The 72,089-nt window shown below is 36.7% G+C and overlaps 1 protein-coding gene across 1 annotated transcript; it reads right to left on the bottom strand.

The window, feature by feature from the left end:
• Nucleotides 1–32,697: 32,697 nt before the first annotated feature.
• LOC128640373 (loricrin-like) lies at nucleotides 32,698–61,284 on the bottom strand. Its single transcript, XM_053692868.1, has 11 exons — nucleotides 61,277–61,284; nucleotides 60,484–60,641; nucleotides 58,612–58,662; nucleotides 57,818–57,940; nucleotides 57,001–57,123; nucleotides 56,224–56,330; nucleotides 51,819–51,954; nucleotides 36,519–36,650; nucleotides 34,323–34,367; nucleotides 33,528–33,650; nucleotides 32,698–32,855 (listed from the first exon to the last, which is right to left on the bottom strand). Exons 1-11 carry the CDS (start codon nucleotides 61,282–61,284, stop codon nucleotides 32,698–32,700), a joined length of 1,164 nt encoding a protein of 387 aa, XP_053548843.1.
• Nucleotides 61,285–72,089: the final 10,805 nt, after the last annotated feature.

Genomic DNA, 72,089 nt, shown 5'->3' with positions numbered 1-72,089 from the left:
TTGAACAAACATGTCCATATATTACATACTGATGGAGATCTAGCCAAAAATGTGGGAGACAAGGTTGCCATCAGTTGGAAGAAGGCTCCAACAATCAGAGATAAAGTAATGAAGAGTCATTTTGCAAGGAAACCTAGTACTAGAAAGGATGGCCTAACGGGCACTTATCCCTGTGGTGCATGTAAATTTTGTATTTATATGAAGAACATCAAAGAAATGCCCATCTTCCCAGAAGGTGTGAAAAAAATTAATGGCTTATTCAACTGTAGAACATACAATGTAATATATTGTTTGGAATGCAGCTGCAACAAAAAATACGTGGGAATGTCCACTAGAGAACTCAGAAAAAGACTAGGTGAACATCTGGGAAATATAAAAAATGCCAAGAAAGATCTTGAGAAAGATAAAAAACTCACATCTGTTGCAAGACACTTCTTAGATTATCATGACAGCAAACCAGAATTAAAATGTTGGGTCTTACAAAGACTCACTTTGGGTATCAGGGGAGGTGATATGGAAAATACCCTCTTAAGAGCTGAATCCAAGGGGATTTTTTGGTTACAGAGCATGAAACCCAATGGTCTGAGCGAAATGATACAATACAGTGCATATCTACATTAATCCTTACAATCATATTCTTGTACTAAAAGGGGATTAAGCCAAAACAAGATCATCCTGTACCGTATCAAATAAACATATGAAAATAAAAATAAAGATATAAATGAAAGACTGAATAATCTAACCACACTGATATATCTATGGGACCCCAGTTCAAATAATATACATAATATTGATTGGAGTCTAATAATAAGATCAGAAATTATAGAACCAGCTTGACATGGAATAATATACATCATCTAATGGAATATCCCAATGGGGTTGGCCTAACTCCTAACTTAAAAATCAGGATATCATATGTAACCATATATATTCTAAAAGTGTAAACTGTTAATAGTAAGTAAGAACTATATAAGACATTGAATATTCCAACAATTTGAGAATTTCATGTCTAACGATATAACATACTCCATTAGCATAGAAATCATGTTATATTAGTACTATATCTTTGAACACACAAAGACACAAACATTAAATGAAATCACAAATTCATGTCCTTCTAACGTTAAGGATATTAACATAAACCTTGCAGTGGAAATATATTGAATTTTTTTTAATGTAGAATGAAACGTAACATAACTACATAATAACCATTGTGGAAATAATAGTGATGTCACAATAGCGATGAATTGCCCCTCTACCATGTATCAGAATTGCACATATGTATAAGAAAACTGTTATTAATGTTGATCTTTAAATGTATATGAATAAAGCACTGATACGAGTACACAAAACATCCCATCATAAGATCCAGTAGAAAGGATAAGGCAATTGCCGCGATATAAATGGGATTGTGAAAACATCATGATCTCTGCTTTGGCCATTAAGTAACATATATTGTCAACCATTATGGACAGATGTGCTGATACTTGCCCGGTATTAAATAATACACATATGGAGTATTTGTAATTTCTGTTGATTGCTCAAATGCACGTCAAGACAAGCTGTTATAAAAACATAAACACAACACAAGAAATCTATTGGATTACGATAACAGACACCCCCCCGCATCTTATAGGCCACAGCTGACGATGACGCTATTATGTCATCGTAACACTGTAAGATGCTAGAGAGCAGCTGATAGGTTGATACTCATTGGCAGGAATGTAATCGGCCATGTGATTGGCTGATGATCCTTTAAAAGTAGCGTGTGGCGGTCGGGCCGGACGCCTCTGAAAAAGCAGTTGCGAAACGCGCGTCAGGCGTTCGCACTGCTCCTCTCACTCAGTCCCTTGGGTTTAGTATTAATTGTTGGCCTCTTTTAGGCACCTTATCTTTAACCTTAAAAAACTTTAATTTAAATCACTGGTCATCTACCATAGCGAGTACTAGCCTGTAAATAATAATGATTTAGGTTCAAGTTAGCCTTACTTGTATCGGAGCATATTGCTCAAACTTTAGGCTATCGCTAGGAGACAATTATCTTAGTACCAATTGATTCTGGGTTATATTTCATGGTCTAGTATAACTACAGCGCTTTTTCACCGGAGCGATATTTATAGCTTGAATTTAAATGCTTTTGGCTATTTAGCCTCATAATACAATTGCACACAATTCAGGCTATCGCTGTTTTCAAGCCTGTATAGTGCCACCTGACTCTGTATAACCTTAGAATCATACGATATCAGTTCAAACATCTATTTGAACTTAATTAGAAATAGAAGTGCTAACAGTGTCACAAAAAACACGGGGAATGAAAACAATCACACTTCCACAAGCGATATATTTTTTCTCTGAATAATTTTTTATGGGAAAGTAAATTTGATATACACGTATCCCTTATGAGTCGTTCTCTATACAAATAGAATTCAGTGAACTGTGTCACAACTTCAAGGTCACAGATACCGATCAATAAAATTGTACTGAAATAATAACGCTTTTTATAAAAAACGTAAATAATCATGCTGTGATAATAACACACTCCCACATATATCCAAGTAGTGGTTGAATAAACTGACACCGTCATTACACTCCTTACATATGGGAATGGAGCAACATTTGAATGATCAATTAGCACTTGTTATCATCCAATAATATAACCAATGGTTATGGTACTAAATATCTTGTGTGAATAATATTTAGTTAAGGTTATTAGCATTGAATCTGTTGAACTAACCCAACAGAACAGTGTGATACAGACGGATCACTGTATCAAACCTGAGAGGAGCCTTTGCGTACCGAGTATTACTCGGACACAATTTTAATAGAATTTTAAAACACTCAATGGTGGGAATCTCCACAATTTTTTATTCAAATTAAATATAAAAGTTAAGTTTTAATCAATACACGACACACCACACTGCAATATAGTATTGGTTTTGACCCTTATAAGTGTGCCCAATATGCTTCACTTTCTCTGTCCTTCTTTTGTTAATAATTCTTATTATTTGGCATAAGGCACTACCTACTGTAAACACTCAGGTTCTGTTTCAATAGGTTCCAAGGGACAAAACCCCAAAACCTCCCCCCCTCTTTCCCTAGAGGTCATAGGGACTCCATATACAATCATTTATATGTTCCCTTATCCTGGTTCTGACTTGTCGAGACGTTTGACCAGTGTATTGAATGTCACATGTGTCACAGCTGAGGAGATAAACTGCATATGTGGACCTACAATTGAAGAGCGCCCTGTGTGCAAATGTCTCACCTGAGTATGCACTCCTAAATATATTGCCCAATTTTACATGTCCACATGCTATGCAGCTACTAAAACTGCACTTGTAAACCCCTTTATACCTTAACCAAGAGGATGTATTTGTTTCATCTTGTTTCAATTGTGTGGGGGCTACATAATTGCCTATGGTTTTGCCTCTTCTGAAGGCAAACCTCACCCTTTGTGTGGCAATATGTGCAAGTTCATCATCAGCCTTCAGCAATGTCATATGCTTACGTATAATATTGCACACCTGATAATATTGCCTACTGAACTGAGTAACAAACGTTAACTGTTCAGATGTAGTGTCACATACAGATTGTTTCTCACTGAGTAGGGTGGCCCTTTTTATGGCCCTTACTTCCTCCCGGGCCCTATATATATCCTGTCTGGGGTACCCTCTCTCTTGAAACTTAGTAACGAGTTCAGTTTCGTGCTTGAAGTGTTCACTATCCCGGGTACAATTCCTCTTAACCCTGGTGAACTGGCCCTTCAAGACTGACTTAAATACCTGTTTTGGGTGGCTGCTATGAGCATGTAAGAGAGTATTTCTAGTTATAGGTTTTCTGTAAAGCTCAACTTTTACATGTTCTGATTTCACACCATGAAGGGTGACATCCAAGAAATTAATGCTAGTAGATCCAAACTCATGGGTGAACTGTAAACCAGCATTGTTAATATTCAAATACTCTGCAAATTTCTCTGCTTCCTCCACACTCCCATCCCAAATAAAGAGCAGATCGTCTATATATCGACGATAATAAACAATTTTGCCCCTTTGTCTGTTTTTATCCCCATAGATGTGGCACAGCTCCCACCAACCCATATACAGGTTGGCGTAAGAGGGAGCAAATTTTGCTCCCATGGCTGTGCCACACCCCTGGAGATAAAAAACGCGTTCAAACACAAAAAAGTTGTGTGTAAGGAGGAATTCGGTGACCCTGACAACAAACCTAATGAAATCATCACTGTATTCAGTAGATCTCCTTAGGAAGAAGGCTATGGCTTCCAAACCTGAACTATGTGGAATTGATGAATATAGTGACTTAACATCCACTGATAGCCAGCCATAGCCCTCTTTCCAAGATATCATTTCTATCTCTGTAAGGAGTTGTTTGGTATCCCTCAGGTGACTAAGGAGTTCCCCCACTAGGGGTTGTAGAAGGGAATCTAACCATCTGGATAATGGTTCCAACATTGAGCCTATCCCGCTGATGATGGGCCTGCCTTCAACATTCTCCAAGGTCTTGTGTACCTTGGGGAGAAGGTTGAAGGTAGGAATTTTGGGGTTACTATTATATAAGAAATCACAAGTGCCATCATCAAAAAATCCCCCTTCCATCCCATCATCAATCAGGTGTGAGAGTTCCTTTAAGAACCAATATGGTATATTGTTTGGGATCATTTAGTTGCCGTAGGGCTTCTTTAATGAAAAACTCCCTATCCATTAGAACAACAGATCCTCCCTTGTCTGCTGCCCTCACCACCAGATTTTTATTTCCACTTAAATCCTTAAGTGCTTTTCTTTCCTTTGCGCTAAGGTTACCTTTCGTTCCAAATCCAGAGGTGTATGCCAATTTGTTTAAGTCTTCCTCCACCCTCCGCTGGAATTTTTCCAGGATGGGTCCCCTCGACTGAATGGGGTAAAATTTGGATACACCATTATCCAGATGGTTAGATTCCCTTCTACAACCCCTAGTGGGGGAACTCCTTAGTCACCTGAGGGATACCAAACAACTCCTTACAGAGATAGAAATGATATCTTGGAAAGAGGGCTATGGCTGGCTATCAGTAGATGTTAAGTCACTATATTCATCAATTCCACATAGTTCAGGTTTGGAAGCCATAGCCTTCTTCCTAAGGAGATCTACTGAATACAGTGATGATTTCATTAGGTTTGTTGTCAGGGTCACCGAATTCCTCCTTACACACAACTTTTTTTGTGTTTGAACGCGTTTTTTATCTCCAGGGGTGTGGCACAGCCATGGGAGCAAAATTTGCTCCCTCTTACGCCAACCTGTATATGGGTTGGTGGGAGCTGTGCCACATCTATGGGGATAAAAACAGACAAAGGGGCAAAATTGTTTATTATCGTCGATATATAGACGATCTGCTCTTTATTTGGGATGGGAGTGTGGAGGAAGCAGAGAAATTTGCAGAGTATTTGAATATTAACAATGCTGGTTTACAGTTCACCCATGAGTTTGGATCTACTAGCATTAATTTCTTGGATGTCACCCTTCATGGTGTGAAATCAGAACATGTAAAAGTTGAGCTTTACAGAAAACCTATAACTAGAAATACTCTCTTACATGCTCATAGCAGCCACCCAAAACAGGTATTTAAGTCAGTCTTGAAGGGCCAGTTCACCAGGGTTAAGAGGAATTGTACCCGGGATAGTGAATACTTCAAGCATGAAGCTGAACTCGTTACTAAGTTTCAAGAGAGAGGGTACCCCAGACAGGATATATATAGGGCCCGGGAGGAAGTAAGGGCCATAAAAAGGGCCACCCTACTCAGTGAGAAACAATCTGTATGTGACACTAAATCTGAACAGTTAACGTTTGTTACTCAGTTCAGTAGGCAATATTATCAGGTGTGCAATATTATACGTAAGCATATGACATTGCTGAAGGCTGATGATGAACTTGCACATATTGCCACACAAAGGGTAAGGTTTGCCTTCAGAAGAGGCAAAACCATAGGCAATTATGTAGCCCCCACACAATTGAAACAAGATGAAACAAATACATCCTCTTGGTTAAGGTATAAAGGAGTTTACAAGTGCAGTTTTAGTAGCTGCATAGCATGTGGACATGTAAAATTGGGCAATATATTTAGGAGTGCATACTCAGGTGATCCAATCAGCCAATCAGATTGAGCTCGCATTCTATTGGCTGATCGGAACAGCCAATAGAATGCAAGCTCAATCTGATTGGCCGATCGAATCAGCCAATCGGATTGAACTTGATTCTGATTGGCTGATTCCGTCAGCCAATCAGAATATTCCTACCTTAATTCCGATTGGCTGATAGAATCCTATCAGCCAATCGGAATTCGAGGGACGCCATCTTGGATGACGTCCCTTAAAGGAACCGTCATTCGGCTAGTAGGCGTCGGGAGAAGAGGATGTTCCGTGTCGGAGGTCTGCAAGATGGATCCGGAAGAAAGAAGATTGAAGATGCCGTTGATAGAAGACTTCATCCGGATCATGGACCTCTTCAGCTCCCGCTTGGATGAAGACTTCAGCCGGATCATGGACCTCTTCAGCTCCCGCTTGGATGAAGACTTCAGCCGGATCATGGACCTCTTCAGCCCCCCGCTTGGGCTTGGATCAGGACATCAGAGGAGCTCTTCAGGACGGATCGGTGAACCTGGTAGGGTGAAGACAAGGTAGGAAGATCTTCAGGGGCTTAGTGTTAGGTTTATTTAAGGGGGGTTTGGGTTAGATTAGGGGTATGTGGGTGGTGGGTTGTAATGTTGGGGGGGGTATTGTATGTTTTTTTTACAGGCAAAAGAGCTGAATTTCTTGGGGCATGCCCCGCAAAAGGGCCCTGTTCAGGGCTGGTAAGGTAAAAGAGCTTTGAAATGTAGTAATTTAGAATAGGGTAGGGCATTTTGTTATTTTGGGGGTCTTTGTTATTTTATTAGGGGGCTTAGAGTAGGTGTAATTAGTTTAAAATTGTTGTAATATTTTTCTTATGTTTGTAAATATTTTTTTATTTTTTGTAACTTAGTTCTTTTTTATTTTTTGTACTTTAGTTAGTTTATTTCATTGTAGTTATTTGTAGGAATTGTATTTAATTTATTTATTGATAGTGTAGTGTTAGGTTTAATTGTAGGTAATTGTAGGTATTTTATTTAATTAATTTAATGATAGTAAAGTGTTAGGTTTAATTGTAACTTAGGTTAGGATTTATTTTACAGGTTAATTTTGTTATTATTTTAACTAGGTAACTATTAAATAGTTCTTAACTATTTAATAGCTATTGTGCCTGGTTAAAATAATTACAAAGTTGCCTGTAAAATAAATATTAATCCTAAAATAGCTACAATGTAATTATAATTTATATTGTAGCTATATTAGGATTTATTTTACAGGTAAGTATTTAGCTTTAAATAGGAATAATTTATTTAATAAGAGTTAATTAATTTCGTTAGATAAAAATTATATTTAACTTAGGGGGGTGTTAGTGTTAGGGTTAGACTTAGCTTTAGGGGTTAATACATTTATTATAGTAACGGTGAGCTCCGGTCGGCAGATTAGGGGTTAATGTTTGAAGTTAGGTGTCGGCGATGTTAGGGAGGGCAGATTAGGGGTTAATACTATTTATGATAGGGTTAGTGAGGCGGATTAGGGGTTAATAACTTTATTATAGTAGCGCTCAGGTCCGCTCGGCAGATTAGGGGTTAATAAGTGTAGTTAGGTGGAGGCGACGTTGTGGGGGGCAGATTAGGGGTTAATAATATAATATAGGGGTCGGCGGTGTTAGGGGCAGCAGATTAGGGGTACATAGGGATAATGTAAGTAGCGGCGGTTTACGGAGCGGCAGATTAGGGGTTAATAATAATATGCAGGGGTCAGCGATAGCGGGGGCGGCAGATTAGGGGTTAATAAGTGTAAGGCTAGGGGTGTTTAGACTCGGGGTACATGTTAGGGTGTTAGGTGCAGACGTAGGAAGTGTTTCCCCATAGCAAACAATGGGGCTGCGTTAAGAGCTGAACGCGGCTTTTTTGCAGGTGTTAGGTTTTTTTTCTGCTCAAACAGCCCCATTGTTTCCTATGGGGGAATCGTGCACGAGCACGTTTTTGAGGCTGGCCGCTTGCGTAAGCAACTCTGGTATCGAGAGTTGAAGCTGCGTTAAAAATGCTCTACGCTCCTTTTTTGGAGCCTAATGCAGCCTTTTTGTGGACTCTCAATACCAGAGTTATTTTTATGGTGCGGCCAGAAAAAAACCAGTGTTAGCTACGCAGGTCGTTACCGACAAAACTCCAAATCTAGTCCTTTGTTTTCTTAAAATGGACATCAAATACAAATTTTGCCTTTCATGAATTAGACAGAGCCTAGAATCATGTTACTTCTACTGTCAAATTTGCTTCATTCTTTTGGTGTATTTTATTAAATAAGCAGCAGTGCACTGATGAGCCAATGAGAAGAGGCATATATGCGGTAAGCCTACCTAGATATGCTTTTATACAAAGGATACCAACAGAATAAAGCAAATTAGATAAAATAAATTAAAGGGACTTGAAACCAAAACATTTTCTTTCATGATTCAGATAGAGAATACAATTTTAAACAATATTACAATTTACTTTTATCTAATTTGCTTTATTCTTTAGATACCCCTTGTTGAAGAAATAGCAATGCACATGGATGAGCCAATTACACGAGGCATGTATATGCAGCAACCAATCAGCAGCTACTGAGCCTATTTAGATATGCTTTTCAGCAAATGAAATCAAAAGAATAAAGCAAATTAGATAATAGAATTAAAATGGAAAATTGTTTAAATTGCATGCTCTTTCTAAATCATGAAATAAATAATTTGGGCTTCATGACCCTTTTGACTGGAAAGTTGTTTAAAATCATATGTTCTATCGGAATCATGATAGTTTCATTTTGACTTTACTGTACCTTTAACACTGACATTAATTTTGACGGAAAAAACAACAACCTGTATTACACTCTGAAATGCCCTAACAAAACAGCAAAAATATTGCTACAAGATCCATTATTAAAGGACATATAACAAACAGGACTAAATTACAAGTGGTGTGCAATCAATAGCACAGGGTGTGTTATCTCACACTAGGAATAACACACAAGGTAGTATTACAAGTAAATAGTTACAGAATTTTAACTGGAGTAACTTATCGCAGCCGCAAATTCGTAACATGCCCTATTATTTTAATGGATCGTGCAAGGAACGCTATTAGCTTGTTCTTTGCTCTCGTATTACACCATAACAGTTACCATCTCTCCTCTGTTTGTCATACTACCCAAAAATAAATCTTAAACTGCCTTGACTCACTGCTACAAATACAATCCTTGTGACAAGCTACCTCAAACCTTATGTCTCTGCACCCTTAACCTGTAGACAGTAAGCTCTTCAGAACAGAGCCCTTATCCTGTATGTTTTTGTATCTTATTACAAATCCTTGTCATTGTATACACCTATTTCTGTAACCAGCGCTAAGGAATTTTGCAGCACTATACAAATAAAAGATAATAATAATAATTATTCAGAATACTTCTGTATTTTCTTTTAAGACCTGAAGTAAAGACGTATTTTTAATATTATAGCACATAACTACATGAAGAACGTCACTACTTGTGCACCATCGGCTTAGATCGCGAGCGATTTTTGACATGGATTTTACTGTGCATCCCACTTAACGTTCAGTTATTAGTTATTTCCTTGTCCATTAAATTTCATTTTGTTCCCCATTTCTTTTGGATGTTTCGAATTCCGTTAAATGTCAGAATCTGCATAAATTCAGATAAATCTGTAATCGTCTGAGGCTTAATGCACATGTCTAGATGATACTGTGGTAGGCTCCAAAGTGTGCATGTCTTCTGTTAGTGTTGAAGAGAAGGGTAGTTTGTAATACCGTAACTGATCTTAAAGGGATAGTAAAGACAAAACTAAACGTTCATGATTCAGATAGGGCGTGCAATTTTAAACAACTTTCCAATTTACTTTTATCATCAAATTTGCTTTGTTCCCTTGGTGGTATTTTTGAAAAGCTAAACCTAGCTAGGCTCAAACTGATTTCTAAACAGTTTAAAACCGCCTCCTAGCTCAGAGCATTTTGAAAGTTTTTCACAGTTAGACTGTGCTAGTTCACATGTGTCATATAGATAACATTGTGCTCACTCCCGTGAAGTTATTTAGGAGTCTTCACTGATTGACTACATTTCATGTCTGTCAAAAGCACTTAGATAAGGAGGCTGTCTGCAAAGGCTTAGATACAAGGTAATCACAGAGGTAAAAAGTATATTAATATAACTGTGTTGGTTATGCAAAAACGGGGAATGAGTAATAAAGGGATTATCTATCTTTTTAAATAATAAAAATTTTGGTGTAGACTGTCCCTTTAACTAACAACCCTCCAGATTAAGATTGTCACCCTTTGTTCTGATGTTCTTTCTGTGAAATAAATCGTCTATCCTCATCTTTGATAAATCTACTTTAATTTTCTATCATTATGCATTTCCTGGAACAGAGAGTTGGGAGGGGAATTGTTGGCTTTGATCCATTGGTGTTTGGTGGGCAGAGGCAGCAATGAGTGTGTGCAGTGGATAGGGCAGGGTGTGGAATGGGAGTTTGCAAGTTTGTTTAGAGTTTGGGTGTACCACACTCTGGAGAAGCCTACCATGGTTGTGTCATTGGCGTGGTTTGGTGTAGCCAGGGTATGTGGTAGGTGGATTGGGTAATCTTTAAAAAACACTGTGATGGGGAGCAGAAAGTGAGCAATGTGGGACAATCCTGCAATATCCAAGTTGACTGTGAGGTATATCACCTCCCTCCTATCTCCACTGAATCTGTACATAGTAAAGTATTTTCTTGGAAGCTTTATTTGTTTATTTATTTTTTAATCCACTTACCATTTCAGCAGATTGAGGGTTAACAACTGCACACAAATTTTTCTGAATATTGCACTGTATATTGGTATTACCAAGATACTTCATATGACAAACACATGTTTTTTTTTTCATTTCTTAAAATGACACTAAAGTCAGATAGAGCAGTTGTAAGAGACTTTATTATTTACTTCAATGATCAAATTGTGCAGGAGGTAACAGCTCATAAAGAGCATGTGCAATTGTTCAACATGTATATGAGTCTGTGATTGGCTGATGGCAGCCACATGTCACAGTGTTCAGGCAAAGTAAAGGAAATTTTAAGTGTGATTGCATTGTCTTTTTATTCTGCACTTTTTGATTATGCAATTCTACTGTATTTAATGGTCATTTTAACTACATTTCTTTTTTGCTTTATCACAGGGAATACAAAGCTTCTAATCCCAAATACCTTTAAATAAAAAATGTATTTTCAACCCAGTGGCTGGGAATTTTCTAACTTAAAAATCAAATGGTATCTATTCCCATTGGTACAATTTATATTTGAATTATATAACTCTCTTTTATTCTTTTTCTTTTTCTAAATATTTTTCTGATCTGTGTATCTATATATCAAAGCATTATTAACCCAAATTAATAAATGTGCAGATTTTGTTGAAAAAATAATGGTAGTACGGCCATTGTGTTGGTTACTGTTATTATTATTATGATCAGTTATTACTAAATGTGTTTTATGACTTATTCATAATTAAACAAAGTACAGAAACAGTGTATTCTTTAAACAGTTTATTGCCTTTTTATAATTTTCAATAAGCTTGTAAATAATATAGAAATTTTATTATTTGGTATAATTTAGGCTCATCTGTTGATTTTATTTGCGTTAATATTTTAAAGCGATGGAATTCCCATTTGGATTATTCATTTCTTGGCACAACCACCACCATGGCTGACTTGACCACCATGGCTGGCTTGACCACTTTGGCTGACTTGACCACCTTGACTACCACCTCCATAGCTCACTTGACCTCCAAAGCCTCCACCACTGCCATAACCACCTTGTCCTCCACCACTCTGCTGGCAAGGATCAACTGCACCTGAAAAAGAATGAATTTGAAGAGATATTTATTAAATTATTATTCCTCTTGGGAAAATTTGAATACAATTATGTAATACATTATTTTCTACATCAAAGGGCAAAGAGCTTCTGTCCATATGTCACAGATTATCAAAGCTAGGCAGACAAAATTATAGATTACATGTAAATATTACATGTAGATGATAGATAGATTTCCATGCTATCAGACTACCACTAGCAGAAGATAAACAGGAACCTCCACACCCCGTACCCCTCTTGTATCTGGTAATAAAACAGTTTATATGAACACTCTCTATTGCCAGACCCACACATAAATCTGTTTAAGGATAATCTATACATCCTTAAAATCATTTCTAATAAACTTAACTGGGCAGCGCAGGATATTGAACAAAGAACATAAGACAATGTTTAGTGTAGTATAAACGTTTGACCAGATGCCACTTTGCAATTATAGACTACACTGCTAATGAAAATTGTGACCCTGATAGTAAAACGTATTTATTTAAAAGACACACTTTAAACATTACAAAGTTAATCATATACTGTAAATCTTTTAAATCATATACTTTCAAAAGCTTTTTAATCTAATACTGCAACTTTGTTGTTGTATTTCCTACATATCCTCACTGTCACCTTTTAATTATTTAAATCATTTTTTACTTTTTCCTACCTGTACATTGGCTGACTTGACCACCTTGACTACCACCTCCATAGCTCACTTGACCTCCAGAGCCTCCACCACTGCCATAACCACCTTTTCCTCCACCACTCTGCTGGCAAGGATCAACTACACCTGGAAAAGAATGAATTTGAATAGAGATGAATTAAATTATTATTCATCTTTAAAAAAATCTAATACAATTATGTAAAACATTATTCCCCACATCAAAGGGCAAAGAGGTCCTATCCATGTTTCACAGATTATCAAAGATAGGCAGACAATATTATAGATTACATGTAAATATTACATGTAGATGATAGATAGAAAGATAGATAGATTTCCATACTATCAGAATACCACTAGCAGAAGATAAACAGGAACCTCCACACCCGTACCCCTCTGTATCTGGTAATAACACAGTTTATATGAACACTCACTATTGCCAGACCCACACATAAATCTGTTTAAGGATAATCTATACATCCTTAAAATCATTTCTGATAAACTTAACTGGGCAGCCCAGGATATTGAACAAAGAACATAAGACAATGTTTAGTGTAGTATAAACATTTGACCAGGATGCCACTTTGCAATTATAGACTACACTGCTAATGAAAATTGTGACCCTGATAGTAAAAAGTATTTATTTAAAAGACCCACTTTAAACATTACAAAGTTAATCATATAATGTAAATCTTTTAAATCATATACTTTCAAAAACTTTTTAATCTAATACTGCAACTTCATTGTTGTATTTCCTACATATCCTCACTGTCACCCTTTAATTATTTAAATAATTTTTTACTTTTTCCTACGTGCACATTTTTGAGTTGAGATGTTGACATTTTGGCCTGGAAAACATAATCATGGAAGCAGAGGAGCAGCTGGACAAAAGCTTAAACTTAAAGGGACACTGAACCCAATTTTTTTTTTCGTGATTCAGATAGAGCAGCAATTTTAAGCAACTTTCTAATTTACTCCTATTATCAACTTTTCTTCATTTTCTTGGTATCTTTATTTGAACTGCAAGTATTTAAGTTTAGATGCCGGCCCATTTTTGGTGAACAACCTGGGTTGTTCTTGCTGATTGGTGGATAAATTGATCCACCAAAAAAAAGTGCTGTCCAGAGTACTCAACCACAAAAAAAGCTTAGATGCCTTCTTTTTCAAATAAAGATAGCAAGAGAACAAAGATAAAATGATAATAGGAGAAAATTAGAAAGTTGCTTAACATTGCATGCTCTATCTGAATCACAAAAGAAAAAAAATCGGTTCAGTGTCCCTTTAAAGTAAAATAGTAGCTAGTGATAGTGCTACATGCCAGCAGCAGCACTCTTTTCTTTTCCTTTTTTGTATAAATGGGCCATGCTGGCTAAAAACAAAAATGAAGCTAACATACTTATTTTCTGACATTGGGATCAATCAACTAGCATGGACATTGATAAATCTTTATTAAATTGTGTACTTTTGAACTTTTTAAACCTTTCCCACCTAAAAAATAAAAAATAAACCTTTTGAAGTCTTTGTTGTCTCCAGAAAAGTCGTTCTCACTTTAAGAGTAACACTTTTAACCACACAAATGAATAAACATTATTTTGCATGCATTTTATTAGTTTGTTTCCCAAGGCTGTTTGTTTATCTTTTTTCAGATGAATGTGATGTCTTCTAATTAAATCTAAAAAAAATATTGTGATATCAAAAGATTCAAGTCAATGGGCTTTATTTCTCACCAGTCTCACAGTTAGTAGGCAGCAATATGCTGCCCACATTTAATATTGTACAAGAATGATGCAAGAGGGGCCTGTCAATCATCCAGATCAGGATGATCGGGATTGGTGGCGCAAAGGTTAAGTAGCAGCGGGAATCAGGCACATGAGCCTGAAACGTTGGGGCTATACCAGCTTGATAAAGAGAGCCCTGTATTTTTAAAACACAATATATAAATGTAAGTTCTGCAAACACAGTGCAGTAGCAAGATGTAACCATGAGGAAATATTTTAGACACCTATCATTTTTAGATTTCTGAAAATGTATTTGGAACAATTCACAAAACAAAAAATAGGACAAAGACAAATTACTTAACCAAGATACAAAGGGACACGTAAGACCAAAAGAGCTTATATCAACTAGTTATTTGTTGTTTTATATAAAATAATTAATGTGCCATTTCATAGAGCATATACAATTACAAAAAAATATTTCAGGAAACAGTTTTTTAAGCCTATTATTTTTTTTCGCTATTTTTAAGTTGTTTATTTTTTAAATTAGGCATTTTGCATTCATCCAGACTCTTAAATCAAATATCAAATATAAAAAAAATATATTTATGTATATACATCACAACTCCAGTGTTTAAAGCTGTTGAAAAAATGATATATGACTAATCCCATCTGAAAAGAAAAATAAATTAATTAATACCCAGCAACTTACGGTTAGCTTTGTATCCTCCACCACCTCCTCCTCCTCCACCTCCACCTCCACCACCACAACCACCTTTAACTCCAGACATAATTATGGTATTCACCGTTCTGCAAGGGGATGTGCCTGTGGAGTTTTGTGCCTTTGCTTTTATAGAGAAATCAAACCTATTTGAGATGCATATCATTATTTTGTTTTATTGACAGACCAATGAAATCCTTGTACAAACATCTATAATTGAATGTTTCAAAGTCAATCAATGTATTTTCTCTAATGCCATAACAGGGTGTATCTCAGTTCTGTATATTTAGTTTTATTCCAAAAATGCTAAAATTATTGGTGCTGTGTTTCTTTATTAATCTTATTTGTGAGTCATAACTATTATATTATTAGAACGTTGGCTAATTCATATGTGTCAACATTCTTGAGTTCATTAATTCATCAAGCTCTGTTCTCCTGAGGTTTGAATGATTTTTTATTCAGGTATAAATAACATCTAGTCTGGCAAAAGACAATTCAATCCATATTACAACTTTTCCTGAGACAAACTGGTCATTATAGAAATTTAATTTTAATAAACAAATATGTTCTGAAAAAACAAAACTTTAAAATAATGAAAATTTCCATTTTAAATTATTTTTCAAAATATTTTATTTCAGAATTTAAAAGATTATATTTATGCAAATATAACAATGTGTCAGTCAAATATTATATTGTCTACAATTCATTGAAAGTTTAAGGAGATTGTCTATGTCCCCATCTCAACTGATGTGTAACCAACCTTAAAAGCATCCCCTTCTATATTACTGTGTTACCAACCATATAAGCATCCCCTTCTATATTACTGTTTTACCAACCATATAAGCATCCTCTTTTATTATTACTGTGTTACCAACCATATAAGCATCCCCTTCTATATTACTGTGTTACCAACCATATAAGCATCCTCTTTTATTATTACTGTGTTACCAACCATATAAGCATCCCCTTCTATATTACTGTGTTACCAAACATATAAGCATCCTCTTCTATATTACTGTGTTACCAACCATATAAGCACCCCCCCCTATATTACTGTGTTACCAACCATAAAATCATCCCCTTCTATATTACTGTGTTACCAACTTTAAAGCATCCCCTTCTATATAACTTTGTTACCAACCATATAAGCATCCCCTTCTATATTACTGTGTTACCAACCATATAAGCATCCCCTTCTTAATTACCGTATTACCAACCTTAAAAGCATCCCCTTCTATATTACTGTGTTACCAACCATATAAGCACCCTTTCTATATTACTGTGTTACCAACCATATAAGCATCCCCTTCTATATTACTATGTTACCAACCATATAAGCATCCCCTTCTTAATTACTGTGTTACCAACCTTAAAAGCATCCCCTTCTATATTACTGTGTTACCAACCATATAAACATCCCCTTCTATATTACTGTGTTACCAACCATATAAACATCCCCATCTATATTACTGTGTTACCAACCATATAAACATCCCCGTCTATATTACTGTGTTACCAATCATATAAGCATCCCCTTCTATATTACTGTGTTACCAACCATATAAGCACCCCCTTCTATATTACTGTGTTACCAACCATATAAGCATCCTCTTCTATATTACTGTGTTACCAACCATATAAGCACCCCCTTCTATATTACTGTGTTACCAACCTTAAAAGCATCCCCTTCTATATTACTGTGCTACCAACTGTAAAGCATCCCCTTCTATATTGATGTGTTACCAACCATATAAGCATCCCCTTCTATATTACTGTGTTACCAACCCTATAAGCATCCCCTTCTTTATTACCGTGTTACCAACCTTAAAAGCATCTCCTTCTATATTACTGCGTTACCAACCATATAAGCACCCTTTCTATATTACTGTGTTACCAACCTTACTAGCATCTACTTCTATATTACTGTGTTACCAACCATATAAGCATCCCCTTCTATATTACTGTGTTACCAACCATATAAGCATCGCCTTCTATATTACTTTGTTACCAACCATATAAGCATCCCCTTCTATATTACTGTGTTACCAACCTTGAAAGCATGCCCTTCTATATTAATGTGTTACCAACCATATAAGCATCATCTTCTATATTATTGTGTTACCAACCATATAAGCATTCCCTTCTATATTACTGTGTTACCAACCTTAAAAGCATCCCCTTCTATATTATTGTGTTACCAACCATATAAGCATCCCCTTCTATATTACTGTGTTACCAACCTTAAAAGCATCCCCATCTAAATTACTGTGTTACCAACCATCTAAGCACCCTTTCTATATTACTGTGTTACCAACTTTACTAGCACCCCCTTCTATATTGCTGTGTTACCAATCATATAAGCTTCCCCTTCTATATTACTGTGTTACCAACCTTAAAAGCATCCCCTTCTATATTACTGTGTTACCAACCTTATAAGCATCCCCTTCTATATTACTGTATTACCAACCTTATAAGCATCCCCTTCTATATTACTGTGTTTCCAACCTTATAAGAATCCCCTTCTATAATACTTTGTTACCAACCTTATAAGCATCCCCTTCTATATTACTGTGTTACCAACCTTATAAGCATCCCCTTCTATATTACTGTGTTACCATTCCAACCTTATAAGCATCCCCTTCTATATTACTGTGTTACCAATCTGATAAGCATCCCCTTCTATATTACTGTGTTACCAACTATATAAGCATCTTCTTATTTATTACTGTGTTACCAACCATATAAGCATCACCTTCTATAATACCGGGTTACCAACCATAAAAGCATCCCCTTCTATATTATTGTGTTACAAACCTTATAAGCATCCCCCTCTATATTACTGTGTTACCAACCATATAAGCATCCCCTTCTTTATTACTGTGTTACCAACCTTATAAGCATCCTTTTCTATATTACTGCGTTATCAACCTTATACGCATCCCCCTCTATATTACTGTGTTACCAACCATATAAGCATCCCCTTCTATATTACCGTGTTAAAAACCTTAAAAGCATCCCCTTCTATATTACTGTGTTACCAACCTTAAAAGCATCCCCTTCTATATTACCATGTTACCAACCTTCTCAATATTCTCATCTCTATTAACGTGTTACCAACCTTATCAATATCCTCATCTCTATTAACGTGTTACCAATCATATAAGCATCCCCTTCTATATTACTGTGTTACTAACCATAAAAGCATCCCCTTCTATATTACCATGTTAAAAGCCTTAAAAGCATTCCCTTCTATATTACAGTGTTACCAACCTTATAAATATCCTAATCTCTATTAACGTGTTGCCAACCTTATCAATATCTGCATCTCTATTAACGTGTTACCAACCTTATAAGCATCCCCTTCTATATCACCGTGTTACCAACCTTAAAAGTATTCCCTTCTATATTACTGTGTTACCAACCTTATCAATATCCTTATCTCTATTAACGTGTTACCCAGAGGCGTAACTAGAAACCACAGGGCCCATGTGCAAGCATCTAAGACGGCCCCCCCCACCCCACCAAAAAAAAGTGAATTTGATACATATCTTTTTTTTTTTACATTTAACACAGAAAAAAATGTGAATCAGATTACATGTCTGCAAAAATAAGTACCCTGTGCCCACAGTCTGTGAGATGGTCTGACCCCCTATTACTGTATATAGTGACACTGGTTTACTCACCAGTACTGTATATAGTGAGTCAGTGACACAGTCTGTAATCTTCCGGTGAGATGGCTGACCTGACCCTACCCGCCCCAGTAGTTTATAAAGTGACCACAGTAGTCTGTGACATGGTCCAGCCCCCCCGTACTGTATATAGTGGTACTGTATAGTGACACTGTTTACCCCATTCTGTAGAAACAAGGTCTGTAATTTGCTAGTTCCATAAACATACACACACATACATGCATAAATATACACACAGTAACATACATACATACACACATACACACACATAAACACCAATGGGTAAAACAGAAACGCTAACCCCTGTAGTCAGAGACACTAGTGAAGCATCATGTCACACTCACATGATATCAGTGCAGCCAGTGGCAGGTCAACGTTTTTTGGGGGCCCAGTCGCAATTGCGACCTCTGCACCCCCTGTAGTTTCGCCCCTGGTGTTACCAACCTTATCAATATCCTTAACTCTATTAATGTGTTACCAACCTTATCAATATCCATATGTCTATTAATGTGTTACCAACCTTATAAACATTCCCATCTATATTACCGTTTTACCAACCTTATCAACATCCCCATCTATATATATTATTTTTTAGTTAGACCAGTACCTTATAAAAATACTTTTTGAGTAAAAAATTGTACATTGTTCCACATTTCCTTGGAGGCCAAAAGATAAATGCTGTAATCTAATAATATTGCAAATCAAAGAGCTGGTTTATGCAATCTGAAGCACTTATAATCATAGATTGCAGATTTTGCTTTTTAGCCTCACTCTTTTCTTGCTGTTTTCATGCAAACACATAACTACATACCTATACCTATAAGTCCTACTCTCAAGTTGTCACAAGTCTCAGAGGTTAAATGATGGTGACATTTGAGAATAATTAGTATTTTAGCAGTTTGTTAGCAGCCTCAACACAGAACTGCACTACTTCTTGTTATTTTAATGATGATGGTGATGATTTGGCATATTTTGGTTTATTTGTTGGCGAGATTCTGTGTACAGTATTTGATGTTCTTGCTTGAGGGTGCAAAATCCAGATCTTAATTCAATCTTCATTAGAAATATATACACTGCATTGTACTCAGTAAAATATTGGCAGGCATCAATCTGATCAGAAACATTTATTGGGATACCAATGTATTCTAATTCCTCAAAGTTTGTCTAATAAAAGGTGTGCAAAGGTCATAAAATTGTATGTTTTCGCCAATCATGTCTGTTCATTGTACCCATTTACTGATCACTTGGAGGTTAAGGTTCCAAACCAGGCAACCTGTCTTCCTGCATTTGAGGCAAGTTGAACTTGACAGTATCCACTACAAGCTTTATGATTGTGCAAGTGATCACTTGTGTAGCCCCACCTCCTGTTCTCATGCAACCAATCATGCAAGAGCTGGGTTTGTCAATTACCCTGGGAGAATGACCGCTGCTTAACTTGTGGTTTACAGGTTCTCATAAGCAATCCTGCATTTTAAGGGTTCTATTGTCTTATAATAAGGAGTGCCCATGCTTATCATTATTAGTTAGGGAAATTAACTCATGCCTTACTGAAGCACATATCCACAAAGTTCCAAATTGTTAAACATTTTTTGTAGTTAAAAAAAAATCAGTTATCATTGCTAGAATTTGCCACCTATTTTTGTGATACATGTATGCTTTATTTGAAGTTTGTTCTCATGAACAACTTAATCATAAGCAAATCTAAATTTGGTAATAACGCCTAATACATACATGTCAGAGGGCAAGAAGAATGGAATATAAAATGTTTTTCATTATTCATTTTATAAAAGATGTGTTCTAAAAAGATAACTATTTTGTTTTAAAATAATATTGCTACTTAAGACTAAGGGGCATATTTATCAATGTGTGAGCGGACATTATACGAAGTAGCATATCATGTCCGCTGCACATTGATAAATGCCGACAGCATACGCTGTCTGCATTTATCATTGCACCAGCAGTTCTTGTGAACTGCTGGTGCAATACCGACCCCAATCAGCCGCTAGCAGGGGATTTCATTCAACCCGATCGTATTCGATCGGGTTAATTTCTGTCCGTGGCCTCAGAGCAGGGGGACAAGTTATAGAGCTGCGGGCTCTTTTCTTCTAGAATCTTATTGCTACTTTAAAGTAAAAAATATTTGTACTAAGGAAACACTTTCAAGAAAAGGTTCAAAAGTTTATTGAAACCAATACTAACACACAGCTATTGTTACAGCGCTAATACACTAAAAACTTTCAAATCACCTAAACTGCTTCTGTCAATAAATGAAATAAGATTAAATTAAATTAAAAATGAAATGAACTAAAATAAAAATAAACATATATAAACATAAATTGAACTAACTTAAATCAGTGAAAACAAACAAACAAGAAAATAAAATAAACAAACTTCACGGTAGGAAATTTGATAACAATTTGCACATAGAGTTCAAACCTAAAGTCCCAATGTATTTCAATTTTTCACAGGAGTAGATGGAATTCCAAACGATTGGGTCTGTAAGAAAACTCAAGTTGATGCCGCTTCTTTTTGGTGATCTTTCTTAAAATCACCAAGATTGAGAGAAGAGCTAGGGCAAAGGAGTACAAGAAGCGCAAGAAGCCTTGAGTTATTTATTGTCACAACAAGTAAAAATAATCAACATAAAAACTTACATTCAAGTAAGTAAATTCATGCACCAAGTTCACAAAACAGCCGCAGTACAGGACCGGATCCTCAGGCAGATATGTCCAAACAGGTTTCAAAAAGGACCGCCGAACAAAGTCGGCGTCTGACGTCACTATAAGGATCCGGCACCGGAGCGTCCCCCTGCAGGCCTAAGCCTCCTAGACCGCTGTCGCTGATACTGTGACCGGAGCACAGGAGCACTAGTTGCGGTATCCCTACGCGTTTAGTCCGGATCCCGGCCGGACTTTTTCAAGGGTTGTTGGTTAGTCCGGCCGGGATCCGGACGAAACGCGTAGGGATACCGCAACTAGTGCTCCTGTGCTCCGGTCACAGTATCAGCGACAGCGGTCTAGGAGGCTTAGGCCTGCAGGGGGACGCTCCGGTGCCGGATCCTTATAGTGACGTCAGACGCCGACTTTGTTCGGCGGTCCTTTTTGAAACCTGTTTGGACATATCTGCCTGAGGATCCGGTCCTGTACTGCGGCTGTTTTGTGAACTTGGTGCATGAATTTACTTACTTGAATGTAAGTTTTTATGTTGATTATTTTTACTTGTTGTGACAATAAATAACTCAAGGCTTCTTGCGCTTCTTGTACTCCTTTGCCCTAGCTCTTCTCTCAAAAGTTTATTGAACAGAAGGTAGCAGTGAGCTCCCACAGTCAGTATTGCTGGTGAGTCATATGGTGAGTCATTATACTGTATCTACAATTGGTGCTGCACCGGTTCCTGTACAGATTGATCTCCAAACTGAGTTAAAACAGACTTGGTTATACTGATTTATTGAGATTATAAATGATTAATATTAAAGTAAAGGACATGGGCAGACTTTGGACTCTTCCTTACAAATTAGAACTTTCCTAGACTTATACTAAAGATCCACAACTAATAATACTATTTTTTATTTTCTTCTTATGTTACACCTCAAATGTATGACCTGAGTTGTGCAACTGAACTGTCCTCTAATCCTATTACTGGACTCTGCTGAATTATAGTTTCTGATCTCATGTGTATACTGTGAGTGGTTTTACTGGACTCTCTGGTGTATTCTGACTTTGCCATATTTACTGAACTCATATGTATGATATAGATTGTGTTACTTGACTCTACTTAATAATGAACCTGCCATAGTTCCTGCCCTCAAGTGTTTGATTTGGTGCTACTGAGCTTTCTGACTTTGTACTGTTTCTGACCTTTTCAGATTTGGGCCCACTCTGAGATGTCTACTGCTTAGTATTTCAATTGACATTATTGACTCTGAGTCTGTCACTATTCCAGTGGCTGTTCCAGATCTGTTCACTATTCATGTGATCTCAGCCACCAATCTTACGGTTCTGTTTCTATAGCAAATTATGTGATTGGGTTACTATATTTATACTTAAAGAGACAGTCTATCTCCAGAATGTTTATTGTTTAAAAAGATAGATAATTCTTTTATTACCCATTTCACAGTTTTGCATAACCAACATGATTATATTATTATACTTCTTACCTCTATGATTATCATGTATTTAAGCCTCTGCAGACTGCCACCTTATTTCAGTTTTTTTGACAGACTTGCATTTTAGCCAATCAGTGCCCTCTCAAAAGAAACTCCACAGGTGTGAGCACAATGTTATCAATATGGCACACATTAACTAATTCCCTCGAACTGTGAAAAAACTGTCAAAATGCTGTGAGATAAGAGGCCGCCTTCAAGGGCTTATAAATTAGCATATGAGTCTACCTAGGTTTAGCTTTCAACAAATAATACCAAGAGAACAAAAGCAAATTTGATGATCAAATTACATTTTAAAGTTGTTTAAAATTGTATGCCCTATCTTAATCATGAAAGTTTAATTTTGACTAGACTGTCCCTTTAACCTCAACAAACCCGACATTCATAATTGTCACAAAAAAAAACTCTTAATATTCCAATACAAGTGAAAACTTTTTTCATAGTTTTTATTTACACGTTAATAAAATAATCCTTCCCTACCTTAAAAAAGTTGTAAATAAAGGCTCAACAGCACTTTTATATTATGGGTCTTGTACCAAAAAGAAATATGATTTTCAAAATAGTCATAGAAGAAAAGAACAAAGAGTGCATCTGGATTCAAGTGTATTTATTGACAAAGGTACATATGACACACAAACAGAAATACACTTACAGTGTTCCAAGTAAAACATGCAATGGGTTAGAGAGATGTACAGGGTGATGCTGACCGGACCATAGACCACAAGTGATGTCTGGACCCCCACAGCCGACAACCAGTACAGGTACTCTCAGAATTACACCAATAAAATACAGCAATAACCTCAACGCGTTTCCCTTGTTTACAAACGGGCTTTCTCAAGAGGACAGGGGGAAACGCGTTGAGGTTATTGCTGTATTTTATTGGTGTAATTCTGAGAGTACCTGTACTGGTTGTCGGCTGTGGGGGTCCAGACATCACTTGGAGGGCTTGTGGTCTATGGTCCGGTCAGCATCGCCCTGTACATCTCTCTAACCCATTGCATGTTTTACTTGGAACACTGTAAGTGTATTTCTGTTCGTGTGTCATATGTACCTTTGTCAATAAATACACTTGAATCCAGATGCGCTCTTTGTTCTTTTCTTCTATGTCATTTTCGCTGTTGGTGGAGTGCCTGAGATCTCCACATCTGCAGAGCTGCATCGGATAGTGCCGCACACAGTGCGACCGTGATGTCATCATTGGGCGTCCCAGAGGAACATTGCAAGCGAGGACGCCAACACCGGAGCTTCTCACTAAGTTTACAGCCTGAAATGGTCTGACTATCTAACGGAAAATCGTAGTAACTAACACCGGAGACTGCCTGACATATCCCTTGGAGATAGGCTGCTCCAAACGGAGGTACATTTTTTTCCCAATTGTGTTGAAACAATAGACTGCAACCACTGGCAAACGTCGAGACTGTGTTATCTCTTGTGGCCTTCATATATGAGGATTGTAACTTTGAGGGTAGATTTTTTAGCGCAGAGTGTTTTCTTTTGTTGTGTTTCAAAATAGTATTTATCATTGCAATTCAGAGTTTGGACACACAAAATGCATATAAAATTACTCAATATAAATGTGTTCATTGTAAGTCATGAATTGATGTTATGAGTTAAGTGAAAAAGCTGCATTCAAACACCTTAGGCAGTTATCATCAATAGTGAGTCAATTAGTCCCCATGTTTTACATTTTTTATTGGTTACATATATTTTGTTTTACACACACACACACACACACACACACACACACACACACACACACACACACACACACACAAAAAGGCTTTTCTTTGTTTACCAAATTCAAGTGTAATAAAACATGAAAGTTATACTGAATATGTAATCTGAGTGGTCTAATTAACTTAAAGGGACAGTCTAGTCAAAATTAAACTTTTATGATTCAGATAGGGCATGCAATTTTAAACAACATTTTAATTGACTTTTATTATTAAACCAGGTGATAAGCCTGCCCAGAAGGCAGTCTATGTTTAGAAACTACAACCCCCCAAGCTAAATTTGAAAATTTCAGCCAATAGGAATGCAAGGAACCCCAAATTGATTGCGGTACCTTGCATTCAATCTTCAGTTTACGACGGACATCCGATAAAGTGGAGCCTCCATGCCACCGAGGAAGTTTCCGCCAATGACCGCCGCCATTGAGGACTGCCGCTGAGGATCCAGGCATTGGGAACACAGCTCCACACCTCTGCTTCACTCCGGATGAAGATAGAAGATGATGGATCTGTCTGGAAGAAGACCTTCTCCGCCGGACTTCAGATTCAGTAAGTACCTTTTTGGGGCTTAGGTTTAGGCATTTTTATTTTAATTTTTGGGGTGTATTATTTTTTAGATTAAGTTTTTTTGGGATTAGAGCTACTGAAATCCTATTGGCTGTTCAAATCAGCCAATAAGATTTAATTAGCTCTAATCCTATTGGCTGATTTTAAAATATCAGCCAATAGGAATGCAAGTTACCAAAATAAATATGGGGTACCTTGCATTAAATCTTCAGTGTGCGGCAGACGATGAAGAGGAGCCTCCACACCGCCGAGGACCGCCGCCGAGGATCGCCACATCTGGGAAGACTGCTCCGCACCTCCACTCTGCACCGCCTTCACTCTGGATGAAAGTAGAAGATGATGGACCCGCCTGGATGAAGACCTTCTTCGCTGAACTTCAGGAACCGTGAGTACCTATTTGGGACTTAGTGTTCAGGTTTTAAAATATATATATATATATTTTTAAGATTAGGGATTTGGGCGCTGTAAAAGAGCTGAATGCCCTTTTAAGGGCAGTAAAAGAGATGAATGCCCTTTTAAGGGCAATGTCCATACATATGCCCCTTTAAGGGCAATGGGTAGTTTAGTTTTTTTAGTGTTAGTTTTTTTTTATTTTTTGGGGGTTTGGTGGGTGGGGGTTTATTTTTAATGTAAAATAGCTGATTTCTTTAGGGCAATGCCCTCCAAAAAGCCCTTCTAAGGGCTATTGGTAGTTTATTCTTAGATTAGGGGGTGTTTTTATTTTGGGGGACTTTTTTATTTTCATAGGGATTAGGTTTCATTTTTTTATTTTGGATAATGTGGTTTATTGTTTTGTGTAATGTTAGACTTTTTTATTTTGTGTAATGTTAGACTTTTTTATTTTTTGTAATTTTAGATTAGTTTAAACTTAGTTTTCTTTATTTTTAAAGTAATGTTAGGTTTTTTATTTTAATTGTAATTTAGGATTATTGAAATTTATGTAATGGGGTTAATTTAGGGGGTGTTAGGTTAGGGGGCTTAGTGATTAGTTATTTGCGTTGTGGGGTTTGGTGGTTAAGGGGTTAATAGATTTATTATGTTAATTGCAATGTGGATTAATGGTGGTTTAGGGGTTAATAGATTTATTAGGTTAATTAGGGATGTGGGTTAATGGCGGTTAAGGGGTGAATAGCTGTATTAGGTAGTCTGCGATGTTGGGGTTGGCAGATTTAGGGGTTAATAATTGTATTGTGTAGTTAGTTGTTGTTTTTTCCTTAATAGTTTTTTTTTTAATGCTTATTGCAGGCGGTTAGTTATTTTTTTTAATGCTTATTACGGACTGCCCCTTTAAACAGATGTGCTTCAAATGTATTGGAAAGAATTAGAAAATAAAGTAAAATCCCATCTATGTCGAAAACAAAGTTTTTGCTTGGCAAACTCAAAGGGTTTGGAATAGGGGGCTATGTCAGATGTATGTACAATGATTTAGTCATACATGTTGCCAAACAACATATTAAAAACTAGTAAGCAACATTTCTTAGAAATTAATTACTGTTTTAAATGTAATTAAATGAGTATCTGCCCTGACATGCCATGAAGGATTACAGTAATTAAACTTTTTATGCACAGTAAAGACTCATATTGTATTGTAGTATCTTAATAAATATATAGGGTCAGATGACAAGTGGCACGCTATAGGATTTGTTTCGCTACCGTGCGTATTACAACTTGAAAGTAAAACGTTAGTGTGTGAGTGAAACCCGATGCACGCTAACTTCAAGACTTTGAATATCCCAACCGCGCTAACCCATAGAGCTCAATGAAACACGCTGTTAAAAAAACAAACAGAAAACGAACACTTATCGCTTGTGCGCTAACCCAATATGCATAAGACCAACTGTGCTAAACCTGAAGGTAGTTATATATATATATTACATTCCAATGTTCTTCACATAGAATAAAATGCTCTTTTTATTTTTAAATAGCTATTTCTTAATTAGGACAGGTCACCAGCAATTCATCAGTACACAATCATTGATATTTTGGGATTTTTAAGCAGATTATATTTTAAATTAATTATTTTAAGGCTCTATGACATAAGGAACATGGTGGCAAAATGATGTAGGATTAATGGGAATTGAAACTAATTGAAACTTGCAATAAATGTAATTGTGCTAATTAAATTGGTTGCTGGATAAGCTCAACGTCAACATTAACCTTTCATGATTCAGAGCATGCATTTTTAAACAACTTCTGTTTATTATCTAATTTGCTTGTTTTCATGGTATCCTTTGTTGAAAGCATACCTAGGTAGACAAATGAGCAGCAATGCACTATTGTTAGCTAGTTGGCAATTGGTGGCTGTACATATAGGTCACTGGCTCACTAAATGTATTCAGCTAGCTCCCAGTAGTTCATTGCTGCTACTTTAACAAAGGATACCAAGAGAATGAAGAAAATTTGATAATAGAAGTTAATTGGAACGTTATTTAAAAATGTAAGGTCTATATGAATAATGAAAGAACCTTTTTGGGTTTAATGCCCCTTTAAAGGGACTTGTTTCCCAAATTTTGAATTACTTACAAATTGTACATCTTATCTGTAAGAAGCTGACTAGAAAATGTCACATGGAAATCTCTATTGTAAAGGGACTTTAAGCAACCAATCAGGATGCTTGTCCCATGAATTGCAAGGGAATGTGCATCTTGCACATACAGGCACAATGGGGGGTAGTTATCAACGTGTTCAATATGCCCGCCTAAGCTCGCCTACCATCGCCGCCGCGGACCTTCAAAATTTTGCCTAAGTTATCAAAAAAGCTGTCAAAAAGCCGTGCACCAAGTACGGGGCAATGAGCAGCGGACTGTGATAGTTATCACTCATCCGATCTCGCTGCTCTTCGGCTTTTTGACAGCTTTATTGACAAGCTGTCACTAAGCACCCACACTAACTACACTGTTCTACCACCTATACCGGCGCCCCCGGAGCCCCCCACCACTCAATAAAGTTATTAACTCCTAAACCGCTGCTCCTAGACCCCGCCGCAACTCTTATAAATGTATTAACCGCTAAACCGCCACTCCCGGACACCGCCGCCACCTACATTATACCTAGTAACCCCTACCCTGCCCCCCCTATACCGCCGCCACCTATAATAAAGTTATTAACCCATATCCTGCGGATCCCGGACCTCGCCGCAACTAAATAAATAGTTTAACCCCTAAACCGCCGCTCCCGGCCCCCGCCACAACCTATATTAAACTTATTAACCCCTAATCTGCCCCCCCACACTGTCGCCACCTATAATAAATTTATTAACCCCTATCCTGCCCCCCCTACACCGTCGCCACCTATAATAAATGTATTAACCCCTATCCTGCCCCCCTACACCGCTGCCACTGTAATAAAATTATTAACCCCTAAACCTAAGTCTAACACTAACCCTAACACCCCCCTAGCTTAACTATTGATTAAATAAATCTAAATAATATTTCTCTTATTAACTAAATTAATCCTATTTAAAACTAAATACTTACCTTTAAAATAAACCCTAATATAGCTACAATATAAATAATAATTATATCGTAGCTATTTTAGGATTTATTTTTATTTTACGGGCAACTTTCAATTTATTTTAACTAGGTACAATAGCTATTAAATAGTTATTAACTATTTAATATCTACCTAGCTAAAATAAAGAGAAATTTACCTGTAAAATAAAAACTAACCTAAGTTACAATTACACCTAACACTACACTATACTTTAATAAATTATTCCTATTTAAAACTAAATACTTACCTGTAAAATAAACCCTAAGATAGCTACAAAGTAATTAATAATTACATTGTAGCTATTTTAGGGTTTATATTTATTTTACAGGTAACTATGTATTTATTTTAACTTGGTACAATAGCTATTAAGTAGTTAATAACTATTTAATAACTACCTAGCTAAAAGAAATACAAAATTACCAGTAAAATAAATCCTAACCTAAGTTACAATTAAACCTAACACTACACTATCATTAAATAAATTAAATACATTAAATACAAATACCTACAAATAAATATAAATAAATACACTAACTAAAGTACAAAAAATAAAAAAAAGAACTGTTACAAAAAAATAAAAAATAGTTTACAAACATTATAAAAATATTACAACAATTTTAAGCTACTTACACCTACTCTAAGCCCCCTAATAAAATAACAAAGCCCCCCAAAATAAAAAAATTCCCTACCCTATTCTACATTAAAAAGTTACCAGCTCTTTTACCTTACCAGCCCTTAAAAGGGCCTTTTGCGGGGCATGCCCCAAAGAATTCTGCTCTTTTGCCTGTAAAATAAAAATACAACCCCCCCAACATTAAAACTCACCACCCACATACCCCTAATCTAACCCAAACCCCCCTTAAAAAAACCTAACACTACCCCCCTGAAGATCTTCCTACCTTGAGTCGTCTTCACTCAGCCGAGCCGAATTCTTCATCCAATCTGGGCGATGTCTTCATCCATGCGTGGTGCTGAAGAGGTCCATCATCCGGCTGAAGTCTTCATCCAAGCGGGGTTTGAAGAGGTCCATCATTCGGCTGAAGTCTTCATCCAAGCAGGGGCTGAAGAGGTCTTCCATCCGGCTGAAGTCTTCTATCAAGCGGCATCTTCAATCTTCTTTCTTCCGGCCCATCTTCATCCCGCCGACGAGGAACATCCTTCCTCCATGACGAACTCCTGACGAATGAAGGTTCCTTTAAGGGACGTCATCGAAGATGGCGTCCCTCGAATTCCGATTGGCTGATAGAATTCTATCAACCAATCGGAATTAAGGTAGGAAAAATCTGATTGGCTGATTGAATCCGCCAATCAGATTGAAGTTCAATCCGATTGGCTGATCCAATCAGCCAATCAGATTGAGCTCACATTCTATTGGCTGTTCTATTGGCTGTTAGGGTGTTAGGTGTAGAAACTACCATAGGAATCAATGGGATGTCGGGCAGCAGCGAACATGAACTTTCTCTATGGTCAGACTCCCATTGATTCCAGGTACGCTGGGCCGGAAAAGTGCCGAGCGTACCTGCTAGTTTTTTGATAACTAGCAAAAGTAGTCAGATTGTGCCGCACTTGTGTGCGGAACATCTGTAGTGACGTAAGCATCGATCTGTGTCGGACTGAGTCCGGCGGATCGAAGCTTACGTCACTAATTTCTACTTTTGCCGGTATCTAGAGCTTGATAACTAAGGCGAATCAGCCTCGCCACAAATACACTGCGGAATTCCAGCGTATTTGAGGTTGACGGCTTGATAACTAGGGGCCAGTAACTTTACCTCGCCCTCAGGTTAAGGAAGTTTACTATAACATCTCTCACGTTTATTGTGAAATCCCATGAGATTACAGTAAAACAAAGTGTGAACGCAGCACTGAAGATCCTGATTGGTTGTTGTTTTTTTCATCATGCAGATAACAGTACCTCTGGATCACAAAGCACTGGTAAGCTGAGGAATATTTGAGATAAAATATCTTCCTTTTTTACATAGGGATGTTTAGGTGATATTTTTTCACTATTTACAGAAAAGCTGCATTACTTTCAAGTAATTTAGCAAATGGGTAACATAACCTGTCTCTTTAACAAAGGCAGTGTTTATGATCTATGGTTAACAGTCCCTTCAAATACTTCTGTGTTATGACTCAATGGCAAATAGGCTTTACTAATCTTTTATGATCTAAAGAAAAGCATTATTAATAAAAGTATAGCACATAACAACATGAAGAACGTCACCACTTGTACACCATCGGCTTAGCTCTCAAGCGATTTTTTACATGAATTTTACTGTGCATTCCACTTAACATTCAGGTATTAGTTATTTCTTTGTCCATTACATTTTGTTCCCCATTTCTTTTGGATGTTTCGAATTCCTTTAAATGTCAGAATCTGCATAAATTCGGATAAATCTGTAATCTTCTGAGGCTTAATGCACATATCTAGATGATACTGTGGTAGGCTCCAAAGTGTGCATGTCTTCTGTTAGTGTTGAAGAGAAGGGTAGTTTGTAATACCGTAACTGATATTAACTAACAACCCTCCAGATTTAGATTGTCACCCTTTGTTCTGATGTTCTTTCTGTGAAATAAATCGTCTATCCTCATCTTTGATAAACCTTTTAATATACTTTAATTTTTTCTATCATTATGCATTTTCTGGAACAGGGAGTTGGGAGGGGGGTTGTTGGCTTTGATCCATCGCTGTTTGGTGGGCAGAGACTGCAATGAGTGTGTACAGTTGAGTGTGTACAGTGGATAGGACAGGGTGTGGAATGGGAGTTGGCAAGTTTGTGTGGAGTTTGGGTGTACCACACCGAGGAGAAGCCTACCATGGTTGTGTCATTGGCGTGGTTTAGTGTAGCCAGGTTATGTTGTAGGTGGATTGGGTAATCTTTAGAATACAGGATGTCCACTTTGATGGGGGAGCAGAAAGTGAGCAATGTGTGACAATCCTGGGATATCCATGATGACTGTGTGGTATATCACCTTCCTTCTATCTCCACTGAAATCTGTACATAGTAAAGTCTTTCCTTGGAAGCTTTATTTTTTTTTTTTAATCCACTTACCATTTCAGCAGATAGAGGGTTAACTGCACACATATTTTTTTATTCTGAATATTGCACTGTGTTTATTGGTATTACCAGGATACTTCATATGATGAGCACTATTTTTTTTTTTTCAGTACTTAAAAGGACACTAAAGTCAGATAGAGCAGTTGTAAGAGAATGTATTATTTACTTCAATTATCAAATTGTGCAGGAGGTAACAGCTCATAAAGAGCATGTGCAAACGTAATGTATATGAGTCTGTGATTAGCTGATGGCAGCCACATGACTCAGGGTGTTTCCAAATTAAAGGAAATTTTAAGTATAATTGCATTGTCTTTTTATTGTGCACTTTTTGATTATGCATTTTTACTCTATTTAATGGTCCTTTTAACTACAGTACTTTTTTACTCTATCACAGGGAATACAAAGCTTCTAATCCCAAATACCTTTAAATAAAAATGTTTTTTTCAACCCAGCTGGGAATTCTCAAACTTAGAAATCAAAACGTTATCTATTCCCATTGGTACAATTTATATTTTAATTGTATAACTCTTTTATTCTTTTTTCTTTTTTTTCTAAATATTTTTATTATTATCTGTGTATCTATATATAATTTTGTGCAGTATGAGTCGTAAAATATTTTATATTTAAAATGTACAAAGCATTTTTATCCCAACAACTATAAATTAATAAATGTGCAGATTTTGTTGACAAATTAATAGTAGTACAGCCATTGCGTTGTTCAGTGTTTTTATTATTATCAGTTACTACTAACTGTGTTTTATGAATTATTCATAAATAAACAAAGTACAGAAACCATGTATTCTTTAAACAGTTTATTGCCTTATTTATACTTTTTCAATATGCTTATAAATAATATAGAAAGTTGATTATTTTGTATAATTTAGGCTCATCTGTTGATTTTATTTGCGTTAATATTTTAGAGCGATGGATTTCCCATTTGGATTCTTCATTTCTTGGCACAACCACCACCATGGCTGGCTTGACCACTTTGGCTGACTTGACCACCTTGACTACCACCTCCATAGCTCACTTGACCTCCAAAGCCTCCACCACTGCCATAACCACCTTGTCCTCCACCACTCTGCTGGCAAGGATCAACAACACCTGAAAAAGAATGAATTTGAATAGAGATAAATTAAATTATTATTCATCTTGGAAAAAAATCTAATACAATTATGTAAAACATTATTTCCCATGTCAAAGGGCAAAGAGGTTCTGTCCATGTGTCCCAGATTATCAAAGATAGGCAGATAATATTATAGATTACATGTAAATATTACATGTAGATGATAGATAGATAGATTTCCATCAGAATACCACTAGCAGAAGATAAACAGGAACCTCCACACCCGTACCCCTCTTGTATCTGGTAATAACACAGTTTATATGAACACTCTCTATTGCTAGACCCACACATAAATCTGTTTAAGGATAAACTATACATCCTTAAAATCATTTTTAATAAACTTTGCTGGGCAGCCCAGGATATTGAACATAGAACATAAGACAATGTTTAGTGTAGTATAAACATTTGACCAGATGCCACTTTGCAAATATAGACTACACTGCTAATGAAAATTGTGACCCTGATAGTAAAACATATCTATTTAAAAGACACACTTTAAACATTACAAAGTTAATCATATACTGTAAATCTTTTAAATCATATGCTTTCAAAAGCTTTTTAATCTAATACTGCAACTTCATTGTTGTATTTCCTACATATCCTCACTGTCACCCTTTAATTATTTAAATCATTTTTTACTTTTTTCCTACCTGTACATTGGCTGACTTGACCACCTTGACTACCACCTCCATAGCTCACTTGACCTCCAAAGCCTCCACCACTGCCATAACCACCTTGTCCTCCACCACTCTGCTGGCAAGGATCAACTACACCTGAAAAAGAATGAATTTGAATAGAGATGAATTAAATTATTATTCATCTTTGAAAAAATCTAATACAATTATGTAAAACATTATTCCCCACATCAAAGGGCAAAGAGGTCCTGTCCATGTTTCACAGATTATCAAAGATAGGCAGATAATATTATAGATTACATGTAAATATTACATGTAGATGATAGATAGATTTCCATACTATCAGATTACCACTAGCAGAAGATAAACAGAAACCTCCACACCCCGTACCCCTCTTGAATCTGGTAATAAAACAGTTTATATGAACACTCACTATTGCCAGACCCACACATAAATCTGTTTAAGAATAATCTATACATCCTTAAAATCATTTCTAATAAACTTAACTGGGCAGTCCAGGATATGGAAAAAAGAACATAAAACAATGTTTAGTGTAGTATAATCGTTTGACCAGATGCCACTTTGCAATTATAGACTATACTGCTAATGAAAATTGTGACCCTGATAGTAAAACGTATTTATTTAAAAGACACACTTTAAACATTACAAAGTTAATCATATACTGTAAATCTTTTAAATCATATACTTTCAAAAGCTTTTTAATCTAATACTGCAACTTCATTGTTGTATTTCCTACATATCCTCACTGTCACCCTTTAATTATTTAAATCATTTTTTACTTTTTCCTACCTGCACATTTTTGAGTTGAGATGTTGACATTTTGGCATGGATCAACTGTAACACAAGCGGAAAATAGAAAAGGAAAACAACATGAATACTTATACTTTAATTGATAAGGAGAGGAAAAACCTAAATCTTCACAGGTTATTAAAGAAGAATTTGCTTTGACCAGCAACTTTATGTAGAATAAGTTACTAACTGTTGCTCAGATAAAAGGTTTCTTTCTAAAAATACAATTTATGCCCCAAGGTGTGGACTGCATTTGCCTAGAGTAAAATTAGATCAGTGTTTCAGAATGCAAAGTTAAATTTGCTCATTAATTAAGGGTGCTTCATAACAGAATAAGCAAGAAATGTTGTTAATTAACCAGTGAAATAGGTTAGACACATTAAAACAAAACTACATTTTATATTCGTTGTTGTTTTTCCTTCAATAAAAACAAAAAATAGTTTATATTTTGTAAAAATACTCTAGGCAAAAACAATATATAGCATCACACATTAAACATAGAACATGTAGGCACTTTATTATTAGATATGTGGTCAGACAAAAAAATTTTGGGGGCAAATCATTTGTGATGAAAAAAAAATGTATTTTATCAAGATATTCTTTAACAGGGTCCTCGGAAAATCTATTTGTTTACTATTTCCTAGGAAAACATAATCAGGGAAGCAGAGGAGCAGCTGGACAAAAGCTTAAATTTAAAGGGACACTGAACCCAATTTTTTTCTTTCGTGATTCAGAGAGCATGCAATTTTAAGCAACTTTCTAATTTTTTCCTATTATCAAATTTTCTTCATTCTCTTGGTATCTTTATTTGAAATGCAAGAATGTAAGTTTAGATGCCGGCCCATTTTTGGTGAACAATAAAAAAAAGTGCTGTCCAGAGTACTCAACCACAAAAAAAAGCTTAGATGCCTTCTTTTTCAAATAAAGATAGCAAGAGAATAAAGAAAAAATGATAATAGGAGTAAATTAGAAAGTTCCTTAAAATTGCATGATCTATCTGAATCACAAAAGAAAAAAAATTGGTTCAGTGTCCCTTTAAAGTAAAATAGTAGCTAGTGATAGTGTTACATGCCAGCAGCAGCACTCCTTTTTCTTTTCCTTTTTGTGTAAATGGGCCATGCTGGCTAAAAACAAATATAAAGCTAACATACTTATTTTCTGACATTGGAATCAATCAACCAGCATGGACATTGATAAATCTTTATTAAATTGTGTACTTTTGAACTTTTTAAACCTTTCCCACCTAAAAAATAAAAAATAAACTTTTTGAGGTTTTTTGTTGTCTCCAGAAAAGTCGTTCTCACTTTAAGAGTAACACTTTTAACCACACAAATGAATAAATAACATTATTTTGCATGCATTTTATTAGTTTGTTTCCCAAGGCTGTTTGTTTATCTTTTTTCAGATGAATGTGATGTCTTCTAATTATATCTAAAAAAATAATGTGATATCAAAAGTTTCAAGTCAATGGGCTTTATTTCTCACCAGCCTCACAGTTAGTAGGCAGCAATATGCTGCCTACATTTAATATTGGACAAGAATGATGCAAGAGGGGCCTGTCAATCATCCAGATCAGGATGATCGGGATTGGTGGCGCAAAGGTTAAGTAGCAGCGGAAATCAGGCACATGAGCCTGAAACGTTGGGGCTATACCAGCTTGATAAAGAGAGCCCTGTATTTTTAAAACACAATATATAAATGTAAGTTCTGCAAACACAGTGCAGTAGCAAGATGTAACCATGAGGAAATATTTTAGATACCTATCATTTTTAGATTTCTGAAAATGTATTTGGAACAATTCACAAAACACAAAATAGGACAAAGACAAATTACTTAACCAAGATACAAAGGGACACGTAAGACCAAAAGAGCTTATATCAACTAGTTATTTGTTGTTTTATATAAAGCACCATATAAAATAATTAATGCGCCATTTCATAGAGCAATTACAAAACATTATTTCAGGAAACAGTTTTTTTAAGCCTATTATTTTTTTTTGTGCTAATTTTAAGTTGTTTTTTTAAATTAGGCATTTTGCATTCATCCAGACTCTTAAATCAAATATCAAATATAAAAAAAATATATTTATGTATATACATCACAACTCCAGTGTTTAAAGCTGTTGAAACCGTTATATATGACTTGACTAATCCCATCTGAAAAGAAAAATAAATTAATTAATACACAACAACTTACGGTTAGCTTTGTATCCTCCACCACCACCTCCTCCTCCTCCACCTCCACCACCACAACCACCTTTAACTCCAGACATAATTATGGTAACCACCGTTCTGCAAGGGGATGTGCCTGTGGAGTTTTGTGCCTTTGCTTTTATAGAGAAATCAAATCTATTAGAGATGCATATCATTATTTTGTTTTATTGACAGACCAATGAAATCCTTGTACAAACATCTATAATTGAATGTTTCAAAGTCAATCAATTTATTTTCTCTAATGTCATACTAGGGTGTTTCTCATTTCTGTATATTTAGTTTTATTCCAAAAATGCTAAAATTATTGGTGCAGTGTTTCTTTATTAATCTTATTTGTGAGTCATAACTATTTTATTATTAGAACGTTGGCTAATTCATATGTGTCAACATTCTTGAGTTAATTAATTAAGTTAATTAATTCATTAAGCTCTGTTCTCCTGAGGTTTGCATGTTTTTTTTATTCAGGTATAAATAACATCTAGTCTGGCAAAAGACAATTCAATCCATATTACAACTTTTCCTGAGACAAACAGGTCATAATAGAAATTTAATTTTAATAAACAAATATGTTCTGAAAAAACAACAACTTTAAAACAATGAAAATTTCCATTTTGGTTTATTTATTGGCGAGATTCTGTGTACAGAATTTGATGTTCCTGCTTGGGGGTGCAAAATCCAGATCTTAATTCAATCTTCATTAGAAATATATACACTGCATTGTACTCAGTAAAATATTGGCAGGCATCAATCTGATCAGAAACATTTATTGGGATACCAATGTATTCTAATTCCTCAAAGTTTGTCTAATAAAAGGTGTGCAAAGGTCATAAATTTGGATGTTTTCACCAATCATGTCTGTTCATTGTACCCATTTACTAATCACTTGGAGGTTAAGGTTCCAAACCAGGCAACCTGTCTTCCTGCATTTAAGGCAAGTTGACAGCATCCACTACAAGCTTTATGATTGTGCAAGCGATCACTTGTGTAGCCCCACCTCCTGTTCTCATGCAACCAATCATGCAAGAGCTGGGTTTGTCAATTACCCTGGGAGAATGACCGCTGCTTAACTTGGGATTTACAGGTTCTCATAAGCAATCCTGCATTTTAAGGGTTCTATTGTCTTATAATAAGGACTGTCCTAATTGTTAAACATTTTTTGTAGTTAAAAAAAAAATCAGTTATCATTGCTAGAATTTGCCACCTATTTTTGTGATACATGTATGCTTTATTTGAAGTTTGTTCTCATGAACAACTTAATCATAAGCAAATCTAAATTTGGTAATAACACCTAATACATACATGTCAGAGGGCAAGAAAATGGAATATAAAATGTTTTTCATTATTCATTTTATAAAAGACTATTTTGTTTTAAAATAATATTGCTACTTAAGACTAAGGGGCATATTTATCAATGTGCGAGCGGATATGATACGAAGTAGCATATCATGTCCGCTGCACATTGATAAATGCTGACAGCATACGCTGTCAGCATTTATCATTGCACCAGCAGTTCTTGTGAACTGCTGGTACAATACCGACCCCAATCGGCCGCTAGCAGGGGATTTCATTCAACCCGATCATATTCGATCGGGTTAATTTCTGTCCATGGCCTCAGAGCAGACGGACAAGTTATTGAGCTGCGGGCTCTTTTCTTCTAGAATCTTATTGATACTTTAAAGTAAAAAATATTTGTACTAAGGAAACACTTTCAAGAAAAGGTTAAAAAGTTTATTGAACAGAAGGTAGCAGTGAGCTCCCACAGTCAGTATTGCTGGTGAGTCTTATGGTGAGTCATTATACTGTGTCTACAATTGCTGCTGCACCGGTTCCTGTACAGATTGATCTATAAACTGAGTTAAAACAGACTTGGTTATACCGATATATTGAGATTATAAATTATTAACATTAAAGTAAAGGACATGGGCAGACTTTGGACTCTTCCTTACAAATTAGAACTTTCCTAGACTTATACTAAAGATACACAACTAATAGTACTATTTTTTATTTTCTTCTTATGTTACCCCACAAATGTATGACCTGAGTTGTGCTACTGGACTGTCCTCTAATCCTATTACTGGACTTTGCTGAATTATAGTTTCTGATCTCATGTGTATACTGTGAGTTGTTTTACTGGACTCTCTGGTGCATTCTAACTTTGCCATATTTACTGAACTCATATGTATGATAAAGATTGTGTTTACTTGACTCTACTTAATAATGAACTTGCCATAGTTCCTGCCCTCAAGTGTTTGATTTGGTGCTACTGAGCTTTCTGACTTTGTCCTGTTTCTGACCTTTTCAGATTTGGGCCCATTTTGAGATAGTATTTCAATTGACATTATTGACTCTGAGTCTGTCACTATTCCAGTGGCTGTTCCAGATCTGTTCACTATTAGTGATGTCGCGAATAGTTCGCCGGCGAATAGTTCCCGGCAAACATAGCTTGTTCTCGTTCGCCGCAGCGGGCGAACATATGCGATGTTCGATCCGCCCCCTATTCGTCATCATTGAGTAAACTTTGACCCTGTATCTCACAGTCTGCAGACACATTTCAGCCAATCAGCAGCATACACTCCCTCCCAGACCCTCCCAGCTCCTGGGCAGCAGCCATTTTAGATTCATTCTGATCCTGAATTCTTAGTGAGAGGAGGGATAGTGCTGCTGCTGATGATTTTATAGGGAAATTGATAGCTAGGCTAGTGTATTCAGTGTCCACTACAGTCCTGAAGGACTCATCTGATCCCTGCTGTAAGGACAGCACCCAAAAAGCCCTTTTTAGGGCTAGAACATCAGTGGGTTTTTTTTTTTTTGCCTGTGTAATTTTGACTGTGAAACATCAGTCTGCTAGTGTAATCTAATTGCAGTTGCCTGCCTGCAGTGCCACCACTCATATCTGTTGTAACAGTAGTGTAAATTTTGTAAACAAAAACTTTTTTGACTGTGAAACGTCAGTCTGCTAGTTTAATCTCATAGCAGTTGCCTGCCTGCCAGCGTGTGTTCCAGGCCCACTTGCCAACTATTCCCACCACTCATAGCTGTTGTAAATATTTACACTCCTGTTACAACAAATATGAGTGGTGCCACTAACTTGGCAAGTGAGCCTGGCACACACGCTGGCAGGCAGGCAGGCAGGCAGGCAACTGCAATTAGATTACACTAGCAGACTGATGTTTCACAGTCAAAAAAGTTTTTTTTTAAAATTTTTACACTACTGTTACAACAGATATGAGTGGTGGCACTTAGCAAGTGGGCCTGGCACACACGCTGGCAGGCAGGCAACTGCAATTAGATTACACTAGCAGACTGATGTTTCACAGTCAAAAAAGTTTTTTTTTTACAAAACTTACAATACTGTTACAATTTCAGGCGTTCCTACATGGCCATGGCGCACTTGTCAGATATCCAGTGGCGAAACAACCTGCCAGTGAGGCGCTTGATTTGCGACAGCCCGACATGTTGGAATTCAACACTCCTAATGTTTGACTGCCTGCTCCAACAAGAAAAAGCCGTTAAGGAGTATTTGTATGACCGGTGTGCTAGGATAGCCTCTGGGGAACTGGGAATTTTTTTGCCACGTTACTGGACGCTCATGCGCAATGCCTTTAGGCTCATGCATCCTTTTGAGGAGGTAACAAACCTAGTCAGTCGCACTGAAGGCACCATCAGTGACATCATACCATTTGTTTTCTTCCTGGATCGTGCCCTGCGAAGAGTGCTGGATCAGGCCGTAGATGAGCGGGAAGAGGAAGAGGAAGAGTTGTGGTCACCATCACCACCAGAAACAGCCTTATCAGCATCGCTTGCTGGACCAGCGGCAACGCAGAAAGAGGATTGTGAGGAAGAGGAGTCAGAAGAGGAATGTGGTTTTGAGGAGGAGGAGGAAGACCAAGCACAACAGGCATCCCAGGGGGCTCGTTGTCACCTATCTGGTACCTGTGGTGTTGTACGTGGCTGGGGGGAAGAAGATACCTTCAGTGAGATCAGTGAGGATGAGGAACATGACATGAGTAGCTCGGCATCCAACCTTGTGCAAATGGGGTCTTTCATGCTATCGTGCCTGTTGAGGGACACTCGTATAAAAAAAGCTGAAGGTGAACGAACTGTACTGGGTGTCCACGCGACTAGACCCCCGGTATAAGCATAAAGTGACTTAAATGTTACCGAATTCCCACAAGTCGGAAAGGATGGAGCAGTTCCAAAATAAATTAAAAAGTATGCTTTACACAGCGTATAAGGGTGATGTCACAGCACAGTAGGAATCTCACAGGGGAAGAGGTGAAAGTAATCCTCCTCCTCCCATGACCATGCCGGCAAGGACAGGACGTTTTCCGGACGTGTTGTTGATGGAGGACATGTGGACCTTTTTAACTCCTATGCATCACCACAGCCCTTCGGGATCCAGCCTCAGAGAATGACTCAACCGACAGGTAGCAGACTACCTCGCCTTAACTGCAGATCTCGACACTCTGAGGAGCGATGAACCCATTGACTACTGGGTGTGCAGGCTTGACCTGTGGCCTGAGCTATCCCAATTTGCAATCAAACTTCTGGCCTGCCCCGCTTCAAGTGTCCTGTCAGAAAGGACCTTCAGTGCAGCAGGAGGTATTGTCACTGAGAAGAGAAGTCGCCTAGGTCAAAAAAAAACTCTTGATTACCTCACCTTTATTAAAATGAATGAGGGATGGATCCCGAAGGGACTGACATTGGGCGATACATTAGAGTAAAAAAGGCCTGATGAGATGAGCTGCCTTGGGCTAAAAATGGTCCACACGCTGCTGTATTTTATCTTCGAATGCCGGGTGACTTGCGTGACTTATACGCCAACAACTAGGTTGTTTTAAGGCACTTTCTAACTGTCAAACAAACATCAATTTTTCTGGCCGTTGCTACAGTACCTAATTTTTCAGGCATGTGTACATGCCTAATTTTTCTGGCCTCTGGTGCTGCACTGTGGCTTCAAAACCCAAACCAAAAAAAAGGCACATAACAGGGATTAAACTGCTAAGAATAGTACGACTTAACACACCACTTATATCTGGTGGCACAGTAGATTGCACGCGCAGTGCCCCAAATTTGAAGTAGGAGGTCCGACCAAGAACCTTTTTCCATCTCCCGGTTCCTAAAATCATCTCCGGGTTCCTAAAATCGATGCCATACCTGTACTCGATTGTGCAAAAGGAAGTCATGGCATATGAGGTCTTTCAAACTGTCTGGCCTGTTGAGGGTCGGGGACCCTCGTATAAAAAGGCTGAAGGAGAACAACCTGTACTGGGTGTCCAAGCATCTTTTTCCATCTCCCGGTTCCTAAAAATTATCTCTGGGTTCCTAAAATCGATGCCATACCTGTACTCGATTGTGCAAAAGGAAGTCATGGCATATGGGGTCTTTCATGCTGTCGTGCCTGTTGAGGGTCGGGGACCCTCGTATAAAAAGGCTGAAGGAGAACGACCTGTATTGGGTGTCCAAGCATCTTTTTCCATCTCCCGGTTCCTAAAAATTATCTCTGGGTTCCTAAAATCGATGCCATACCTATACTCGATTGTGCAAAAGGAAGTCATGACATATGGGGTCTTTCATGCTGTCGTGCCTGTTGAGGGTCGGGGACCCGCATATAAAAAGGCTGAAGGAGAACGACCTGTACTGGGTGTCCAAGCATCTTTTTCCATCTCCCGGTTCCTAAATATTATCTCCGGGTTCCTAAAATCGATGCCATACCTGTACTCGATTGTGCAAAAGGAAGTCATGGCATATGGGGTCTTTCATGCTGTCGTGCCTGTTGAGGGTCGGGGACCCGCGTATAAAATGGCTGAAGGAAAACGACCTGTACTGGGTGTCCAAGCATCTTTTTCCATCTCCCGGTTCCTAAAAATGATCTCCGGTTTCCTAAAATCGATGCCATACCTGTACTCGATTGTGCAAAAGGAAGTCATGGCATATGGGGTCTTTCATGCTGTCGTGCCTGTTGAGGGCCGGGGACCCTCGTATAAAAAGGCTGAAGGAGAACGACCTGTACTGGGTGTCCAAGCATCTTTTTCCATCTCCCGGTTCCTAAAATCCATGCCATATACACGTCCCCTGATAGGGGACACCGCAGTGGAAGGTACCCGGCCACAATTTCTTTGCACAAAAGGCAATCCCGGACCCCAACCTGTACTCGATGTGCAAAAGGAAGTAACCCTACCATGGGTCCCAGGCTGCACGTCTTGTAATTCTCTGTCTGGGAAATGATATATCTATCAAATCTATCTATTTATCTATCTATCAAATCTATCTATCAATGATATCTATCAAATGTATATTGCATCTATTGATCTATGTAATTCGTATCTATCAAATGTATATTGCATCTATTGATCTATGTAATTCGTATCTATCAAATGTATATTGCATCTATTGATCTATGTAATTCGTATCTATCAAATGTATATTGCATCTATTGATCTATGTAATTCGTATCTATCAAATGTATATTGCATCTATTGATCTATGTAATTTGTATCTATCAAATGTATATTGCATCTATTGATCTATGTAATCTATGTATCTATCTATCAAATCTATCTATCTCGTGGCCGGACTGTTTTGTGACAGCCACTTGTGTTTCGGCCAAATGTCCGTTGGCCAAATGTCCGTCGGCTAAAAGTCCGGCCACGATTGCACGCGCAGTGCCCCAAATTTCAAGTAGGAGGACCGAGCAAGCATCTTTTTCCATGTCCCGGTTCCTAAAATCCATGCCATATACACGTCCCCTGGCGCTGCAACTGCCTCTGGGAACCTTACCATGGGTCCCAGAGCACACGTCTTGTAATTCTCTGTCTGGGAAATTATATATCTATCAAATCTATTATTTATCTATCAAATCTATCTAACTATCAATCGTATCTATCAAATGTATATTGCATCTATTGATCTATGTAATTCATATCTATCAAATGTATATTGGATCTATTGATCTATGTAATTTGTATCTATCAAATGTATATTGCATCTATTGATCTATGTAATTCGTATCTATCTAATGTATATTGCATCTATTTATCTATGCAATTCGTATCTATCAAATGTATATTGCATCTATTGATCTATGTAATTTGTATCTATCTAATGTATATTGCATCTATTGATCTACTGTATGTAATTCGTATCAATCAAATGTATATTGCATCTATTGATCTATGTAATTCGTATCTATCAAATGTATATTGCATCTATTGATCTATGTAATTTGTATCTATCAAATGTATATTGCATCTATTGATCTATGTAATCTATGTATCTATCTATCAAATCTATCTATCTCGTGGTTGTGCAAATGGACTGTTTGCGGTTGTTTGCGGTGCGTTACACGGGGAGTTTGGTCTGTCACTGTGAAGCGGGCGTAACCCTTACACTACCTGATCGATACAACATCATACCTGATGTTTTAAAGCACGTTATTCCAAACAATTTAGGAATGTTAGGTGATTTATGCCCTTTATGGCTTAAAACCAGACTCTGCATCAACAATGTAATTTTCCTTGGGAGTTTTGCCATGGATCCCCCTCCGGCATGCCACAGTCCAGGTGTTAGTCCCCTTGAAACAACTTTTCCATCACTATTGTGGCCAGAAAGAGTCCCTGTTGGTTTTAAAGTTCGCCTGCCTATTAAAGTCAATAGCGGTTCGCCCGGTTCGCCGGTTCGCGAACAGTTGCAGAAGTTCGAGTCCGCAGTTCGCGAACCGAAATTTTTAGGTTCGCCACATCACTATTCACTATTCATGTGATCTCAGCTACCAATCTTACGGTTCTGTTTCTATAGCAAATTATGTGATTGGGTTACTATATTTATACTTAAAGAGACAGTCTATCTCCAGAATGTTTATTGTTTAAAAAGATAGATAATCCTTTTATTACCCATTCCCCAGTTTTGCATAACCAACACTGTTATATTATTATACTTCTTACCTCTATGATTATCATGTATTTAAGCCTCTGCAGACTGCCACCTTATTTCAGTTCTTTTGACAGACTTGCATTTTAGCCAATCAGTGCCCTCTCATAAGAAACTCCACAGGTGTGAGCACAATGTTATCAATATGGCACACATTAACTAATTCCCTCGAGCTGTGAAAAACTGTCAAAATGCTGTGAGATAAGAGGCTGCCTTCAAGGGCTTATAAAATAGCATATGCGTCTACCTAGGTTTAGCTTTCAACAAAGAATACCAAGAGAACAAAGCAAATTTGATGATCAAATTATATTTTAAAGTTGTTTAAAATTGTATGCCCTATCTTAATCATGAAAGCTTAATTTTGACTAGACTGTCCCTTTAACCTCAACAAACCCAACATTCATAATTGTCACAAAAAAAACTCTTAATATTCCAATACAAGTGAAAACTTTTTTCATAGTTTTTAGTTACACGTTAATAAAATAATCCTTCCCTACCTTAAAAAAGTTGTAAATAAAGGCTCAAAAGCACTTTTATACTATGGGTCTTGTAGCAAAAAGAAATATGATTTTCAAAATAGTATTTATCATTGCAATTCAGAGTTTGGACATACAAAATGCATATAAAATTACTCAATATAAATGTGTTCATTGTAAGTCATGAATTGATGTTATGAGTTAAGTGAAAAAGCTGCATTCAAACACCATAGGCAGTTATCATCAATAGTGAGTCAATTAGTCACCATGTTTTACATTTTTTATTGGTTACATATATTTTGTTTTACACACACACACACACACACACACACACACACACACACACAAAGGCTTTTCTTTGTTTACCAAATTCAAGTGTAATAAAACATGAAAGTTATACTGAATATGTAATCTGAGTGGTCTAATTAACTTAAAGGGACAGTCTAGTCAAAATTAAACTTTCATGATTCAGATAGGGCATGCAATTTTAAACAACATTTTAATTGACTTTTATTATTACACCAGGTGATAAGCCTGCCCAGAAGGCAGTCTATGTTTAGAAACTACAACCCCCCAAGCTAAATTTCAAAATTTCAGCCAAAAGGAATGCAAGGAACCCCAAATTGATTGCGGTACCTTGCATTCAATCTTCAATTTGCGACGGACATCCAATAAAGTGGAGTCTCCATGCTACAGAGGAAGTTTCCGCCAATGACCGCCGCCAATGTAAAAGAGCTGATTTCTTTAGGGCAATGCCCTCCAAAAAGTCCTAAGGGCTTATTGGTAGTTTATTCTTAGATTAGGGGGTGTTTTTATTTTGGGGGACTTTTTTATTTTCATAGGGATTAGGTTTCCTTTTTTTATTTTGGATAATGTGGTTTATTTTTTTGTGTAATGTTAGACTTTTTTAATTTTGTGTAATGTTAGACTTTTTTATTTTCTGTAATTTTAGATTAGTTTAAATTTAGTTTTCTTTATTTTTAAAGTAATGTTAGGTTTTTTTTTTTATTTTAATAACAATATGGTTAACAGTCCCTTCAAATACTTCTGTGTTATGACTCAATGGCAAATAGGCTTTACTAACATGGTTGTGTTAATGTTCAAATGCTAACTAGGTTAATTTATACAGCTATTTTCAATGGGTAACGACTTATATAATACTGCTGTTTTAGTGCTCTGTTATTAATGATGTGTTAATCATTAATGGCTAATAAGCTCTGAAGATGGCATTGTTCTAGTGCCCAATGGCTAATTGGTTTTACTAATACTGGTGTGCAAATTCTCAGTAGCTAACATCTACTTATGACGCTTGCTAATGCTGTGCACCCTTCACTTGTTCCCAGTTTGTTGGATTGAGAGTTTGCATTGCGTGGCTGTTTTAGCCTCCCAGGTTTTTGGAAGGGACCTTGACGTGGTACCTGGGCTTGTCCCATTTGGCCAAATGCGGTAACTAACACTTCCATTTAGGCTTTTAATCTTAGCTGGGAGCTTGTGAGTGCTGGACTTTCCCTGTGTGTTGTATTAATTTGTTTTGTAATTTCCCCTATGGTTCTTGCACCCAGACCTGTCTGGGGTTAACTGCCTGTGACTCTGGGGACAGCACAGCTTCCTGTGAGTGCCAGTGAGCACCAGGGGCTGAGCATGTTGCAGGGTCATGGAATGTGTAACCGTTTCGGTCTGAGAGTGCAGTCCCCTTCCGTGTTTTGTATATGTCTGGGGTGATTACATAAGCCTGTGCACCCTTCACTTGTTCCCAGTTTGTTGGATTGAGAGCTTGCATTGTGTGGCTGTTTTAGGGTCCCAGGTTTTTAGAAGGGACCTTAACGTCGTACCTGAGTATTTTGCGGGTTCATGGGATGTGTACCCGGTTCGGTCTGAGAGTGCAGTCCCCTTCCATGTGTTGGATATATATATATATATATATTTATATACACAAATAGAATATACCACCTACAAGCAGTGATATAAGCTTTGGAACTTAACGAGCGCAAATGAAAGGGGTCCACACAACAAAATAATAAAATACAAAATAATATAATGGTAAGAAATATTTATATTATAACTAACTAAAAGGAATTATTAAATCTCTACTGAATACGTTACTTATACAAAGGTACCAGTGGCATAACGAAGTACTATGTAATTGGATTTAATTTAATCTTTGACCTAAATACTTAGTTTCAAAAGAAAGCTGCTAGCCACAAGAACCCCCAACAGCGAAATATCTTTTTCCAAATATTTCTATTCAAGTTACAAAAGATAAAAAGAGGGGAATGGCGGATATGAGGCAAGTGTTAAAATAAGAGACAAAATATTAGACTTATTGATACTAAATCCAAAGTAGAAATACAAATGCACATATAATATATATACACTTTTAAATACTGAGAGATATAGTATGGTAGTAAAAACCTATATCCAATAAAAAAATGTACATAAATGGAGAAAAACAGCTAATATATATCACAGATAGAAATGGATAAGAAATGGGAAAGAAATAAAATTATATTGATAAATCCCAAAGCGAAAGGACACAGTTCAAGCCCAATAGAAAACACACAAAGTGTCCATGATATCAGCTGCAATAGTCCCATGAGTTCAGAAGCATTCCGATAGGTCAAGGGGATACACTCAAGCCCTTATGAAAATATACTCACAAGAGCTACCCTCAATCAATATGAGGAAAGGGTAGAGTGTGGGTCCTCAATGGAACTTGTAAACGATTCCTTGTGCGTTCTTTTAGTTCAGGATCCCTTGTCCGGCTTGAGCGAGTATGAAATAAATAAATAAAGTGCAATACTAGTGCAATAAAGTATGACACTTACCCGATAAATTAATTTCTTTCATAGTGGCAAGAGTCCATGAGCTAGTGATGTATGGGATATGCATTTCTACCAGAAGTTTCCCAAACCTCAAATGCCTATAAATACACCTCCCACCTCACTCATACCGCAGTTTAACGTATAGCCAAGTAGTGAGGTGTAAAAAAACAAGGAGTAAAAAGCATCAAAAAGAGGAACTGGAAAAATAATGTGCTTTATACAAAAAAATCATATTCACAAAAAATAGGGTGGGTCTCATGGACTCTTGCCACTATGAAAGAATTGAATTTATCAGGTAATTTTTTTTACATAAATTATGTTTTCTTTCATGTAAGTGACAAGAGTCCATGAACTAGTGACATATAGGATATAATACCCAAGATGTAGAAGTCCACGAGTCACTAGAGAGGGAGGGATAAAATAAAAACAGCTATTTCCGCTGAGAAATTAAATCCAAAAAATAATTAAGTTTTCATAAATAATTAATTGGCACTAGAATCAAACTGAGACAGCTGCCTGAAAACTCTTTCAACCAAAGGCTGCTTCCAAAGAAGCAAACACATTAAAATGGAAAAATTAAATAAATGAATGCAAAGAAGACCAAGTTACTGCTTTGTAAATTTAATCAACTGAAGCTTCATTCTTGAAAACCCAAGATATGGCAACTAATCTAGTAGAATGAGCTGTGATACGCTGAAGCGGAGACTGCCCCGCCTTCAAATAAGCCTTGTGATTCTAAATCTTCAACCAAGATGCCAAAGAAATGGCAAAGGCTTTCTGACCTTTTCTGAAACCAGAACAAATAACAAATAGACTAAGAAGTCTTTCAGAAATATATAGTAACCTCAACATAATATTTCAAAGCTCTTACCATATACAAAGAATGAAAAAAAACTTTTAGAAGTATTCTTAGGATTAGGACATAAGGAAGAAACAATAATTTCCCTAGATGTTGTTAGAATTCACAATTTAAAGCAAAACAAATAAAAACAAAGTCCACAAGACAGCTTATCTTGATGGAAAATTAGATAATGAGACTCACAATAGATAGCAGACAATTCAGAAAACACTTTCTAAACTTTCTAAAGTAGATACAAATCCAAAGAATGCATAGGCCCAAAAGAAGAGCCTGCAACATCTTTAAAACCAAATTGAGACTCCAAGAAGGAGAAATTGATTTAATAACAGGCTTGAAAGAATCAAAACCTGAACAAAACAGTGAATATCAGAAAGCTTAGCAATCTTTCTATGAAATAAGACACAAAGAGCAGAGATTTGTCCATCAAAGTATTTGCAGACAAAACCTTTTATCCAAACTATCCTGAATAAGCGGTAAAATCCTAGGAATTCAAAAGAATTCCAAGAATAATCATGAGTGGAACCCCATGAAATATAGGTTTTCATGATAAATTTTCCTTGAAACAGACTACGAGCCTGTATCATAGAATTAATTACTGAATCACAGAATCCTCTATGACTTAAGAACTAAGCATTTAATTTATATGTCTTCAAATTCAGAGATTTGAAATCCTGATGGAAAAATGATCTTAGAGATCCCCTTGGAAAAAGAACCAGAGATGGAAAATTTTAAGCAGATTGGTAAAACCAAGGAACTGGCACTATACAAATAAATGATAATAATAATAATTATTCAGAATACTTCTGTATTTTCTTTTAAGATCTGTAATAAAGCATTATTAATAAAAGTATAGCACATAACAACATGAAGAACGTCACCACTTGTGCACCATCGGCTTAGCTCTCAAGCGATTTTTAACATGAATTTTACTGTGCATTCCACTTTACATTCAGTTATTAGTTATTTCTTTGTCCATTACATTTTGTTCCCCATTTCTTTTGGATGTTTCGAATTCCGTTAAATGTCAGAATCTGTATAAATTCTTATAAATCTGTAATCTTCTGAGGCTTAATGCACATATCTATTTCTGTGAAATAAATCTTCTATCCTAATCTTTGATAAACCTTTTAATATACTTTCATTTTTCTATTATTATGCATTTTCTGGAACAGGGAGTTGGGAGGGGGATTCTTGGCTTTGATCCATCAGTGTTTGGTGGGCAGAGGCTGCAATGATTGTGTACAGTTGAGTGTGTACAGTGGATAGGACAGGGTGTGGAATGGGAGTTGGCAAGTTTGTGTGGAGTTTGGGTGTACCACACCCAGGAGAAGCCTACCATGGTTGTGTCATTGGCGTGGTTTGGTGTAGCCAGGTTATGTTGTAGGTCGATTGGGTAATCTTTTTTTTTTATTATTTATTTATTTATTTATTTATTTATTTATTTATTTATTTATTTATATCCAGCAATGTGTACAATCAAATAAATTCAACCTTTTTATGCCATGCAGGGCCAGGTATAACATAATGTACTGCAAGACGAGAAAAAATTCCGAACATCAAATTTCACTTTCTCTTAGCGAATCAATAATACCCTTATGTGAAATATTTGTACACAAAGTTGGGATTTTTATATATTTTTAGCTAGACATGACAAAAATTAAACACTCGTTAACTAAACAAAAGCACAACAAAACAAGAAAAGAAGAGAAAAAAAAAGGGGGGGGGAGAGGAAAAATTAACTTTTGGCTGCGGAGAGTCACCACATTCCCAGAAGGACCAATTCCGTATCTCTGAATGGATAAATTAAATATTCTATCTCACTGGGGGGTAGAGCTTTAATAAAATTCGACCACTTGGAGAAGAAAGTCTTCACGTCTTGATTATTATGAAGATTAGTGTCAAGTTGTTCAATGATACACTGCTTCTTTAAGCAGTTCTTTACCTCTGAAATACGCGGGGTTCCTTTCGACTTCCATTTTTTCAGAATCAAGTATCTAACAGCAAGTATTACTAAGGTGACTATTTTAAGTTTATCCTGGGGGAGACCTAGATCTGTGACATGAAAAATTATATTTGAAGGGGATAAAGTCAAGGAGGGAATGCCCACTGTGTTACTTAACCAATATTAAATCTTTAACCAAAAGTTTCTAACTTTTGGGCAGTGCCAAAACATGTGGATGAGGCTGGCCGACATGAATGAGCATTTTGGACATTTATTAAAGCTGGCATTCCGACATTTAGTTCCTTTTTCTGGAGAAAAATATGTCATATGCACTAATTTTACATGTGCCTCCCGCCAAGAGGCAGAGAGAGTGGCATGCGAAATCACTTGAAATGATGAGATTACTACAGAAGCCTCCAGTGAGGTTTCCTCTAGAGCTGCTGCCCAATTAGCCTGCAGTTTTTCTATTGTATCTGGACCTTTAAGAGAGATCAGTTTTTGGTAGATATATGAAATTGAGGTTATACCACTTTTAACTAAATTAAGCCAATTTTCGAGAATACGTAAGGACCATTGCCAACCAAAATCGTTTATTAATTTAAAAGCATAATGTCTTGCTTGGAGGTAGGCATAATTTTTTTTGTTGGAGAGATGAAATTCCTCTTTAAGAGAGTTGAATGTTTTAATACACCTTCTCTCAAAATCTAGTAGCTGAGAGATGTTTATAAGGCCCAGTGATTCCCATTTGGTAAAGAGGGCAGATTGTATCCCAGTTTGGAATTGTGGGTTGTTTGAAAGTGGTACATACCTTGAAATCCTTGATTCAATGTGTAAAAAAGAACATAACTTCTTCCACATCTGAATTGGGTTATAGAAAGATTTTATCTTTTTTATTTCAGGAGAGATTATATTATTGTTGCAATGTAATAAGGCTATCAGGGAGTATGGATAGGCTATGTTACTTTCCAGTTCAAGGTTTGTTACATAGTTAGAATTAGTTGGCCAGTCCATAAGTTATAACCACTCTGGCTTGAAACACTACATTATACAGTTGTATATCTGGTAAAGAGAGTCCCCCACACTCTGTGGGGAACACTAATTTGGACAGTGAAATCCGGGGGTTTCCTATTCTGCCAGATGAAAGAGCGAAGGGCCGAGTTAAAAGATAAGATGTCTTTTGTTTTCAAGACAATTGGAGTGTTCTGGAGCATATATAAAATTTTCGGAAGCAGAGACATTTTATAAAGTGCTATACGTCCTGATAAAGACAAAGGGAGTTTCTGCCAGTTTTTAAAGGCTTCCATAACTTTCTTAAGGACAGGTAAAACATTCAAGTCGTACCAGGCACTAGGATCAGAAGAGATCCAGATACCTAAGTACCTGAATGCATCCTGTAAAATAGAGAACAGAATATTTTCACATGAGTCCTTAGTTTGTTTAAGCCAGCATAGCTCAGATTTTAAGATATTTACTTTGTAACCTGAGAAAGAGCTGAATTGATCAATAATTTCGAGAAGTTTGGAGATATTTCTGGCTGTATTCGATATATAAACCAGTACGTCATCCGCATATAGTGCGATTTGCAGTTCTTTTTCTTTTACCTTGATCCCTTCCAATTGATGTCTAATTTGTAAAGCAAGAGGCTCAATGGCCAAATCGAAGAGGAGAGGAGAGAGAGGACACCCCTGCCTGGTCCCTCTACCGAGTCTTATATCCTGAGTCATATCACCATTTACTAAAATTTTTGTGGCGGCGTTACTATATAAGTTATTAAAAAGACTTAGAAAATTACCTCCAATACCGAACTGCAGCAGTGTGAAGGACAGATGATCGTGATGTACCAAATCGAACGCCTTTTCAGCATCTATGGAAATGATCGCCCTGTAAGGGGTGTCCTCTCCCCCCAGTCCCCCTGATTCCTCCATCCTTTTAAAATATTCTATAGTCAAGAATACCTCTCTTATTTTGGCTGATGAGTTTCGCTTCAGAAGAAAACCAGCTTGGTCTTTGTGAATAATGGTGGGGAGCAAGGATTAAAGTCTATGTGCTAAGATGCCTGTAAAAAGTTTGTAATCTGTGTTTAAAAGCGCAATAGGCCTATATGACTCTTTTCTATTCGGTTCTTTGCCCGTCTTAAGTATAAGGGTTGTATATGACATGACAAATTCCTTAGTAGGAGTACTTCCAGTGATATAAATGTCATTAAAAAGTAAAGTTAGATGCCGTATTATGTCAGGTGCCAATATTTAATAAAATTCGTTCGGGAGCGCATCCGGTCCCGGGGCTTTGTTAAGGGCTAATCTTTGAATTGTAGTGGAAATTTCTGTTTCAGTGATAGGGGATTGTAATGTTTCTATTAAATCAGGAGATAAGGACGAAAAGACTATCTTATCCCAGAAATGTTCCCTCTGTATAATATTGGAGACCTTGTGGGTATATAGTAACTTGTAATATTCTGCAAATACTTTACGTATTTCTTCCGGGGAGGTAAGATAAAATAAAAACTAAAATAAAAAATAAAAACAGCTATTTCCGCTGAGAAATTAAATCCAAAAAATAATTAAGTTTTCATAAATAATTCATTGGCACTAGAATCAAACTGAGACAGCTGCCTGAAAACTCTTTCAACCAAAGGCTGCTTCCAAAGAAGCAAACACATTAAAATGGTAAAATTAAATAAATGGATGCAAAGAAGACCAAGTTACTGCTTTGCAAATTTAATCAACTGAAGCTTCATTCTTGAAAACCCAAGATATGGCAACTAATCTAGTAGAATGAGCTGTAATACGCTGAAGCAGAGACTGCCCCGCCTTCAAATAAGCCTTGTGATTCTAAATCTTCAACCAAGATGCCAAAGAAATGGCAAAGGCTTTCTGACCTTTTCTGAAACCAGAACAAATAACAAATAGACTAGAAGTCTTTCAGAAATATATAGTAACCTCAACATAATATTTCAAAGCTCTTACCATATCCAAAGAATGAAAAAACCTTTTAGAAGTATTCTTAGGATTAGGACATAAGGAAGAAACAATAATTTCCCTAGATGATGTTAGAATTCACAATTTAAAGCAAAACAATTAAAAACAAAGTCCACAAGACAGCTTATCTTGATGGAAAATTAGATAATGAGACTCACAATAGATAGCAGACAATTCAGAAAACTCTTCTAGCAGAAGATATAGCCAAAAGAAATAACACTTTCTAAACTTTCTAAAGTAGATACAAATCCAAAGAATGCATAGGCCCAAAAGAAGAGCCTGCAACATCTTAAAAACCAAATTGAGACTCCAAGAAGGAGAAATTGATTTAATAACAGGCTTGAAACGAATCAAAACCTGAACAAAACAGTGAATATCAGAAAGCTTAGCAATCTTTCTATGAAATAAGACAGAAAGAGCAGAGATTTGTCAATCAAAGTATTTGCAGACAAAACCTTTTATCCAAACTATCCTGAATACGCAGTAAAATCCTAGGAATTCAAAAGAATTCCAAGAATAATCATGAGTGGAACCCCATGAAATATAGGTTTTCATGATAAATTTTCCTTGAAACAGACTACGAGCCTGTATCATAGAATTAATTACTGAATCACAGAATCCTCTATGACTTAAGAACTAAGCATTTAATTTATATGCCTTCAAATTCAGAGATATGAAATCCTGATGGAAAAATGATCTTGGAGATCCCCTTGGAAAAAGAACCAGAGATGGAAAATTTTAAGCAGATTGGTAAAACCAAGGAACTGGCCTTATACAAATAAATGATAATAATAATAATTATTCAGAATACTTCTGTATTTTCTTTTAAGATCTGAAGTAAAGCATTAATAATAGTATAGCACATAACATGAAGAACGTCACCACTTGTGCACTATCGGCTTAGCTCTCAAGCGATTTTTGACATGAATTTTACCGTGCATTCCACTTAACATTCAGGTATTAGTTATTTCTTTGTCCATTACATTTTGTTCCCCATTTCTTTTGGATGTTTCGGATTCCGTTAAATGTCAGAATCTGTATAAATTCGGATAAATCTGTAATCTTCTGAGGCTTAATGCACATATCTAGATGATACTGTGGTAGGCTCAAAAGTGTGCATGTCTTCTGTTAGTGTTGAAGAGAAGGGTAGTTTGTAATATCATAACTGATATTAACTAACAACCCTCCAGATTAAGATTGTCACCCTTTGTTCTGATGTTCTTTCTGTGAAATAAATCTTCTATCCTCATCTTTGATAAACCTTTTAATATACTTTAATTTTTCTTTCATTATGCATTTTCTGGAACAGGGAGTTGGGAGGGGGGTTGTTGGCTTTGATCAATCGGTGTTTGGTGGGCAGAGGCTGCAATGAGTGTGTACAGTTGAGTGTGTACAGTGGATAGGACAGGGTGTGGAATGGGAGTTGGCAAGTTTGTGTGGAGTTTGGGTGTACCACACCCAGGAGAAGCCTACCATGGTTGTGTCATTGGCGTGGATTGGTGTAGCCAGGTTATGTTGTAGGTGGATTGGGTAATCTTTAGAATACAGGATGTCCACTTTAATGGGGGAGAAGAAAGTGAGCAATGTGTGACAATCCTGCGATATCCAAGAAGACTGTGAGGTATATCACCTTCCTTCTATCTCCACTGAAATCTGTACATAGTAAAGTCTTTCCTTGGAAGATTTTTTTTTTTTTAATCCACTTACCATTTCATCAGATAGAGGGTTAACTGCACACATATTTTTTTATTCTGAATATTGCACTGTGTTTATTGGTATTACCAGGATACTTCATATGATGAGCACTATGTGTTTTTTTTTTTCAGTTCTTAAACGGACACTAAAGTTGTAAGAGAGTGTATTATTTACTTCAATTATCAAATTGTGCAGAAGGTAACAGCTCATATAGAGCATGTGCAAACGTTCAACATGTATATGAGTCTGTGATTAGCTGCTGGCAGCCACATGACTCAGGGTGTTGGCAAATTAAAGGAAATTTTAAGTGTGATTGCATTGTCTTTTTATTGTGCACTTTTTGATTATGCATTTCTACTGTATTTAATGGTCCTTTTAACTACAGTACTTTTTTGCTTTATCACAGGGAATACAAAGCTTCTAATCCCAAATACCTTTAAATAAAAATGTTTTTTTAACCCAGCTGGGCATTCTCAAACAGAAATCAAAACATTATCTATTCTCATTGGTACAATTTATATTTTAATTGTATAACTCTTTTTCTTTCTTTTTCTTTTTTCTAAATATTTTTCTTATTATCTGTGTATCTATATATAATTTTGTGCAGTATGAGTCATAAAATATTTTATTTTTAAAATGTACAAAGCATTTTTATCCCAACAACTATAAATTAATAAATGTGCAGATTTTGTTGACAAATTAATAGTAATACAGCCATTGCGTTGTTCAGTGTTTTTATTATTATCAGTTACTACTAAATGTGTTTTATGAATTATTCATAAATAAACAAAGTACAGAAACCATGTATTCTTTAAACAGTTTTTTGCCTTTTTTATAATTTTCCAATAAGCTTCTAAATAATATAGAAAGTTGATTATTTTGTATAATTTAGGCTCATCTGTTGATTTTATTTGCGTTAATATTTTAGAGCCATGGATTTCCCATTTGGATTCTTCATTTCTTGGCACTACCACCACCATGGCTGACTTGACCACCTTGACTACCACCTCCATAGCTCACTTGACCTCCAAAGCCTCCACCACTGCCATAACTACCTTGTCCTCCACCACTCTGCTGGCAAGGATCAACTACACCTGAAAAAGAATGAATTTGAATAGAGATGAATTAAATTATTATTCATCTTGGAAAAAATATAATACAATTATGTAAAACATTATTTCCCACATCAAAGGGCAAAGAGGTTCTGTCCATGTGTCCCAGATTATCAAAGATAGGCAGATAATATTATAGATTACATGTAAATATTACATGTAGATGATAGATAGAAAGATTTCCATCAGAATACCACTAGCAGAAGATAAACAGGAACCTCCACACCCGTACCCCTCTTGTATCTGGTAATAAAACAGTTTATAAGAACACTCTCTATTGTTAGACCCACACATAAATCTGTTTAAGGATAATCTATACATCCTTAAAATCATTTCTAATAAACTTTACTGGGCAGCCCAGGATATTGAACAAATAACATAAGACAATGTTTAGTGTAGTATAAACATTTGACCAGATGCCACTTTGCAAATATAGACTACACTGCTAATGAAAATTGTGACCCTGATAGTAAAATGTATTTATTTAAAAGACACACTTTAAACATTACAAAGTTAATCATATAATGTAAATCTTTTAAATCATATACTTTCAAAAGCTTTTTAATCTAATACTGCAACTTTGTTGTTGTATTTCCTACATATCTTCACTGTCACCCTTTAATTATTTAAATCATTTTTTACTTTTTCCTACCTGTACATTGGCTAACTTGACCACTTTGACTACCACCTCCATAGCTCACTTGACCTCCAAAGCCTCCACCACTGCCATAACTACCTTGTCCTCCACCACTCTGCTGGCAAGGATCAACTACACCTGAAAAAGAATGAATTTGAATAGAGATGAATTAAATTATTATTCATCTTGGAAAAAATATAATACAATTATGTAAAACATTATTTCCCACATCAAAGGGCAAAGAGGTTCTGTCCATGTTTCCCAGATTATTAAAGATAGGCAGATAATATTATAGATTACATGTAAATATTACATGTAAATGATAGGTAGATAGATAGATAGATATATATATAGATAGATTTCCATCAGAATACCACTAGCAGAAGATAAACAGGAACCTCCAACCCCGTACCCCTCTTGTGTCTGGTAATAAAACAGTTTATATGAACACTCACTATTGCTAGACCCACACATAAATCTGTATAAGAATAATCTATACATCCTTAAAATCATTTCTAATAAACTTTACTGGGCAGCGCAGGATATTGAACATAGAACATAAGACAATGTTTAGTGTAGTATAATCATTTGACTAGATGCCACTTTGCAATTATAGACTACACTGCTAATGAAAATTGTGACCCTGATAGTAAAACGTATTTATTTAAAAGATACACTTTAAACATTACAAAGTTAATCATATACTGTAAATCTTTAAAATCATATACTTTCAAAAGCTTTTTAATCTAATACTGCAACTTTGTTGTTGTATTTCCTACATATCCTCACTGTCACCCTTTAATTATTTAAATCATTTTTTACTTTTTCCTACCTGTACATTGGCTGACTTGACCACCTTGACTACCACCTCCATAGCTCACTTGACCTCCAAAGCCTCCACCACTGCCATAACTACCTTGTCCTCCACCACTCTGCTGGCAAGGATCAACTACACCTGGAAAACAATGAATTTGAATAGATATGAATTAAATCATTATTCATCTTGGAAAAAATCTAATACAATTATGTAAAACATTATTCCCCACATCAAAGGGCAAAGAGGTCCTGTCCATGTTTCACAGATTATAAAAGATAACAGACAATATTATAGATTACATGTAAATATTACATGTAGATGATAGATAGATTTCCATGCTATCAGACTACCACTAGCAGAAGATAAACAGGAACCTCCACACCCCGTACCCCTCTTGTATCTGGTAATAAAACAGTTTATATGAACACTCACTATTGCCAGACCCACACATAAATCTGTTTAAGAATAATCTATACATCCTTAAAATCATTTCTAATAAACTTAACTGGGCAGCCCAGGATATTGAACATAGAACATAAGACAATGTTTAGTGTAGTATAAACATTTGGCCAGATGCCACTTTGCAATTATAGACTACCCTGCTAATGAAAATTGTGACCCTGATAGTAAAACATATTTATTTAAAAGACACACTTTAAACATTACAAAGTTAATCATATATTGTAAATCTTTTAAATCATATACTTTCAAAAGCTTTTTAATCTAATACTGCAACTTCATTGTTGTATTTCCTCTATATCCTCACTGTCACCCTTTAATTATTTAAATCATTTTTTACTTTCTCCTACCTTTTTGAGTTGAGATGTTGACGTTTTGGCATGGATCAACTGTAACACAAGCTGAAAATAGAAAAGAAAAACAACATGAATATTTATACTTTAATTGATAAGGAGAGGAAAAACCTAAATCTTCACAGGTTATTAAAGGAGAATTTGCTTTGACCAGCAACTTTATGTAGAATAAGTTACTAACTGTTGCTCAGATAAAAAGTTTCTTTCTAAAAATACAATTTATGCCCCAAGGTGTGGACTTTGTTTTTGCACCAAAAGGAACTGCATTTGCTTAGAGTAAAATTAGATCAGTGTTTCAGAATGCAAAATTAAATTTGCTCATTAATCAAGGGTGCTTCATAAAAGAATAATTAAGAAATGTTGTGAATTAACCAGTGAAATAGGTTAGATACATTAAAACAAAACTACATTTTATATTCGTTGTTGCTTTTCCTTTAATAAAAATAAAAAATAGTTTATATTTTGTAAGAATACTCTAGACAAAAACAATATATAGCATCACACATTAAACATAAAAAGTGTAGGCACTTTATTATTAGATATGTGGTCAGACAAAAAAAAATGTTTTGGGGCAAATCATTTGTGATGAAAAAAAAAATGTCTTTTATCACAAAATTCTTTAACAGGGTCCTTGAAAAATCTATTTGTTTACTATTTCCTAGGAAAACATAATCAGGGAAGCAGAGGAGCAGCTGTAAAAAAAGCTTAAACTTAAGGTAAAATAGTAGCAAGTGATAGTGCTACATGCCAGCAGCAGCACTCATTTTTCTTTTTCTTTTTTGTGTAAATGGGCCATGCTGGCTATAAACAAAAATGAAGCTTACATACTTATTTTCTGACATTGGGATCAATCAACTAGCAAGGACATTGCTAAATATTTATTAAATTGTGTACTTTTGAACTTTTGAAACCTTTCTCACCTAAAAAATAAAAATATAACTTTTTGAAGTCTTTGTTGTCTCCAGAAAAGCCGTTCTTACTTTAAGAGTAACACTTTTAACCACACAAATGAATAAACCACATTATGTTGCATGCATTTTATTAGTTTGTTTCCCAAGGCTGTTTGTTTATTTTTTTAAGATGAATGTGATATCTTCTAATTAAATCTAAAAAAATAATGTGATATCAAAAGTTTCAAGTCAATGGGCTTTATTTCTCACCAGCCTCACAGTTAGTAGGCAGCAATATGCTGCCTACATTTAACATTGTACAAGAATGATGCAAGAGGGGCCTGTCAATCATCCAGATCAGGATGATCGGGATTGGTGGCGCAAAGGTTAAGTAGCAGCGGGAATCAGGCACATGAGCCTGAAACGTTGGGGCTATACCAGCTTGATAAATGGAGCCCTGTATTTTTAAAACACAATATATAAATGTAAGTTCTGCAAACACAGTGCAGTAGCAAGATGTAAGCATGAGGAAATATTTTAGATACCTATCATTTTTAGATTTCTTAAAATGTATTTGGAACAATTCACAAAATAAAGAAAAAATAGGACAAAGACAAATTACTTAACCAAGTTACAAAGGGACACGTAAGACCAAAAGAGCTTATATCAACTAGTTATTTGTTGTTTTATATAAAGCACCATATAAAATAATTAATGCGCCATTTCATAGAGCATATACAATTACAAAAAAATATACAGTTTTTTAAGCCTTTTGTTTTTTGTTGTTGCTATTTTTAGTTTTTTTTTTTAAATTAGGCATTTTGCATTCATCCAGACTCTTAAATCAAATATCAAATATAAAAAAGATTATATTTATGTATATACATCACAACTCCAGTGTTTAAAGCTGTTGAAAAAATTATATATGACTAATCCCATCTGAAAAGAAAAATAAATTAATTAATACACAGCAACTTACGGTTAGCTTTGTATCCTCCACCACCTCCTCCTCCACCTCCTCCTCCACCTCCACCACCACAACCACCTTTAACTCCAGACATAATTATGGTAACCACCGTTCTGCAAGGGGATGTGCCTGTGGAGTTTTGTGCCTTTGCTTTTATAGAGAAATCAAACCTATTTGAGATGCATATCATTATTTTGTTTTATTGACAGACCAATGAAATCCTTGTACAAACATCTATAATTGAATGTTTCAAAGTCAATCAATTTATTTTCTCTAATGCCATAACAGGGTGTATCTCATTTCTGTATATTTAGTTTTATTCCAGAAATGAATGGTGCAGTGCTTTGCTAATCTTATTTGTGAGTCATAACTATTATATTATTAGAACGTTGGCTAATTCATATGTGTCAGAATTCTTAAATGTATTAATAAATTAAGCTCTGTTCTCCTGCAGGATTTTTTATTCAGGTATAAATAACTTCTAGTCCAGAAAAAGACAATTCAATCCATATTACAACTTTTCCTGAGACAAATAGGTTATTATAGAAATTTAATTTTAATAAATAAATATGTTTTGGAAAAAAAATGTAAGATAATAAAAATATCCATTTAAAAATATTTTTCAGGGGGCGGAGTCTGGCCACGCAGGGAGATGGCCGCTTTCTAAATAGGCTCCTAATACCCATGTAAGCAAAACACCCAAAACCTGGCATATTCCCTCTCCCCCCTTACCAACTAGCAAAGGGCATGTAAGCTGAATTCTTGGGGAGCCCTCCGGTCACACTAAAAAGTAATATAAACTAACCGGTACATCACGCCAAGAACCCTGCGCTGCATCAGAAAACCACGCGGCCTTGCAGAGACACCAGCTATGACGACCGGCGAAAAGGCCGGTAAAGTACCCACCCTGCCCTGATCTCTCTCGAGGCAAAGACAGACAAGAGGAGGTAGACATTGACAGCGGAGTAGGTAAAAACCTCACCGCTGCTAGCTCAATTACGCTAGAGAGAGCATCCGCTCCTGTGACAAACTTCTCAAGCAGCGGCCTCCATTTTCCTTGCGGTCCCGGCAGGGACTTGTTACAGATTGCAAAAGACCTCTCCTGCCTGAGGTAAGGATTAACAGTTAGTGCATACCCTCCAGATTTACACATGGTTGGACATAAAAGGACATATTAGGCTGGCACCGGTTGTAATAAGAAGGGCAGCTTTTGAGTAACGCTTCCCTTTAGTATACACTCTCACTGACAACACTTGGGCAGAAACTTGGATAACATTGTACCAGCATTACACACTATCCCTTTTCCAACCATTGAAACAGTGGGATAAATAGACTGCGAGCTCATAAGACATACACACTACCCAGAGCTGCATAGGATGTGACTTTTCAGAGATTGTATTGCATACTCTTAGAGAAGATCTGTGATATATACTGAAAATACATTACTAAGCTGTGAAATCCATTCTGTCTACGGTAGAGAGATATTCTCTACTCCCACTGTTCTTGTTCCTAATGTGATGCCTTGTAAAAGGCAGAATAAGGCTGGGAAACCTATCAATTCTAACTCCCTCAGTCATTTTCTTAAGCCTGCAGAACCTAAACCTACCAATACACAAGGCAACATGGCTGACAATCACATACCCGTGCCAGCCACTTCTGTACAAAATGACACCCCCTCACCCTCCTTTGTTACAAAACAAGATATCCAACACCTATCATCTAAGGAGGATGATAGGAAGGAGATGAGAAATCTATTTGGAGATCTGCGAAAGGATTTGAGTGCCTTAGACAACAGAGTCCTAAAGATAGAAGAACAGCACAACGCCCTCTCCGTTAACATTCAAAATAACTCAACGGAACTGCAGAATCAATCTGACCACCTACACTTCCTAACTGATAAATTGGAGGATCTGGATAATTGCTGTAGGCGAAACAATCTCAGATTTAGAGGAATATCGGAATCCATTCATCCACCGGTAATTGAAGGCTATTTACAAGCTCTTTTTAGGGTTATTAAGGGATCCCCAGCTGCACAGGAGATTCCTATAGAAAGGGCTCACAGAGCTCTCAGATCAAAGCCTCCACCTAAAGCTCCACCGAGAGACATAATAGTGAAGTTCCTTAGCTTCAAAGATAAGGAGGACATTCTAAAGTGTGCCAGAGCGAAACATCCTATATTCCATGCGGGAGAAGAAATACAAATTTTCTCAGACCTTTCTCTGGCAACTTTAGAGAAAAGGCGTGAACTTTCTCATATAACCTCACACCTCCGTAAACATAAAGTACAGTATAGATGGGGCTTCCCAGTCTCCATTATTGTTATTCACAACAGCAGGACTCTCATCTACAGACCTGGATCTGACCCCCAACTCTTCTTCAAGGATCTAAATCTGCCAGACTCTACTGATAGAAGGACATTATTCCAAGGGAGGATGCATCTGCTCCTACAAGGAACTTAATCCCTACCACATAGATAAGTACCCCCTTCTTTTGTTTAAACCTTGATAACTGCTTGAAAATGACATATAGGGGATATTCTGTCCCCGCAAGGGGTAAGGGGCAAGAGTGTGTTACAACTCCCACACACTTATAACGCTGAAAGGACTTTTGTCTTTATACTTCTGGTTGAATTGTTCTATATTAATTATTGGTTTAGCAATGCATGAGTGATAGGCTATGTACCTTGTAAGTTCTTTTTTATATTCTGCTTATACATTCTATTTACAAGAAGGCCAACAGAGAGGTTATGGCTTGCAGAGTTACTTTAAATGTTAATATGATGTTGGGCTTATACCCTAAGTCCTTAGACAATAATGCTCCTATATTAGAAATATGTAACTCCATCAACACATTGCTCTTTCCCCCCCATTTAGCTCCTACAAGGAACTTAATTTCAACCACATAGTTAGGTTTCCCTCCTATTGTTCAATTCTAGATAACACCTTAAAAACATTATGTAAGGGATAAACTGTCCCCGCAAGGGGTAAATGGCAAATGTGTGATGCAATTCTCACACACTTGTAATGTTGAAAGGACTTTGGGTTTTATATTTCTGGTTAAATTGTTCTATGTTAATTACTGATTAATCAACACAAGAGTAATATGCTATACACCTTGAATGTTTCTTTATATATTGTTTATATGTTTACATTTTCTACTTACAAGAAGGCCGACGGAAAGGTTATGGCTTGCAGAATCAATATTATATCTATATGTTAGCCTGCTGTTGAGCAAACACTTCAAGTCCTTAGACAATATTGCCCCTTATATTAGAAATATGTATTAACATTGACATAATGCTCTTTCCCCCTCACCCCTGGGTATGTGACCTTCAATCCTCCCCTCGCCACCCATAACGCTCCCCCCCCCAATCCCATTGCCTCATCCTCCCTCTCCATCCCATCCTTCCCTTTTTTATCCTTCCTTTTCCCTCCCTCCCCTTCCCCCTCCTCCTCTTCCCCCCCTCCCCCTCCTCCTCCCCTCCCCCTTCCCCCTCCTTCTTCCCCTCCTCCCCCTCCCTCTTTCCCCTTTTCCTGTCCACTCCTTCCCCTTTCCCCCCATTCCTTTTCCTCCCCCCCACTCTTTCCATATTCTTCTTCCCCCCCCCTGGTCTCCCTTTCTTCATCCCGATGGGCAATTATACCAACAGAAAGGGCAGACATGTTCGTGATACTATAGCGCGTCCATTGATTTTGATGACTTTACCCCCAAAGATAATGCGTATAAAGTATGCCATATACCGTTACTCGATCCATCCCACTGCCCACTATCCCCGCCCCTTCTTCAGCTCCTTCCCCCTCCCTATAGGTCAACCTCCTCCCTCCCCCAAATGCCAGGTTTCATCTAACAATTATAATATCATTAAATTTTATTAGCTACACATGGGTATACTACCTCCATTAGGTTAAGTTCTTACTCAATTTTAAGGTCATTGTTTACTTTTCTGTATTTAAAAAGCAACAAGGAAAAAAGCACTTCAAAACAGAACAGAAAACTTTTCTTTTCTTGCTTCCCTCTCTACACTATTACCATATTTGTTGTTATAACTCCGAGATATACTGAATAGTGAAAACCTTCCTGTTTCCTCAACTGTCTACCTACCTCTCTCTACCCTTTTTTTTTTTTCTCCCTCTCCCACCTCCTAAAGCTCAAAAATGCACCCCAAAGTTAGCAAATTGCAGGACCATACCATACAAATAACCACTATAAATGCGAAGGGGTTGAATAACCCTGGTAAACGCTCCATTGCGTTTCGAGAGCTGAATAAATTAAATAGCCACGTTCTAATGCTCCAGGAGACCCATTTTCAGAAAGGCAGGGAGCCCAAATGGCATAATACACATTACCTCGTAGCATATTTCGCTTCAGGACCGGATAAACGAGCTGGAGTCGCCATTCTTATACACAAGACACTCCCACTACAAATTACTCACACTGAAAGGGATCCCGAAGGGCGTTTTATCTTACTAAGAGGCCTTCTGTACGGACACCAAATAACATTCCTTAATATATATGCCCCCAATCAAGCACAAGCGGGGTTCTTTAAAAAAATAGCTAATGTAATTCTAGACTACTCTCAGGGAATAATTTTCACTGCAGGAGATTTTAATGTATCACTTGAACCATCCCTGGACTCTTCTAGAGGAATGTCCAGTGCGACTAAAGCCACTCTGAAATTTATCAAAGGCACCCTTCAAAACCTCACACTTCACGACACATGGAGAACTCTCCATCCCTCAGACAAGGATTTCACTTTCTACTCCAGCCCTCACAATTGCTACACCAGAATTGATCATATTTTCACTGACACACAGGGCCTTTCAATTGTCTGTGACTGCGAAATTGGTCCTATAACCTGGTCAGATCATGCCCCAGTCACGTGTAGAGTCCTCTGGCCAGATATCCCCATAGCAGCTAGGATATGGAGAATGGACGACTCCTTATTAAACGACCCTTTACTGCTAGAGGAAATTCAAAAAGACATAAAAGAATACTTTACAATTAACTCCCAATCTTCCACCTCCCATCAAGTTGAATGGGAAGCACATAAAACAGTCATTAGAGGGACATTAATAAAACAAAAATCCAAGCTAAACAGGCAAGCTAGGGAAAAACACTCGAACCTATTACAGAGAGTTAGCACACTAGAAACTAAACACAAAAACAACCCCTCAGACGATACAACTCTACACGACCTCACGGACGCAAGACTAGCGCTGAAACAACACCTGACAGAGACTCACCAACGCAAAGCACTATACCTCAAACAGTTTTACTACGAAGGTGGGAATAAACCGGGCAGAATACTAGCTAGAAACTTGAAAAGGAAGCAATTAAACACATACATTCATTCTCTCACCACCCCAGAGGGGCAAACAGTTAAGGATAGCTCCAAAATTGCCGCAACCTTCAGAAAATTCTATAACACACTCTACAATATAGACGTAGCTAACACTCAAGACACCCTACCTTATGAAGAAAAATCTAACCTTTACTTTAAAGATTTAGGTCTCCCAACCCTAGACAAGAAAGCAGCAGAAACACTAGCGGCCCCTATATCAGGAGAGGAACTCCACCAAGCTATCTCAGACTCCCCTTCAAATAAGAGCCCAGGACCCGACGGGTTCACATCAAAATACTATAAAAAATGTGAAGGAGCGTTAGCAGCACACATGTTAAACCTATTTAATAATCTTAGAGAAGACCCCAAGCTATCACAGAGATTACTAGAAGCACATATTACAGTGCTAGCCAAACCAGGCAAACCAGCTACATGCCCAGGAAACTTCAGACCAATATCATTAATAAATTCGGACATGAAGATACTAGCAAAGATCTTAGCAAATAGACTAAACAAATTTTTACCCACCTTGATTTCTAATGATCAGGTAGGATTCATACCTGGAAGGGAAGCTAGGGACAATGTAATCAAAGTCATTCAACTAACAAACCATGCTAGAGTAGAAGGGGTCCCAATGGTACTATTCTCGACAGACGCAGAAAAGGCCTTTGATAGGGTCAGTTGGTCTTTTCTACAAGATGCAGTGAGAGAAATGGGAATACCAGAACCATTCTTAAACATGTCTATGGCCCTATACTCAGCCCCTAACGCTAGGGTACGAGTTAATGGCACTCTGTCAGACCCCTTCTACATCAAAAACGGGACCAGACAGGGATGCCCGTTATCTCCCCTATTGTTTGCCATATCCATCGAAATACTTGCTCAAAAAATCAGGAAAAATTCCAAAATTAAGGGGATAACTGTTGGGGACACAGAATTCAAACAGGCACTATATGCAGATGACATCCTCTTCACTCTTACCGAGGCGGAGACCTCATTACCTGAATTACTAAAAGAATTAAAGTCATATGGAGAAGTGTCTAACTTCCTTCTTAATCTAAATAAATCGGAGCTGTTAAATGTTAATACCCAAAATCACCATATACAAAAATTAAAGGAACTATACAATATCCCTGTAGCCCAACACAAGCTCAAATACCTAGGGGTGTTTTTGACACCCTCCGTACAAGACCTTTTTAAGCATAATTATATCCCACTAAAAAATGAAATAATTAGAGACCTTTCAAGCTGGAAAAACAAACCCCTATCGTGGTTGGGGAGGATTGGTGTAATTAAAATGAATCCTATACGTTCTACAAGCGCTCCCAATACCATTGCACGAAGGATACATTAAACAACTACAATCCATAATTGAGAGTTACATATGGGTCAACCTAAAACCTAGAGTTCCACGTAAAACCATGTATATGGCAAGGGACGGGGGAGGCCTGGGAATACCTAATTTAATGGCTTACAGAAGGGCGATTTTCCTTCAACACATAGTGGAATGGTCCCACAATACTAATCACAAGGCATGGATACATCTAGATAGACAAATCTTCATGAGGAATAATGTAGGCACATTGGCATGGTCCCTCCCATCACATAGACCAAAACAGTTATATAAATACACAATGACTGCCGAAACTCTAGCTGAATGGGATAAACTTTTAGCTACTAGCATACAAACCTCAACCAGGTGGTCCCCACTTACACCCATAATCAAAAATACGGATCTCCCATACTGGAAGATGGGATTCCAGGTCAAGCAACCATATAACCTCAAAACAGGAACTATGCAGTTCCTAACCGAAAATAACACCACTAAATCACAGGCTCAGTTAATGGAAACTCACAAAGAAATTTTCTCTTCATGGTTTAGGTATAGCCAACTACGCCATTACATCTCTCATCACAAACACAGGAAGGACATGGGAAGTGGACTTACACCCTTTGAAAAACTTTGCACCCTAACAGACACCCCCAGACACCTAATATCCTTACTATATAAACTGACTCTGCTAGACGACCCCACTACACTCCCATCTTACACACTAGCTTGGAATAAAGAATTACAACACGAAATAGATTGCGACTCTTGGCTTAGCGCCTTTACACTCACAAAACGTTCCTCTGTATCTGCTACTATACAAGAAATTCACATAAAATTCTTGAGTCGCTGGTATCTGACCCCTTCGAGGATCCATAAAATATATCCCTCAGCAAACAACAAGTGTTGGAGAGGCTGTGGCGAAGAAGGTACCCTGGTTCATATCTGGTGGTCCTGCCCCAGACTACAAAAGTTCTGGTCGGAAGTCTTTACTTATATATCAGATTTGCTAGGAACTCACATACCAAACTCACCAGAGAGCATCCTGTTTTGCTCTCTACCTAAATTAAAAGACCCTACCAAACTAGCTCTCCTCCTGATAATGCTAACAGGTGCAAAAAAACTAATACCCCAAAGGTGGAAGAAACAATGTGTTCCATCTATACCTGAGTGGAAACACCAAGTCTCAGAGATCATTACCTTAGAAAGATATCATTACCTTAAAATAGAAAAATTAGAAACCCATGAACTGATCTTGGGAACCTGGAATAAGACAATATGAGCTAAATACCCATCCCCTTCCTTCCTTCCCCCCCCTTTTTTTTTCTCCTCTCTCCCTCTCTCGACCTCCCCCTTCTCGCTTCTCTACCACTTCCCCTCCTTTCCTCCCCCTGCCATTTCCTTCTCAGATACCCTCACGGTTTGCACATATACTCTGTTAAATGTAATTTTTTGTTCTTTACCTCTTGTATATTCATTTACTTATGTAGTCCAAATTGGACACAGAATAGATGCTTGTAAATGGAAGAATAACTTCAAAATGTCTATATAATGTTGCACATTCTTTTTGTATTTTTCTGACTTATAAATGTTTGTATCTTGAAATTACATCAATAAAGCTTTTGAAAAAAAAAAAAAATTTCAAAGAATTTTATTTCAGATTTTAAAAGATTATATTTATGCAAATATAAAAATGTGTTAATCAAATATATCAGTCTACAATTCATTGAATGTTTGAGCAGATTGTCTTTATCCCCATCTCAGCTGATGTGTAACCAACCTTAAAAGCAACCCTTCTATATTACTGTGTTACCAACAATATAAGCATCCCCTTCTATATTACTGTGCTACCAACCATATAAACATCCCCTACTATATTACTGTGTTACCAACCTTATAAGCATCCCCTTCTATATTACTGTGTTACCAACCATATAAACATTCCCTTCTATATTACTGTGTTATCAACCATATAATCATCCCCTTCTATATTACTGTGCTACCAACCATATAAATATCCCCTTCTATATTACTGTGTTACCAACCATATAAGCATCCCATTCTATATTACTGTGTTACCAACCATATAATCATCCCCTTCTATATTACTGTGCTACCAACCATATAATCATCCCCTTCTATATTACTGTGTTACCAACCATATAATCATCCCCTTCTATATTACTGTGTTACCAACCATAAAATCACCCCCTTCTATATTACTGTGTTACCAACCATATAATCATCCCCTTCTATATTACTGTGCTACCAACCATATAAACATCCCCTTCTATATTACTGTGTTACCAACCATATAAGCATCCCCTTCTATATTACTGTGTTACCAACCATATAAACATCCCCTTCTATATTACTGTGTTACCAACCATATAAGCATCCCCTTCTATATTACTGTGTTACCAACCATAAAATCACCCCCTTCTATATTACTGTGTTACCAACCATATAATCATCCCCTTCTATATTACTGTGCTACCAACCATATAAACATCCCCTTCTATATTACTGTGTTACCAACCATATAAGCATCCCCTTCTATATTACTGTGTTACCAACCATATAAACATCCCCTTCTATATTACTGTGTTACCAACCATATAAGCATCCCCTTCTATATTACTGTGTAACCAACCTTAAAAGTATCCCCTTCTATATTACTGTGTTACCAACCATATAAGCATCCCCTTCTATATTACTGTGTTACCAACCTTATAAGCATCCCCTTCTATATTACTGTGTTACCAACCTTAAAAGCATCCCCTTCTATATTACTGTGTTACCAACCTTATAAGCATCCCCTTCTATATTACTGTGTTACCAACCTTAAACGCATCCCCTTCTATATTACTGTGCTACCAACCTTATAAGCATCCCCTTCTATATTACTGTGTTACCAACCATATAAGCATCCCCTTCTATATTCCTTTGTTACCAACCTTAAAAGTATCCCCTTCTATATTAGAGTTACCAACAATATAAGCATCCTCTTCTATATCACTGTGTTACCAACCATATACGCATCCCCTTCTATATCACTGTGTTACCAACCTTACTAGCATCCCCTTCTATATTACTGTGTTACCAACCATATAAGCATCCTCTTCTATATCACTGTGTTAACAACCATATAAGCATCCCCTTTTACATTACTGGTTTACCAACCATATAAGCATCCCCTTCTATATCACTGTGTTATCAACCATATACGCATCCCCTTCTATATTACTGTTACCAACCATATTAACATCCCTTTCTATATTACTGTTTTAGCAACCATATAAGCATCCCCTTCTATATTACTGTGTTACCAACAATATAAGCATCCCCTTCTATATTACTGTGTTACCAACCTTATAAGCATCCCCTTCTATATTACTGTGTTACCAACATTATAAGCATCCCCTTCTATACTACTGTGTTACCAACCTTATAAACATCCCCTTCTATATTACTGTGTTACCAACCTTAAAAGCACCCCCTTCTATAATACTGTGTTACCAACCTTATAAGCATCCCTTTCTATATTACTGTGTTACCAACCTTATAAACATCCCCTTCTATATGACTGTGTTACCAACCTTATAAACATCCTCTTCTATATTACTGTGTTACCAACCTTATAAAAATCCCCTTCTATATTACTGTGTTACCAACCTTATAAACATCCCCTTCTGTATTAATGTGTTACCAACCTTATAAACATCCCGTTCTATATTACTGTGTTACCAACCTTATAAGAATCCGCTTCTATATTACTGTATTACCAACCTTAAAAGCACCCACTTCTATAATACTGTGTTACCAACCTTATAAACACCCCCTTCTATATTACTGTGTTACCAACCTTATAAACATCCACTTCTATATTACTGTGTTACCAACCTTAAAAGCATCCCCTTCTATATTACTATGTTACCAACCACATGTAATAGGTTGTTAGAGTCTATTTACAAAACTGAGGTAAATAACCAATAGTAATAGGCACAGAGAATACGCCCCATATCTGACCAATCAGATCACAAGAAACTCGGGAATCATAACGAAACACTAAACAAAATAAAATACACTAAACTTTATATACTTAAGATACAAGCTCCCAATTCCACTTAGAATAATATAAGGGCAACAGATAAGTCTTTCACATATTGACACAAATTAATTATCGCCACCCGAAACCGGAAGTGGGAAACTGCACTTCCGGTAGTACGAAAAAATGAAAAACTAACAATTGAACAAGGGTATAAAAAGACCCAAAGAATTAGCTAAAACCAGTCTTGATAAAGGTCAATGCATGACCGAAACGCGTCGACTGGTAAGTGATACTCTGATAGGGATCTATTTTGTAAAACGTCTGCACTATTATTGTTCTTGTTTTTTTGACAGAAAGGATCAATATGGCAGAATACTGAACTGACCGATTGGGTCATCACTTAAGAGTCCTATTTGCACCTCACACTTGGGAGAAATAACACTGGGAGAAAAACCACTGCATCTCATTTGGGACATACAAGTACATTTTTTTCAATTCTGACATTCTCCATGGTTGTACGACTGTTCACATTTTTCAGGATTTTTTTCATCATTTTTTTCATTTTTTATTTATTCCAATTTTTGTTGTTGATTTAGAGTTTGCCATCATGTTATAACACTTGATTCACCTTTTATGTTGGATAAACACCACACAACTTTTTTAAGATTGTTTATTGTGTACAAAATTGTTAGTTTTACACTGTTCTTTTGTTAACGTTTGTTTCCACTATTCTTTCACCTTTATTTTGCCACACCTAATTTGGAGACTACGTTTTCAATCCATTCGACATTATTCCATTCATCTCTTGGCACTGTCAATTAATTTTAGACAGCGACCCCAGCAAAATTACATTCCAATACCCCTCAGCAGACACATTGTTTGTACCTAATTATTCT

This window comes from Bombina bombina, chromosome 9, assembly GCF_027579735.1.
Source record: "Bombina bombina isolate aBomBom1 chromosome 9, aBomBom1.pri, whole genome shotgun sequence".
Lineage (NCBI taxonomy): Eukaryota > Metazoa > Chordata > Amphibia > Anura > Bombinatoridae > Bombina > Bombina bombina.
This window is presented reverse-complemented; position numbering and strand designations above follow the sequence as displayed.

Bases quoted from the DNA above. Each gene is read 5' to 3' on its own strand.
- LOC128640373 (XM_053692868.1), bottom strand. The intron at 56,331-57,000 runs GTAGGAAAAAGT...ATTCTTTTTCAG, and splicing joins TCAAGTTAGCCAATGTACAG to GTGTAGTTGATCCTTGCCAG. The intron at 51,955-56,223 runs GTCAGCCATGGT...TCTATTTTACAG, and splicing joins GTGGTAGTCAAGGTGGTCAA to GATGCATTCAGGTACTTAGG.